General features: G+C 42.7%; 1 protein-coding gene across 1 annotated transcript; it reads right to left on the bottom strand.

The window, feature by feature from the left end:
• Nucleotides 1-23,162: 23,162 nt before the first annotated feature.
• Nucleotides 23,163-52,733, bottom strand: LOC141134718 (uncharacterized). The gene is made up of 12 exons (XM_073624156.1): nucleotides 52,472-52,733; nucleotides 48,609-51,233; nucleotides 47,170-47,274; nucleotides 45,813-45,934; nucleotides 41,309-41,367; nucleotides 37,706-37,896; nucleotides 32,871-32,933; nucleotides 32,618-32,783; nucleotides 29,929-30,093; nucleotides 27,798-27,898; nucleotides 26,956-27,032; nucleotides 23,163-23,968 (listed from the first exon to the last, which is right to left on the bottom strand). The coding sequence occupies exons 1-12, from the start codon at nucleotides 52,524-52,526 to the stop codon at nucleotides 23,933-23,935; spliced, it is 3,765 nt and encodes a 1,254-aa protein (XP_073480257.1). The 5' UTR covers nucleotides 52,527-52,733; the 3' UTR covers nucleotides 23,163-23,932.
• Between the last annotated feature and the right edge of the window lie 19,356 nt (nucleotides 52,734-72,089).

Below are 72,089 nucleotides of genomic sequence, written 5' to 3'. Positions count from 1 at the left end.
CTAAACGCATAACTGCAGCGTTTGCAGAGTCAGGCCTGATCCCTGCGATCGATAACAGTTTTTTTGGTAGTGTTTTGGTGAACTGGCAAGCACCAGCCCCAGGCAGCGTCAGGTTAGCGCCAGTACCGCTAACACCCACGCACGCACCGTACACCTACCTTAGTGGTATAGTATCTGAACTGATCAATATCTGATCCGATCAGATCTATACTGGCGTCCCCAGCAGTTTAGGGTTCCCAAAAACGCAGTGTTAGTGGGATCAGCCCAGATACCTGCTAGCACCTGCGTTTTGCCCCTCCGCCTGGCCCAGCCCAGCCCACCCAAGTGCAGTATCGATCGATCACTGACACTTACAAAACACTAAACGCATAACTGCAGCGTTCGCAGAGTCAGGCCTGATCCCTGCGATCGTTAACAGTTTTTTTGGTAGCGTTTTGGTGAACTGGCAAGCGCCAGCGGCCTAGTACACCCCGGTGGTAGTCAAACCAGCACTGCAGTAACACTTGGTGACGTGGCGAGTCCCATAAGTGCAGTTCAAGCTGGTGAGGTGGCAAGCACAAATAGTGTCCCGCTGCCACCAAAAAGACAAACACAGGCCCCTCGTGCCCATAATGCCCTTCCTGCTGCATTCGCCAATCCTAATTGGGAACCCACCACTTCTGCAGCGCCCGTACTTCCCCCATTCACATCCCCAACCAAATGCAGTCGGCTGCATGAGAGGCATTTTTATGTCCTCCCGAGTACCCCTACCCAACGAACCCCCCCAAAAAAGATGTCGTGTCTGCAGCAAGCGCGGATATAGGCGTGACACCCTCTATTATTGTCCCTCCTGTCAATCCTGGTCTTTGCATTGGTGAATGTTTTGAACGCTACCATTCACTAGTTGAGTATTAGCGTAGGGTACAGCATTGCACAGACTAGGCACACTTTCACAGGGTCTCCCAAGATGCCATCGCATTTTGAGAGACCCGAACCTGGAACCGGTTACAGTTATAAAAGTTACAGTTACAAAAAAAGTGTAAAAAAAAAAAAAACACAAACAAAAATATAAAATAAAAAATAATAGTTGTCGTTTTATTGTTCTCTCTCTCTCTATTCTCTCTCTCTATTGTTCTGCTCTTTTTTTACTGTATTCTATTCTGCAATGTTTTATTGTTATTATGTTTTATCATGTTTGCTTTTCAGGTATTCCATTTTTTTATACTTTACCGTTTACTGTGCTTTATTGTTAACCATTTTTTTGTCTTCAGGTACACCATTCACGACTTTGAGTGGTTATACCAGAATGATGCTTGCAGGTTTAGGTATCATCTTGGTATCATTCTTTTCAGCCAGCGGTCGGCTTTCATGTAAAAGCAATCCTAGTGGCTAATTAGCCTCCAGACTGCTTTTACAAGCAGTGGGAGAGAATGCCCCCCCCCCCACTGTCTTCCGTGTTTTTCTCTGGCTCTCCTGTCTCAACAGGGAACCTGAGAATGCAGCCGGTGATTCAGCCAGCTGACCATAGAGCTGATCAGAGACCAGAGTGGCTCCAAACATCTCTATGGCCTAAGAAACCGGAAGCTACGAGCATTTTATGACTTCGATTTCGCCGGATGTAAATAGCGCCATTGGGAAATTGGGGAAGCATTTTATCACACCGATCTTGGTGTGGTCAGATGCTTTGAGGGCAGAGGAGAAATCTAGGGTCTAATAGACCCCAATTTTTTCAAAAAAGAGTACCTGTCACTACCTATTGCTATCATAGGGGATATTTACATTCCCTGAGATAACAATAAAAATGATTAAAAAAAAAAAATGAAAGGAACAGTTTTAAAATAAGATAAAAAAGCAAAAAAATAATAAAGAAGAAAAAAAAAAAAAAAAAAAGCACCCCTGTCCACCCCTGCTCTCGCGCTAAGGCGAACGCAAGCGTCGGTCTGGCATCAAATGTAAACAGCAATTGCACCATGCATGTGAGATATCACCGCGATGGTCAGATCGAGGGCAGTAATTTTAGCAGTAGAGCTCCTCTGTAAATCTAAAGTGGTAACCTGTAAAGGCTTTTAAAGGCTTTTAAAAATGTATTTATTTTGTTGCCACTGCACGTTTGTGCGCAATTGTAAAGCATGTCATGTTTGGTATCCATGTACTCGGCCTAAGATCATCTTTTTTATTTCATCAAACATTTGGGTAATATAGTGTGTTTTAGTGCATTAAAATGTAAAAAAGTGTGTTTTTTCCCCAAAAAATGCGTTTGAAAAATCAAAAATACTGTGTGAAAAAAAAAACGAAACACCCACCATTTTAATCTGTAGGGCATTTGCTTTAAAAAAATATATAATGTTTGGGGGTTCAAAGTAATTTTCTTGCAAAAAAAAATGATTTTCTCATGTAATCAAAAAGTGTCAGAAAGGGCTTTGTCTTCAAGTGGTTAGAAGAGTGGGTTATGTGTGACATAAGCTTCTAAATGTTGTGCATAAAATGCCAGGACAGTTCAACCCCCCCCCAAATGACCCCATTTTGGAAAGTAGACACCCCAAGCTATTTGCTGAGAGGCATGTCGAGTCCATGGAATATTTTATATTGTGACACAAGTTGTAGGAAAGAGACAAATTTTTTTTTTTTTTTTGCACAAAGTTGTCACTAAATGATATATTGTTCAAACATGCCATGGGAATATGTGAAATTACACCCCAAAATACATTCTGTTGCTTCTCCTGAGTACGGGGATACCACATGTGTGAGACTTTTTGGGAGCCTAGCCGCGTATGGGACCCCGAAAACCAAGCACCGCCTTCAGGCTTTCTAAGGGCGTAAATTTTTGATTTCACTCTTCACTGCCTATCACAGTCTCGGAGGCCATGGAATGCCCAGGTGGCACAAAACCCCCCCAAATGACCCCATTTTGGAAAGTAGACACCCAAAGCTATTTGCTGAGCGGTATAGTGAGTATTTTGCAGACCTCACTTTTTGTCACAAAGTTTTGAAAATTAAAAAAAGAAAAAAAAATTTTTTTTTTTGTCTTTCTTCATTTTCAAAAACAAATGAGAGCTGCAAAACACTCACCATGCCTCTCAGCAAATAGCTTGGTGTGTCTACTTTCCAAAATGGGGTCATTTGGGGGGGGGTTTGTGCCACCTGGGCATTCCATGACCTCCGAAACTGTGATAGGCAGTGAAGAGTGAAATCAAAAATGTACACCCTTAGAAATCCTGAAGGCGGTGATTGGTTTTCGGGGCCCCGTACGCGGCTAGGCTCCTAAAAAGTCCCACACATGTGGTATCCCCGTACTCAAGAGAAGCAGCAGAATGTATTTTGGGGTGCAATTCCACATATGCCCATGACCTGTGTGAGCAATATATCATTTAGTGACAACTTTGTGCAAAAAAAATAAATAAATAAATAAATTGTCACTTTCCCGCAACTTGTGTCAAAATATAAAATATTCCATGGACTCAACATGCCTCTCAGCAAATAGCTTGGGGTGTCTACTTTCCAAAATGGGGTCATTTGGGGGGGGTTTGTGCCATCTGGGCATTTTATGGCCTTCAAAACTGTGATAGGTAGTGAGGAGTAAAATCAAAAATGTACGCCCTTAGAAATCCTGAAGGCAGTGATTGGTTTTTGGGGCCCCGTACGCGGCTAGGCTCCCAAAAAGTCCCACACATGTGGTATCCCCATACTCAGGAGAAGCAGCTAAATGTATTTTGGGGTGCAATTCCACATATGCCCATGGCCTGTGTGAGCAATATATCATTTAGTGACAACTTTTTGTAATTTTTTTTTTTTTGTCATTATTCAATCACTTGGGACAAAAAAAATGAATATTCAATGAGCTCAACATGCCTCTCAGCAATTTCCTTGGGGTGTCTACTTTCCAAAATGGGGTCATTTGTGGGGGTTTTGTACTGCCCTGCCATTTTAGCACCTCAAGAAACTACATAGGCAGTCATAAATTAAAGGCTGTGTAAATTCCAGAAAATGTACCCTAGTTTGTAGGCGCTATAACTTTTGCGCAAACCAATAAATATACACTTATTGACATTTTTTTTTACCAAAGACATGTGTCCAAATACATTTTGGCCTAAATGTATGACTAAAATTGAGTTTATTGGATTTTTTTAGAACAAAAAGTAGAAAATATCATTTTTTTTCAAAATTTTCGGTCTTTTTCGGTGTATAGCGCAAAAAATAAAAACGGCAGAGGTGATCAAATACCATCAAAAGAAAGCTCTATTTGTGGGAAGAAAAGGACGCAAATTTCATTTGGGTACAGCATTGCATGACCGCGCAATTAGCAGTTAAAGCGACGCAGTGCCAAATTGGAAAAAGTGTTCTGGTCAGGAAGGGGGTAAATCCTTCCGGGGCTGAAGTGGTTAATGTTTTTAAGGGGTAAGGGTTAAAGTTAAGGGTTAATTATTTATTTATTTTTACTTAGGATTAATTTATTGAATTTTTTTATTTTTTTATTTATGATTTTTATTTATTTGTGTATTTATTTTACATTATTTATCCATTTATTATTATTCGTATAATAATCAATAAAATTAAATTAAAAATAAATAAAATAATAATAAGCTATGCTCAGGTGTGAACGCAGCCTAAGGCCACATGCACACTCGACGATAAAATAACGTTATAAAAACGCCAGTAGCTTTGCAGTGAGTTTTTCAACTCCTTTTAACTTTTTTTCAAAATTTTTGCAACAGCGTTTTTAGCGTTTATTAGCGTTTATTAGCGTTACTGTTTTTTATGTATTTTTTTATTTGAAGAAAAAAAATGAAAATGATTTTTTTCAACGGATCAAAAACGTTAAAAAACGCTGGTGAGCGATGTTTTTGAGCGTTTTTCAGCGTTAGATAGTTTTTACAGCTGAAAAACGTCTCTCAGAACCCACTAGTTTTGGGTTTTTTTTTTACTGCTCAAAAACGCCCCTGCCCAAAACTGCTGACAACAGCCTATGTGTGCACACATAGGATAACATGATGGAGAGTTTAATGACTGTAGAAAAAACGTCTACAGCCAAAAACAGCTGCTGTTAAAACGTCAAAAAACGTCCAGTGTGCATGAGGTCTAAAGATCAAACACAGATGCCACCTTGTGGCCAAACTCGGCCCAAGACATTGTAACTGACTTCCAGTTGTACTTTCTCTCTTATTTTTCTTATTTCAAGGGCTTGTACACTTTGCAAAATGTGATGCACACCACCACACATGGTGACGCACTTTAGATGTGCATTTTAATGCAAAGTGAATTGCTCCTCAATGCTTATCTATTTTGCTCATCTGCATTATAAAGCATCGCAGATACATGCAGTATGCTCTCTGTTGCACTTAAAAAAATGGCGCAGAATCCATTTCTTTACCTATTTCTTTACCACGTGCCTCAACACAAGTATTTGACATGCTGATTTTAAATGAACTCTAAATATTACAGGTGCTCAAAAAAAAAATAATCCCAGATGCTCATATCCAGAAGGTGAACTCTTCTTATATGTTTTGCTCTGCTCTACTTTTGTGTAATTTTTATGTCTTGTATTGAACTGCATGAAGCTTTCCTTTTTCTGTAGTATGCCGACATCTAGTTGCTATTTTGGGCCACTACAACTTCTTTACCAATGTGATTTTGCTATCTTCCTCTGTCTTCTCCTCTGGTTTACTGCTGGACAGTGTAGTCCAGTGTTGCTGAACTCCAGTCCTCAAGGCGCCCCAACAGGTCATGTTTTCAGGACTTCCCTCAGATGAAACGGCTGTGGTAATTACTAAGGCGGTGAAACTGATCAAATCACCTGTGCAAAATAATGGAGAGCCTGAAAACGCGACCTGTTGGGGCGCCTTGAGGACTGGAGTTGAGAAACACTGGTGTAGTCCTAGCTAGACCCTCCTCACTTCTTCCATGTCCCCTCAGTCTTTGTTAGTTATTTACAGAGGCAGAGCTCAGGAAGTTCATTGACTTCTTACACACCAAGAGACTGGAAAAATATCCTCGGTACTACAATTAGTTGAATTAAAATTGTGTTGAATTCAACATCTGTGTCTTATTGTAGAGTAATGCCGCGTACACATGAGTGGAATGTCCGACAGAAAAAGTCTGACGGAGTTGTTTCATCGGATAATCCACTCGTGTGCAGGCCTCATCGGACCTTTTTTCCCGAAAATTCTGATGGACCTAGAAATAGAACATGTTCTAAATCTTTCCGCCGGAACCCATTCCTATCAGGAAAACTGCTCGTCTGTATCCGTCTGTATGCTGTTCCGACGGATCTAAAATGACGCATACTCTGAAGCAAGTAAGAGACGGAAGTTATTGGCTACTGGCTTTTGAACGTCCTTGTTCTAGTCCCGTCTTACGTGCTGTACGTCACCGCGTTCTGGACGGTCGGACTTTGGTCGGACTTTAGTTTGACCGTGTGCAGGGAAGAGCGCTTGAATGGAATTCCGTCGGAGTTCCGTCGGAGAAACCTTCGGAGTTTAGTCTGACGGCAAAACCGGTCTTGTGTACGCGGCATTAAGCTGCCTGTGGATGTCTCCTGTAGTATGTCTGCAGTCTCTGACCATCTCCTGTACTATGTCTGCAGTCCCTGACCATCTCTTATATCATGTCTGCAGTCTCTGACCATCTCTTGTATCATGTCTGCAGTCTCTGACCATCTCTTGTATCATAACTACAGTCTCTGACCATCTCTTGTATCATAACTACAGTCTCTAACCATCTCTTGTATCATGTCTGCAGTCTCTGACCATCTCTTGTATTATGTCTGCAGTCTCTGACCATCTCCTGTACTATGTCTGCAGTCTCTGACCATCTCTTGTATCATGTCTGCAGTCTCTGACTATCTCCTGTACTATGATTACAGTCTCTGACCTTCTCTTGTAGCATGTCTGCAGTCTCTGACCGTCTCCTCTACTATGTCTGGGGGCTCTTTCTAACAGACTCTCTAACAGAAGTCCTCTCTATGTGCATCAGAGAGACTCCCCTCCAGGTCTCATTAGTGTACGCTCTTCCTGTATTTTCTTTATTGTTAAAAGATCATGGGAGGATCCCAGGGTAACGAAGACTTCTTAAAGGAGCATCTCTGTGTTTGAGTCATTGCCATAGAAACATTTGTAAAAGGGGAGGAGTTGGTAAGATGATCACGCCCACATGGGGGTGCCAGAAATATTTCTGCACCCAGGCGTCTGTGACCCTAGGATCGGCACTGACTGCTCATCATGATGTCCAGTGTGTTTCAAACTGGTAGACTGAGGCCATCTAGTGGCTTACACCCAAGGGTCCTTAAAGTGGTGTTCCACCCAAAAAATAAAATACATGAATGTGCCTAAAAAAAAATTTGGAATTTTTTTTTTTTTTACTCACCTCTAAATGCCTGTTGCTAGGGGGTCCCTCGTAGTCTGCCTCTTTCAGTGCCTGGGCTGGTGACATCACATCCCCTCGGCACAGGAAGGGCTCAGCTCTGCCCCCTCCCTCTTGTCAATCATCTGGGACCCATTACAGGTCGCAGATGACTGAGCAGCCAATCACGGCGCGCGGCGCCGCTCGCGCATGCGCAGTGGGTGCCCGGCTGTGAAGCCACACCCCGGTGCCCACAGTTGCAATGCCGGCGCTGCCGAACGGAGGGGGAGACAAGCGGGGCTTCGATCCCCCGCATCCCTGGACCCTGGGACAGGTAAGTGTCCAATTAAAAGTCAGCAGCTGCAGTATTTGTAGCTGCTGAATTTTAATTTTTTTTTTTTTTAAATGGGAACCCCACTTTAAGGAACTCAGTCAGGCGATAGCCAGACCATTGTTCCTCATTTTTATGGACAGTTTACTGACTGTAACGGTACCAGCTGATTGGAGAAAAGCCAACATGGCACCAATATTTAAAAAAGGTCCGAGATATATTCCTGGGAACTACAGGCCAGTTAGCCTAACATCAATAGTCTACAAGCTCTTAGAGGGGATGATAAGGGACTACAAGCTGCCATTGTCTGATTAGCAATTTCTAATCTGTTTTTAACCCCTACCCTGCCCCACCCCTAAGTTCGCCCCTAAACACGCCCTCGTAAATGATGTCATGAAATTACACTGTTAAATGTTTTATGCAGAATTAAGTTCCAAAAATAAATATTAACAACAACTTTAACAATATTAACATAATGCATATCAGTGCCCATCAGTGCAGCCTATCAGTACCCACCAGTGCAGCGTATCAGTGCCCACCAGTGCAGCGTGCCATTGCCCATCAGTGCAGCATATCAGTGCCCATCAGTGCAGCGTATCATTGCCCATCAGTCCAGCATACCAATGCCCACCAGTGCAGCATATCATTGCCCATCTATGCAGCATATCATTGCCCATACCTGCAGCATATCATTGCCCATTAGTACAGGGTATCATTGCCCATCAGTGCAGCGTATCATTGCCCATACGTGCAGCGTATCATTGCCCATACGTGCAGTGTGTCATTGGCCATCAGTGCAGCGTATCATTGCCCATCAGTGCAGCGTATCATTGCCCCTCAGTGCAGTGTATCATTGCCCCTCAGTGCAGCGTATCATTGCCCATCAGTGCAGCATACCATTGCCCATCAGTGCAGCATACCAATCCCCTTCACTGCAGCATCATTGCCCATCAGTGCAGCATACCAATCCCCTTCAGTGCAGCGAGCATATCATTGGCCATCAGTTCAGCATATCAGTATCTATCAATGCAGTCCACCATTGCCCATATGTGCAGCCTCATCAGTGCCCAGCAATGCATCAGGGAGGAATCAGGAGAATCTGCTGGCCGGATGACACAGAGCGGGGATCTCCCGCTGAGACACGGCTTGTATATGAATAGCCGCCGCTGTCAAACAAAGTCCTGCCTCCTGGATCGGCTACTCTAATAGACAGCACACTGGTCCAATGCCGGTCCAGGAGGCAGGACTTTGTTTGACAGCGGCCGGCTATACATATACAAGCCGCGTCTCAGTGGGAGAGCCCGCTTTGTGTCATCCAGCTGCCTGAACCTTCTGACAGTTTCCTGGCTGATCGCTTCTGGCAGAAGCGGTCTAGCCTTTAGTACAGAGTGGCCCAGGGGGCAGGAAGCCCCCCCCCTCCAGGCCGTGCCGCTTCTGCCAGAAGCGATCAGCCAGGAAACTGTCAGCCCAGTCTGTCCCTGCTCCACACTCGCCCCCTGCTAATTTCCACTCATCAAATGCGAGCAGGCGAGTGGAAATTTTGAGGGCTGCTTGTGCGGACACCTTGCTCCAGGGGGGGCAATTGCCCCTGCCCCCCATGTGGGCGCCCATGCCTGTAGATGTGGTGTATCTGGATTTTGAAAAAGCATTTGATACAGTTCCCCATAAACGTTTACTGTACAAAGTAAGGTCTGTCAGCATGGACCATAGGGTGAGTACATGGATTGAAAACTGGCTACATGGGCGAGTTCAGAGGGTGGTGATAAATGGGGAGTACTCAGAATGGTCAGGTGTGGAAAGTGGGGTCCCCCAGGGTTCTGTGCTGGGACCAATCCTGTTTAATTTATTCATGAACAAACTAGAGGATGGGATAAACAGCGCAATCTCAGTATTTGCAGATGATAGAAAACTAAGCAGGGCAATAACTTCTACGCACAATGTGGAAACCTTGCAAGAAGACCTAAACAAAATAATGTGGTGGGCAACTATATGGTAAATGAGGTTTAATGTTGAAAAATATAAAGTAATGCATTTTGGTGCTAAAAATATGAATGCAAGTTACTCACTAGGGGGAGAACCTCTGGGGGAATCTAGGATGGAAAAGGACCTGGGGGTCTTATTAGATGACAGGCTCAGCAATAGCATGCAATGCCAAGCTGCTGCAAGCAAAGCAAACAGAATATTAGTAGGCATTAAAAAGGGGTTAAATCCAGAGATAAAAAGATAATTCTCCCACTCTAAAAGACTCTGGTCCGGCCGCACCTGGAGTATGCTGTCCAGTTTTGGGCACCAGTCCTCAGGAAGGATGTACTGGAACTGGAGAGAGTCCAGAGAAGGGCATTTAAGCAAATAGAGGACTTCAGCTATAGGGAAAGACTACAAACATTGACCTTATTCTCTCTGGAGAAAAGATGCTTGAGAGGAGATATGACATCAATGTACAAATATCGTACTGGTGACTCTAGCATAGGGGAAAAACTATTCAGTGAAAGACCCGCGGCCATTCACTAAAACTGGAAGAGAAGCGGTTTAACCTTAAACCGCGTAGAGGGTTCTTTACTGTCAGAGTGGTAAGGATGTGGAAATCTCTTCCACAAGCAGTGGTTTCAGCAGGGAGCGTCAATAGTTTAAAAAAAACTATTAGATGGGCACCTTAACCACTTCAGCCCCGGAAGGATTTACCCCCTTCCTGACCAGAGCACTTTTTACAATTTGGCACTGCGTCGCTTTAACTGCTAATTGCGCGGTCATGCAATGCTGTACCCAAACGAAATTTGCGTCCTTTTCTTCCCACAAATAGAGCTTTCTTTTGATGGTATTTGATCACCTCTGCCATTTTTATTTTTTGCGCTATACACGGAAAAAGACCGAAAATTTTGAAAAAAATGATATTTTCTACTTTTTATTCTAAAAAAAATCCAATAAACTCAATTTTAGTCTTACATTTAGGCCAAAATGTATTCGGCCACATGTCTTTGGTAAAAAAAATGTCAATAAGTGTATATTTATTGGTTTGCGCAAAAGGTATAGCGCCTACAAACTAGGGTACATTTTCTGGAATTTACACAGCCTTTAATTTATGACTGCCTATGTCATTTCTTGAGGTGCTAAAATGGCAGGGCAGTACAACCCCCCCCAAATGACCCCATTTTGGAAAGTAGACACCCCAAGGAAATTGCTGAGAGGCATGTTGAGCCCATTGAATATTCATTTTTTTTGTCCCAAGTGATTGAATAATGACAAAAAAAAAAAAAAATTACAAAAAGTTTCACTAAATGATATATTGCTCACACAGGCCATGGGCCTATGTGGAATTGCACCCCAAAATACATTCAGCTGCTTCTCCTGAGTATGGGGATACCACATGTGTGGGACTTTTTGGGAGCCTAGCCGCGTATGGGGCCCCGAAAACCAATCACTGCCTTCAGGATTTCTAAGGGCATAAATTTTTGATTTTACTCCTCACTACCTATCACAGTTTTGAAGGCCATAAAATGCCCAGATGGCATAAAACCCCCCCAAATGACCCTATTTTGGAAAGTAGGCACCCCAAGATATTTGCTTTGAGGCATGTTGAGTCCATGGAATATTTTATATTTTGACACAAGTTGCGGGAAAGTGACACATTTTTTTTTTTTTTTTTTGCACAAAGTTGTCACTAAATGATAGATTGCTCACACAGGCCATGGGCATATGTGGAATTGCACCCCAAAATACATTTAGCTACTTCTCCTGAGTATGGGGATACCACATGTGTGGGACTTTTTAGGAGCCTAGCCGCGTACGGGGCCCCGAAAACCAATCACCGCCTTCAGGATTTCTAAGGGTGTAAATTTTTGATTTCACTCTTCACTGCCTATCACAGTTTCGGAGGCCATGGAATGCCCAGGTGGCACAACCCCCCCCCAAATAACCCCATTTTGGAAAGTAGACACCCCAAGCTATTTGCTGAGAGGCATGGTGAGTATTTTGCAGCTCTCATTTGTTTTTGAAAATGAAGAAAGACAAGAAAACATTTTTTTTTTTCTTTTTTCAATTTTCAAAACTTTGTGACAAAAAGTGAGGTCTGCAAAATACTCACTATACCGCTCAGCAAATAGCTTGGGGTGTCTACTTTCCAAAATGGTGTCATTTGGTTTTTTTTTTTGCCACCTGGGCATTCCATGGCCTCCAAAACTGTGATAGGCAGTGAAGAGTGAAATCAAAAATTTACGCCCTTAGAAAGCCTGAAGGCGGTGCTTGGTTTTCGGGGTCCCGTATGCGGCTAGGCTCCCAAAAAGTCCCACACATGTGGTATCCCCGAACTCAGGAGAAGCAACAGAATGTATTTTGGGGTGTAATTTCACATATTCCCATGGCATGTTTGAGCAATATATCATTTAGTGACAACTTTGTGCAAAAAAAAAATTGTCTTTTTCCCGCAACTTGTGTCACAATATAAAATATTCCATGGACTCGACATGCCTCTCAGCAAATAGCTTGGGGTGTCTACTTTCCAAAATGGGGTCATTTGGGGGGTTTTGAACTGTCCTGGCATTTTATGCACAACATTTAGAAGCTTATGTCACACATCATCCACTCTTCTAACCACTTGAAGACAAAGCCCTTTCTGACACTTTTTGATTACATGAAAAAAATATTTTTTTTGCAAGAAAATTACTTTGAACCCCCACACTTTATATATTTTTTTAAAGCAAATGCCCTACAGATTAAAATGGTGGGTGTTTCATTTTTTTTTTCACACAGTATTTGCGCAGCGATTTTTCAAACGCATTTTTTGGGGAAAAAACACACTTTTTAAAATTTTAATGCACTAAAACACACTATATTGCCCAAATGTTTGATGAAATAAAAAAGACGATCTTAGGCCGAGTACATGGATACCAAACATGACATGCTTTAAAATTGCGCACAAACGTGCAGTGGCAACAAACTAAATACATTTTTAAAAGCCTTTAAAAGCCTTTACAGGTTACCACTTTAGATTTACAGAAGAGGTCTACTGCTAAAATTACTGCCCTCGATCTGACCTTCGCGGTGATAACTCACATGCACGGTGCAATTGCTGTTTACATTTGACGCCAGACCGACGCTTGCGTTCGCCTTAGCGCGAGAGCAGGGGGGACAGGGGTGCTTTTTTTTTTTTATTTATTTTTTTTTTTTTGCTTTTTTATCTTATTTTTAAACTGTTCCTTTCATTTTTTTTTTTTTAAATCATTTTTATTGTTATCTCAGGGGATGTAAATATCCCCTATGATAGCAATAGGTAGTGACAGGTACTCTTTTTTGAAAAAATTGGGGTCTATTAGACCCTAGATTTCTCCTCTGCCCTCAAGATCGGTGTGATAAAATGCTTTCCCAATTTCCCAATGGCGCTGTTTACATCCGGCGAAATCTAAGTCATAAAATGCTCGTAGCTTCCGGTTTCTTAGACCATAGAGATGTTTGGAGCCACTCTGGACTCTGATCAGCTCTATGGTTAGCTGGCTGAATCACCGGCTGCATTCTCAGGTTCCCTGTTGAGACAGGAGAGCCAGAGAAAAACAAGGAAGACGGTGGGGGGGCATTCCCTCCCACTGCTTGTAAAAGCAGTCTAGAGGCTAATTAGCCGCTAGGATTGCTTTTACATGAAAGCCGACCGCTGGCTAAAAAGAATGATACCAAGATGATACCTAAACCTGCAGGCATCATTCTGGTATAACCACTCAAAGTCGTGAATGTCGTACCTGAAGACAAAAAAATGGTTAACAATAAAGCACAGTAAACGGTAAAGTATAAAAAATTGCATACCTGAAAAGCAAACATGATAAAACATAATAACAATAAAACAGCAGAATAGAATACAGTAAAAAAGAGCAGAACAATAGAGAGAATAGAGAGAGAGAGAACAATAAAACGACAACTATTTTTTTTTTATTTTATATTTTTGTTTGTGTGTTTTGTTTTTTTTTACACTTTTTTTTGTAACTGTAACTTTTATAACTGTAACCGGTTCCAGGTTCGGGTCTCTCAAAATGCGATGGCATCTTGGGAGACCCTGTGAAAGTGTGCCTAGTCTGTGAAATGCTGTACCCTACGCTAATACTCAACTAGTGAATGGTAGCGTTCAAAACATTCACCAATGCAAAGACCAGGATTATCAGGACAGGAGGGACAATAATAGCGGGTGTCACGCCTATATCCGTGCTTGCTGCAGACACGACATCTTTTTTGGGGGGGTTCGTTGGGTAGGGGTACTCGGGAGGACATAAAGAAAATGCCTCTCATGCAGCCGACTGCATTTGGTTGGGGATGTGAATGGGGGAAGTACGGGTGCTGCAGAAGTGGTGGGTTCCCAATTAGGATTGGCGAATGCAGCAGGAAGGGCATTATGGGCACGACGGGCCTGTGTTTGTCTTTTTGGTGGCAGCGGGACACTACTTGTGCTTGCCACCTCACCAGCTTGAACTGCACTTATGGGACTCGCCACGTCACCAAGTGTTACTGCAGTGCTGGTTTGACTACGACCGGGGTGTACTAGGGCGCTGGTGCTTGCCAGTTCACCAAAACGCTACCAAAAAAACTGTTAGTGATCGCAGGGATCAGGCCTGACCCTGCGAACGCTGCAGTTATGCGTTTAGTGTTTTGTAAGTGACAGTGATCGATCGATACTGCACTTGGGTGGGCTGGGCCGGGCCAGGCGGAGGGGCAAAACGCAGGTGCTAGCAGGTATCTGGGCTGATCCCGCTAACACTGCGTTTTTGGGAACCCTAAACTGCTGGGGACGCCAGTATAGATCTGATCGAATCAGATATTGATGCGTTCAGATACTATACCACTAAGGGAGGCGTATGCTGCGTGCGTGGGTGTTAGCGGTACTGGTGCTAATCTGACGCTACCTGGGGCTGGTACTTGCCAGTTCACCAAAACGCTACCAAAAAAACTGTTAGCAATCGCAGGGATCAGGCCTGACTCTGCGAACACTGCAGTTATGCGTTTAGTGTTTTGTAAGTGACAGTGATCGATCAATACTGCACTTGGGTGGGCTGGGCTGGGCCGGGCGGAGGGGCAAAACGCAGGTGCTAGCAGGTATCTGGGCTGATCCCGCTAACACTGTGTTTTTGGGAACCCTAAACTGCTGGGGACGCTAGTATAGATCTGATCGGATCAGATATTGATGCGTTCAGATACTATACCACTAAGGGAGGTGTATGGTGCGTGCGTGGGTGTTATCGGTACTGGCGCTAATCTGACGCTGCCTGGGGCGACGCATATCACCGCCGGGCGATCAGGGGGCTAAACCTTTATTCGGTAATAAACGGCGGGTGCCCTGACACTATAAAAAATAAACGAACAAACCAGCGTCAACCGTAACGGTTATACGGTGATCAGTGGTGAAAGGGTTAACTAGGGGGCAATCAAGGGGTTAAAACATTTTTTAGATAGTATATGGGGGTCCCTGTCGCTATAAAACGCTGACGGCGAACCTAAATATTTACGTCCCTAACTAGTGTCACCAGTGACACTAATACAGCGATCAGAAAAATGATCGCTTAGTGACACTGGTGACAGGGGGTGATCAAGGGGTTAAAACTTTATTAGGGGGGTTAGGGGGGTACCCTAGACCTAAAGGGGGCTAACCCTAACTGACCTACCACTTCTAACTGTCACAAAAAAAAAAAAAAAAAAAAACACTGCTTGGTGTCAGTGTGACAGGGAGGGGGGAGGGGGGATTGGGGGGGGATCGGGGGGCGATCGGGGGTGTAAAGTATGCCTGGCATGTTCTACTGTGTGTGTAGTGTTGTGCACTCACTTGTCTTCTCTCCTTGGCGCCGGAACGGAAACTGCCGAGCCGAGGAGAGATGACATCACATCCTCTGCCTCTGTGTACTATACAGAGGCAGGGGATGTTTCTCATTGGCTGGGAGCGATCGCGAGGGGGGGGCCACGATCGGATGGCCTTTCCCCCTTCACGGAACGCTCCCAGACAAATGCCGACCGCCGCTGGCACCGGGGGAGTCCGATCGAACCCCCCGCCCGCGGGAAGGCAATCACGTACCAGGTACGTGATTTTGCCTGCCCGTGCCGCTCTGTTCACGTATATAGGCGTGAGGCGGTCAGCAAGTGGTTAATGACCACAACATACAGGGATATACAATGTACTATTGACATACACACATCATAGGTTGAACTGGATGGACTGGTGTCTTTTTTTAGCCCCACCAATTATGTAACTATATGTAACTATTTTCATCATATTAATCAAAAGAATGAGTTGTCCTTTAAATTATTTTGAAGGGTTTATCATTAAAATTGAGTGAACTTGTTTCTATTTGTCAGAACCGCTAGAGGTCAACAAGCAAGATGCCATAGAAGTCCTACTTTTTATGCCACAGGAACCTAAGGGTCAAAAAAAATACAGGTGCTGTGACACCATTGCTAAAAAAAATGAGGCATCCAAAGGATTTTTTTTTCTTTCACCAAGAGCTGACGAGTTTCACAACATCATTGTTGCTTAGTCACAGCTATGACTAAGCAACAGTGATGTTGTGAAACTCCTCAGGTGTTTGTCCAGCTTCTGTTGTCACATGAACGTTGACTATTCATTACAATAAAGGCTTTAATCAGAGTGCGGCTGTCCAGAATCCATTTCTTCAACATTGCTCGTGCTGAGCCTCCACTTGGCTTCCACTTTGAGGAGGGCGTTTTCTTCAGTACGCCACCTGGAGCTGTTCACTCTTTTGTTTTAGGCTGAGCCAGCTGCCAGTCCAGGCTTCTGGGTGGATCCTGTATGTTAAATCGGGATCTTTCAAAAAAACCTGGACAGGCTAAGTGATGTCAGCCGACAGAGGGCTTTAGCCTTGTTGTCGGCTGAAAAGGGGTCACAGGAATGCAGAACGAACTGCACTCCTGTGATTCATAGAAGTACAGCCAAAATAGCTTTGGCTGTACTTCTCTTTAATGAGACTTCAACTATTTTCCTGTAGCAGTATGACCACCTTGAATCTATATATTACATAGGATATTGGTAGCAGAAGCTAAAATTACATTCTGGACCTGTAGCACTTTCTGGTGTTAAAAACATGCATCAGGGCTTGGGCATTTAATTAAAGTAGTCCTGTATGCTGTGAATTTTATTTACTTGTCATTCACCCTTTAAATCTATGATACACCTTACTCAGATTGCCCACAGGAAAGATGTATGCAGCCCCACCACTGTACATATTAAAAGTCAACCAAACTCAAAACTTATATTACATTATGGTGTAGAAGGTTGAAACATCAGCATATATAAATCCTTACCAGATTTCCTATTTTTGCCCAAGAGAAATATAAGAAGCCTATAAATGGGTAATCCCATCTGTACTTACAAGTAGGAATATCAAGTTTTTGTGGCATTGGCCCTTAAAGTGATACCATACACACACTGTTTAATTATCCCTTCTCTTTTTGTATATGGATGATGGGACCTTTATTCATAATCAATATACCGATGTAACATGACCCAGCTCTCTCCCAGCCTGGGAAACATCGGCAGGAGGAGCTTCTTTTTTTTTTTCCAAAAGATTTTATTGACTGTAAGGAAACATTACAGAAATACAGATACATCAATGGTAGGTAAGTATAATACATTTACAGGGGTATATAACCAGGACATAAGGAATAAACCAACAGCAAACTATTAATCTAAACCAGGACTAAATTGACACTGATGATGACATAGTGTAAAAAAGTTGGGTGTAGAGAATATTAATCTGATATTTGTTGGGAGGGGAGGGATTATGTTTTACAGCCTAGGAGCTTATAGCGGAAGGAGTGTTGACAATGATGGTTTGACTTTCTGTGGTATCAAATTGTTGGTGGGTACGAATCAATTGTGATATAGGTTAAGTTAGGGAGTTAGGTTCTCTTGTGTATATGTTGGTTCATATGTACATGTGTGTGTCCAGCACACTCTATACATTTAGCCTGGTCTATGGGTTAATTGAGAGGGGGGGTGGGGGGTGGGAAGATGACATAAGGTACCAGGTGTTGAGAGGATATTGAGTTCATAATATTGTCAGAAGACACTGGGAGAATGTTTTGGTTTTAATTGGTAACTATTAGTTTTTATTTGTGTGTACGTAATTTTGTAGGGAGATCCAAGTGAGTTTCCTCCTGTGAGGGTTTGGCGTATCGTAAACGTCTCCAGTACAGTACTTTGGCCGGTTTGAGCGTGGCCAATTATTTTTGGTATAGATTTATGGTTTAGTGTTTCTCGTAATGAAAGGGTCATATGTTTAAGCATGCATCTTTTGCAGGTATTCTGTAGTTGTTTTAAAGTGGATCCAGCAGGCCCAGAGCGTGGTAAACTTATGTGGTAGGTTTCGGGATATTGCAATAAGTTCTTCCAATTCTGCGATTTTATTTATTCTTATAAACCAGTCTGATATAGAGGGAATTTTAGGAGTGCCCCATAGCGGTGGTATGCACATTTTTGCTGCGTTTACTAGCATCATAGCTAATGATCTAAAATATGATATAACATCTGGTTGATGAAGGTGCAGAAGGAATAGTGCAGGTGAGTAGTCTAGCTTATATGTAGTAATTTTTTCGATTAGTTTGTGGACTTGATTCCAGAAAACCTGGATTCTAGAGCAAGTCCACCAAATGTGTAGGAGGTCACCTACTTCATTCTGATTGGGATATATTAATCCTGTGTAAGATGGAAGGGGTACTATACCAGCGTGAGATTATTTTGTAATTTGCCTCTTGGGTAAGGAGGAGCTTCTAGTCCTCTGCTGTTGATCAAAAATGTAAAATAATGCATTTAGGTGGCAAAAATATGAATGCAATCTATACACTGGGGGGAGAACCTCTGGGGGAATCTAGGATGGAAAAGGACCTGGGGGTCCTAGTAGATGACATACAATGCCAAGCTGCTGCTAACAAAGCAAACAGAATATTGGCATGCATTAAAAAGGGGATCAACTCCAGAGATAAAATGATAATTCTCCCGCTCTACAAGGCTCTGGCCCGGCCGTACCTAGAGTATGCTGGAGGATATTAGTTATGAAGAAAGGTTGTGAGCACCGAACTTATTCTCTCTGGAGGGGTAAAAAAAAAAAAATATTAATAAAAATGCCATAAAACTATCCCCTATTTTGTAGACGCTATAACTTTTGCTCAAACCAATCAATAAGCGCTTATTGCGATTTTTTTTACAAAAAATATGTAGAATACGGATCGGCCTAAACTGAGGAAAAAAAAATTTTTTTATATATTTTTTGTGAATATTTATTATAGCAAAAAGTAAAAAATAATGCGTTTTTTTCAAAATTGTCGCCTTTTTTTGTTTATAGCGCAAAAAATAAAAACCGCAGAGGTGATCAAATACCACCAAAAGAAAGCTCTATTTGTGGGAAAAAAAGGACGTCAATTTTGTTTGGAAGCCACGTCGCACGACCGCGCAATTGTCAGTTAAAGCGAAGCAGTGCCGAATCGCAAAAAGTGCTCTGGTCTTTTGCCAGCCAAATGGTCCGGGGCTGAAGTGGTTAAGGTGAATATGAACAACAGGTACATTTTAAGGCAGACTTTCACAGCACCACATTGCTTTCTTTTGCTTCCACACGAAGCAAAAGAAAGCTCATACTACAGTATAAATTTGTTGTCAATTAGTTTAAAGGGGTTGTATTCTATGCATTAGGGTGAAAAAACATCCGACGATTAGCGACCCCCCAGCCTCCCGTTTACTTACCTGAGTCCTTGAAAGTCCCGCGTCATGAACACACTGGCTTCCTCACCTCAGCTTCTCGGCTTTTCTCGGCTCATTCATTGGATGATTGATAGCAGCGCAGCCATTGACTCCCGCTGCTGTTATTTAAATCAATGATGCAGCGCGCCAGGGGGCAGGGCCGACTGTATCACTGTATCACGGGAGTGCGCCCACAAGCTAACCCCCCTTGGGAGAGCGCTTCCCAGAACGGGGGTTAGTTGATGCGGGGAGTAGCCGAGACAGCCGCCGAGGGACCCCAGAAGACGAGGATTGTGGTCACTCTGTGCTGCACAGTGGAGGTAAGTATGACATGTTTGTTATTTTTTTTTTTTTAAAAAGGAACCTTTACAACCCCTTCAAATTACTTTTCAATTTATCATATCCTCACATGGCCCCCTTTGAAGTGAGTAATCTTAGAATTCCAATTTCTGTCCCGCTGTCACAGAGAGTCACATGATGGTTTCACTCAGAACATACAGATTTTTCATAATGTAGCATTATAATTAAAGATGAGCCGGACCCCCCCCCCCCCCCCGGTTCGGTTCGCACCTGAGCTTGCGAACAGGCAAAAAATTCAGACGAACACGCGAACGCCGTTAAAGTCTATGGGACGTCACCAAGTGGCCCCGCTCTCAGCTATATAACAGCTGTCACCGAGAAGAAGCATCACTCGGTGAGAGCCTCCCGTGGAGGCGGAGCTGTTGCGGCTTTTTTTTCGCTCGTTGAACGGCGTGAGATGTATCTACATCGCGGGACATTTTTCTTTTTTATCTTTTAATAAAGGACTTGTCCCAAAGTGTCTCCTCTCTTTTTACTATTTTGACACTTTTTTTTGTGAAATTGTAGGGGAACAATGTAATTCACATAGGGGGGAGGCCGGGATCTGGGGGTCCTCTTGTTAAAGGGGGTTTCCAGATTCCGCCCACAGACCCCCACAACCACCGGGCAAGGGTTGTGGGGATGAGGCCCTTGTCCCCATCAACATGGGGACAAGTTGCTTTGGGGGTGACTCCAAAGCATCCTCTCTATGTTGAGGGCCTGTGACCTGGTATGGTTCAGGAGGTGGGTGCTCTCTTGTCCACCCCCTCTTTTCCTGCGGCCTGCCAGGTTGGTCTGGTATTTTGGAGGGGCCCCTACACCATTTTTTTTAGAAATGTTGGTGCAGGGTTCACCTTAAAATCCATACCAGACCTGAAGGGTCTGGTATGAATTTTGGGGAGGACCCCCACGCAATTTTTGTTTTATTTTTTGGTTTGGGTTTCCCCTTAATATTCATACCAGACCCAAAGGACCTGGTAATGGACTGGGGGGGCAAACCCATGCCGTTTTTTCAATGAGTTTTATCTTTATTGCCGAGACCCTACAATTCATTACAGCCGTAATCAGTTTTAACCACTTCAATACCAGGCACTTAGACACCTTCCCGCCCAGGCCAATTTTCAGCTTTCAGCGCTGACGCAATTTGAATGACAATTGCACGGTCATGGTACACTGTACCCAAACACATTTTTATCATTTTGTTCCCACAAATAGAGCTTTATTTTGGTGGTATTTGATCACCTCTGCGGTTTTTATTTTTTGCACAACAAATACAAAAAAGACCGAAAATTTTGAAAAAAAACTTTTTCTTTGTTTCTGTTAAAAATTTTTTTGTAAATAAGTATGTTTTCTTCTTCAATGATGGGCACTGATATGGCTACACTGATGGGCACTGATACAGTGGCACTAATGGACACCGATGAGGTGGCACCAATGAGGTGGCATTGATGAGGTGGCACTGACGGGCACTGATGATGGGCACTGATAGGCGGCACTTATGGGCACTGATAGGTGGCACTGGTATGCGGCACTGATGGGCACTCATAGATGGCATCGATGGGCACTCATAGGCGGCACTGATGGGCACTCATAGGTGGCATTGATTGGTACTTATGGGTGGCACTGATGGATACTTATGGATGGCACTGATAGGTGGCATGGATGGGCACTGATGGGCACTAATAGGTGGGCACTGATGGGCACAGATGGGCACTGACAGGTGGCACCGATGGGCACTGACAGGTGGCACTGATGACACTGATTGGTGGCACTGATTACACTGATTGGTGGCATTTCTGGGCAGAACTAAAATATAATGGCGCCAATCAGTGCCCATTTGTGGGCACTGATTGGCACAGATTGGGCACATTGGGCACATGTGGATGGCCATGGGGTACATACCTGGCCATCCACATGTTGCCCCCTTCCCTGGTGGTCCTAGTGGCATCCCTGGTGGTCCAGTGTGGTCATCTGAGGGGGGCTGTGCTAATAAACAATCAGCGCAGACCCCCCCTGTCAGGAGAGCCGCCGAGAGCCGCCGATCGGTTCTCCTCTACTCGCGTCTGTCAGACGTGAGTGAGGAAAAGCTGATCAATGGCTCTTCCTATTGACATCGTGATCAGCCATGATTGGACACGGCTGATCACGTGGTAAAGAGCCTCCGCCGAAGGCTCTTTACCAAGATCGGTGGAGCGGTGTGTCGGGCTGACACACCGCCCCACCGATTGCCGCCATGCACGCCCCCGCGGGCGCGCGGTGGCATGTTATCCTGCTGGACGTCATATGATGCCCAGTCAGGATAACGGAGCCACCACCCGGCCGTCAATCTGCTATAGGCCGGGCGGGAAGTGGTTAAATGACTTTTTTTCCTTTAGAAATGTCACTTTGCTGTGGTACTGTTCTAAACACGGGAAAACTGCACCAATTTACAGGCATACTATAGACACCCCTCAGGCATGATTTTTAAAGGAATATTTCATTTTTATTGTTTCACTTTAAGCATTATTAAAATCACTGCTCCTGAAAAAACTGCACTTTTTAAAACTTTTTTTTGCATTGATACATGTCCCCTGGGGCAGGACCCGGGTCCCCAAATACTTATGGCAATAATTTGCATATAAGCCTTTAAAATGAGCACTTTTGGTTTTTCATGTTAATGTCCCATAGACTTTAATGGTGTTCCGCGGCTTTCGAATTTGCCATGAACACCGCATAATGTTCGCTGTTCAGTGAACTTACTTACTTACTTACTTACTTACTTACGTTCGACTCAAACATCAGGCTCATCCCTAATTATAATACACAGGTTACCATCCGATGGTACAACCTCTTTTAGATTTGCCAACAACTATGTCGTTAAAGGGTCCACCAGATTGGATGCACATGGATAGGGTAAATGAATTATGTCCTCTTATTAGATTTTTAGATTAGGTAGTTTTGGTAAACCAAAAGTTAATTGCACAAAGTTTATAACAAGTTTTTTTTTAATAGAAATCTGAAGGCTTTATACTCGTAGTTACATTTATGTCCACAAAGCAGGATGGGGGGGGGGATCCTGCTGTTTCCTACAATGGAACTTTAAATAATTGCTTCAATAGGTGATCTCCAAGGTTCCTAAAATCCTCTTTTATTGTATAGAGTTGCAATGGGATAATTACCAGTGCGTAGTGGGTCCAACAAGCTCCTTCTGTTTTACCAGTCAACTTTAATATCTGGCAATGCTTATGCAAAGCCAAATATTACTTTTTAACCAATAAGTATTAATGAAATGGTGGATGAAATGTGATTGATTACTATTTGTAACAGAACTTTCAATTCCCTTCAATTCAATAAAAAAAAAAATAAAAAAACTTTATGGAGCATTCGACTCAAATAAAAAAAAAAAACTGTTTCTGAAAACATTTATCTATCTCCTAATACATTGTATCTTTTTTTTTCTAAGTCAATGAAGAACATAAGACTGAATTATAAAAACGTAATGTTTTTATTGTCACTAACAGCCAACCAATAATCAAAATGAAACTGCTATTTTTATAGTTCAGCTTAACAAATATAAATATAAACAGTATTTTGATTAGAAAATTGCTCTTTTTTTCTGGTATTTAAAAAGAGAGCATTGTTCTGCTTGTTTTGGTCATTGCCCATAACGGAAAAAAGAATCTGATGTTACATTCCAAAAATCCAATAAAAAATATCTATATTAGATCTTAACAGCCTTTTTAAATTTTTTACACAAAAAGTTTATGCTTTGCGCAAAATGTACATTACAAAAAATGTACACAGAATATTCATTCCAGTTCACAGTCTCTTACAACCAAACACCACATGCACCTGTCTTTAATATAAAGAGTATAGAACTAAAACAATAATTTAGAAATATATACTGTATGATAAATACATGGGATAAAGTGACTGAAAAATGGGGAAGATAAGATGGTGTAAGATGAGGGTAATAGGGAAGAATCGAGAGTAGAGCATTTAGTCAGATTTGCATTTATTTACTGAAAATTGAGCTTTGGATGAAAAATTGTGTTCTTATCGGCTACTTCGTCATCATAGTCTTTACATGAACCCATTGAAGGTAAGTATTTAATCTGTCGATGAAGAAAGACCATTGGCAGGTTTCCTTGTTGAAGAACACTGTTGACGATCAGATTGTAGCTGAACAATCACACTTTTCTGTGTAAGGTTTCTGTGCTTGTGACCCCCGTCTGTGCACTGTCCATGAAGTCAGATCATGCATTGGAGATCTCTGGTCTCTGTATCTTGATCTAAAGAGGAGAGAAAAATGACTTAATTTTGGGTAGTAGCAATAAAGGGTACAAAATATAAACAACAAATATTCTGCGCATAAAAAATAAACAAAATAAAATAAAATTCAATCGAGGAATGCTAGCTGACACTTAAGGATAATTCAGAATGCCTCAATCAAACAGTAAGTAAAATATAGTGCAGTGCAATCAAATAAAATTGAACAGTCCATAAATTAATTTGCTTGATGGAAACCAATCTTGTAAGTGAGAGAAGCCTCCTAAAGTGCAATCTTGGACAAAGACAGCAAAGAGGTGATTTCAGCCCATCCCCCACAGATACACCAGCCTCTCACCTCATAAACTCAACCTGTAAAAGGTCACACAGCATTTGCCCTACACCTGGGGTACCAATCGTAAATGATCCAGCAGATGGTCACATAGCACATATGGACAAGAAAGAAGGGGACAATCTAGTGCTCTCCGTAAGGATAAGAATTTAAATAGTAGTAAAAAGAAGCAAAATGTACTCACAAACAAAGCACTCCGGCCGAGTGCTAGCAAACAAGCATGTATTCCATCTGGTTTCTAAACAGTCACGTCTGGTGTCACCCGTGGCCATCTTTCTGGTTAGAAACCATATGTAATACATGCTTGTTTGCTAGCACTCGGCCGGATCATTTACGGTCGGTACCCCAGGTGTGGGTCAAATGCTGTGTGACCTTTTACAGGTCGAGTCTATGAGGTGAGAGGCTAGTGTATCTGTGGTGGATGGGCTGAAATCACCTCTTTACTGTCTTTGTCCAAGATTGCACTTTAGGAGGCTCCTCTCACTTACAAGATTGGTTTCCATCAAGCAAGTGAATTTATGGACTGTTTAATTTTATTTGATTGCGCTGCACTATATTTTACTTACAGTAGCAATAAAGGCCCTTGGAACCACTAGTAAAAGGGAGCCTAGATTAATGGAAGCACAGCTAAGTGCTTAACATCAACACGGATAAGGTTAAAGAGGAGCCCCAGGCTTCCCCAAAAAATACTGTAGCTGCTGACTTTTAATATATGAACACTTAACTGTGCAGGGATCCAGCGATTTCCTCACCCAAGCCAATTCTTCAATCGGCAGGCTCCAGCATCTCTAGTAAAGGAAACAGGAAGTGAAGCCATGTGGCTTCACAGCCTGTTTCCTACTGCACATATGCGAGCCGCGCTGCACCTTGTGAATGGTCCCGTAGTCCTCTGGGACCTGTGATGTGTCCCAGAAAACTGCAGGGAAAGGAGTGGGGCCACGCCTTCGGCTTAGATCATTGCAGTGATCTGAACCAGAAGTGGGAGCAGGTACCTATCAAAACCAAGTTCCCGCTTCCTCCTCCCCCCAAAAAAGTGCCAAATGTGGCTATGGAGGGGAGGGTGAAAACAGAGCTTCCCCTCACTTTGAAGTAGCTCCTTTGTGATGGGCTACCATGGAATTAATTGAAGTGGTTGGGCCTGAACTCCAGTACAGGCTACAATGAGGTATGCATCACCAACATGAAAAACTTCAGCCATTCAGAAGAGTTGCAGAATTAAAAGTTAATGCAGAACCAAAATATTTATATTTTAACCCAAATACACTGAAGTTCTAAGCTACAAACGGTGGCTACAAACTTGCTAATCTGGGTTACCTCTTAAATTATAAATAATGTATATCTTAAGCTATCTTGTCGAGTCTGTTCATCAACATTGGTGGGAGGTGAGAAAGGGGTGCTATCATCTTGAGGAAGTGACGTAAACATTCCTCACAGGAATTTCCCTATAGGAATTACATTGTTTTGTTTTTTTGCCAAGAATGAACCATGTAAAAAGGCAATTCTATCCCACCCAATCTGGTCTCTGCTCTATTATTAGCCATCTGTTGTTCATTTTAATAAATTCAGCTGTCAACAAATGAGAAGGGAGAGTATGGGGCAGGACTTGAAAGAGCCACACTGTTTCATGCAGAGATGGTCTGTGTCCCTTCTGAAAATATCAAAGCATAGTGATACACTAGGAGTGAGGTGTGAGAAGCCTATAAACTCTGAGCTATACAGCCAGAAGAGCTGAAACCAAGAGGTTATAGATATCCCAATGTACTATACTGTGCCTGCATAGCACCTGAAAGACCGTTTGAAAAAGCCCCAAAACACACAATTTTGCAATTATGAATCCATGTACTATTTTTAACTTGGAATTTTAGAATTCTTGCATTGAAAACATTTAAATTTTGATCTCGGCCTTTAGAAGAGCAAAAGGATTCAGGAAAAACTTTACCTTTCTATGCCCAAACCATCTCTTCATTCCTTCTAACCCTCTCAGATGGGAGAAAAGAACTTCTTTTAATGTAGAATATTTAGGCAATGGACACAGTCACCCCATATCCTCAATTGCAAGAATAGGCCCCCATTATGGCTTTTTTTCACCATTCATTTTAATTTATATCAGCATTATAATCGAAATCGAATGGTGAAGAAAAGGTTTAGTGCAAGTTAAACAACTTTGGAAGTAAATACTAAATTTTTTTATACAGAAGTTAAAAAAGGGGACATCTGAGTAGGAATGAGGGGAAAGAGGGATTTGGTTCCAAATGAGGGATAGTCCCTTCATATGAGAGCTATGCCCTCTTGCTCTTACCATCAGATACATATGCTTCAACTTAGACCTCAGATTAGTGGATCCTCTACCAAATACAGGAGCTTATAACAGTCAGTGTTTCAGCTTTTCCATCAGCGGGCCTTGTGGTTCTGTGCATAAATAGCCATCTCGGCCAATAAATACAGGGTGTAGACTCTGCTAGATGATTGTTTTGGGTAGGGAGATGGGGTAGACAATTAGGATGGGTCCTTCAATTAAAAGGCCACCTCCTTACGACCATTAAAGAAGTTTTGTCTACACGTCAAGAGCAATAGCATCTCCAGCACATCACCAACTCATGTCTAAATGTCAGTCTAGAAAAACAAATGTCTCCAACTAGCTAGGAAACCTGTAATTACCTCAGCTTTTGTGTTTATGTTCTCCAGGACTGGTTTAAACTTCTCCCTTGAAGATGAGTAGCTGTTCTTGGATGAGTCTGTAAGTGGAAAAAGTTATGCAGAACAAATTATTTACTTATAAAAGATAACAGTGAAAGTCTAGGGAAACTTTTCTTCCTAAATAGAGTGGGCAGGGATGAAATCTTTTTTAGTGTAGTTTGAGTACCCATACGTTAGATGTTAGCTCACATTCTGTCCAAGATGACACCAGGAACTGAGAAATGATTTGAAATAAAAAGGGAGTCTGTCCTCCTCCTGCAGGGTGATACAGACAGAAGGGAGCTATGAGTCTGTCCTCCTCCTGCAGGGTGATACAGACAGAAGGGGGCTATGAGTCTGTCCTCCTCCTGCAGGGTGATACAGACAGAAGGGAGCTATGAGTCTGTCCTCCTCCTGCAGGGTGATACAGATAGAAGGGGGCTATGAGTCTGTCCTCCTCCTGCAGGGTGATATAGACAGAAGGGAGCTATGAGTCTGTCCTCCTCCTGCAGGGTGATACAGACAGAAGGGGGCTATGAGTCTGTCCTCCTCCTGCAGGGTGATACAGACAGAAGGGGCTATGAGTCTGTCCTCCTCCTGCAGGGTGATACAGACAGAAGGGAGCTATGAGTCTGTCCTCCTGCAGGGTGATACAGACAGAAGGGATCTATGAGTCTGTCCTCCTCCTGCAGGGTGATACAGACAGAAGGGATCTATGAGTCTGTCCTCCTCCTGCAGGGTGATACAGACAGAAGGAAGCTATGAGTCTGTCCTCCTCCTGCAGGGTGATATGGACAGAAGAGAATTAGTTTGCAACTACCTACCTCCATCTGTTTCAGACAGGTTGGTGATCCCGCGATCTACATGCCACTGGCTGTCATTTTCTTCACACCAGTTCTCTTCTTGATCGTTAGCAAAAGGATCTCTGATAACACAAAATATTTGAAAAGTTGTGGAGACTGTTTAACAGAAAACTGCATACAACACCTTAACTCTGGCCAAGTATCATGATGGTATAATAAAAATGCAAAAAATGTTTGTGTTTTTTAATTTTTGTAAAAGTATATACAGTATATATACAGTATATACATATATATTTGTAATTTCTCCACTTTGCAATGCTGCCATCACATACATCACTTTCCAGGATCCTACAGTTCCCTGAGGCACCGTTCACACCTGGGCACTTGCAAACACAAAACGCTCTGCCAAACTGAAAAATCGCTTGTTTTCACATCTATTTTTAATGGTACCTAAACGTAGGTGCGATTCTACCGCAAATGTCGCATGATAAATCACGCTGCAATCACAGCAAATCACATGTAGGAGCTGCTTTTGGGTGACAAGCTTTGCGCAATGCTGTTTGCAGAAGCCCACCCGCGTTTAGGTGCCATTGAAATTGAATAGCACCTGAACAAGCGTGGTGTGATTTGTCAGTTTTGTAGAGCGTTTTGGGGAGAGTGGGCGGAATTGGTGCGATTCTGCTCCTGATCGCAAACACCCAGGTGTGAACGGGACTTTAAGATATCACTGGTACCTCCTGCTGACCTCAACCGCACCACTGTCTCTTATGATGTGGAAGCTGCAAGGACCAGGAGATGGATACTTACAGAAGTGTTGGTTTTCTTGCAGACTTTAGCATAGGATTTCTCAGGATGGGTTTAGCATTTAGTGGTAATGGCGGGGGGAAGGTAAGTATTTATTGTCTTCTATTACACGAACACCTTCCTTTAGTTAGCTTTGTATAGTCACTCTTTAAATGGCAGCTAGAATTAATAAGGGGGTACTGAATTGACTGTTCTTCCTCAACAAAAGTTTTTGCTTCAGCAAAATTCTAGATATTCCAGTTATTTTTGCATAATTACATTTGTTCAACTGGGATCAATGTAACCATGCATGTCCCATACCTGTAGGGTTGCCACCTCATCCCTTTAAACCCGAACACATATGAATTACACAGGTTCTGAGGCTAATTTAATGCAGATAAGGCACCAACTGAGTTTAGATACCACCTTAATCGGCCACAGAACCTGTGTAAATAATATGTGTTCGGTTTTAAAGGGATGAGGTGGCAAACCTACATACCTGGCCAATCCATTGTGGAGCTGGAAATCACTGTTGTAGACAGCGCTACTTCAATGGTTGCCACTGGGTTTTGAGTCCCCGTGCCTAGTGACTGCTCTGCTGCTTAGAGGACAGGACGTTGCTCACTCAACACGGGTGCCATTCAGAAAAAAACTTTTCATTTTCTCAATGAATGTAAAGCATTTTTTGTTTGGACGAGGTGAGGAGACAGGGCAGTGATGCCACAATCTCCAACTCATCCAATCATTCATTGTAAAAAATGCAGTATTGCCCGTGCCGTTGAACAAGCAACCTCCTGTGTTCACTAAGCAGCATTGCAGCTGCTCGGGTTGGGACCCGGAAGCCACAATCACTGTAATAGTGGTGCAGTGCCTACTACTACAGTGATTTCCAGCTTCCATGGGGGATCGGCTAGACATAGTACATTAGTCCAAGCCGTAACTATGAAAGAATAGCCATACCTGTAATTCAGATTTAGGTAAAATGCATGCAAGGATATTTTTTTAGGTTTGTATAGTTATGTCCCTGTTGGGGACATTCATTCCTTTTTTTTTTGTCCTGGTGACCATTGACACTAAGGGTTCCTTGACATGGGAGGCCCAGGGGCAGTAAAAACAAGTAGCTGAGCCTTGAACAAAGACGGAAAGTGGTGGGAAATCAGAGCTAGAGATGAGGGAAAATCTTCTGAATGGAACAGATGTTCCTATGACACGTCTCTAAAATGGGCATTCCATTCACTTTAGACATACACAATTCCTGTTGTGTCTTCATGGGACACAGACCCACAAACACAAACCTTATCTACTATATCTAAAACAATTTTGCCTATTAAGATACAGCACAACAACAAAAACAAATCACAGTACTCACAGTAGTTTTTTGCCTTTACCACGTCTGAACAAGAAGTAAACCACAATGATTATGACAAGGAACAGAACAGCGATGGCAGCTCCGACTCCTCCATACAAACCAGCCTTCAGTATGGGCCCTTTACAGTCGGAGTATGTATAGAGGTAGATGTCTGTCTGAGGACAGCTGTGCAAAGACAAAATAGGCCAATGTGATTAAAACAGGAACAAGAATACTTGCAACCAGTGGTTGATACAAGGTCATCAAATGCCCATGGCGAAGATGCTAAGCTGTGCCCCCTGCCCCCCACCCATGATTTGGGCACCCCGCATCATCTTCTGCAGCGGAATCCATGATACTACCACTACAGTGCCACTTCTTCCTGTCTGACAGTTGTAAGGTGCACCTCCAATGTGCCAGTACCTGGTGAAAACTGCACCCCTGCATCCCCCTAGGAATGCCACTGGTGAAGACAATGAGCCTCACCACTTGATACATCACTGCTGCTCTGCACAGGCTCCTTTTCTCAGGTAGGGGAGCCCCCAGGCAGCAGAATGGGTCAGTAAAGGATGTAAAGGGTTGACTCTAAGCCAAGTTGAATGTAGTACTCTACGGGCTGCTGCATCACACCCTTCCCTCCAACACATTGAGACACTGAACCCCAGACAGCTGACATTTCACATGTGTTACAAACATAAACTGACTCTGTTGCTAAAATAAATGAGGGAGTGTCAATTTCCTGGTTCTCTGCCGGATGCATGCTTTACCTTTCAGTATTACAAAAAATCAGCAGGGTTGACAGCAGAAAAGGTAAACAATACTTTGCAGGGGGCCCTGTATATTTTAACAACAGAACCACTTCAGGCCAGGTTCACACATATGCAAATTGGATGCGGATTTTCCCCGCATCCAATTCACATGACATGCGAGTGTTACCCGCTCTCTATAGAGCCGGTTCACACATGTCTGAGGCGGGCGCGGTCCGGATTACAGAAGGGTCCTGTGCTTGTTTGGGTCTGGTTCAGGTGCAAATTCAGGCAAAAATTTGCACCTGAATCGCACCTGAACCTGTGAACAGACACGCTCCAGGCCCCAGGCACAAACCTGCAGCCGCTCATATGTGAACCCGGACTTAAGATATTGCTACTAGCAGGAAGGTGGGGGGTGCCACTCTGTTTAACCCAACAGCTGTCAACTAGACTTGCTTGGATCTCCACCTATTCAATATTAAACTATTATAAATATTAAGGCATTAAAACAAATTGCTTTTGTTTTGTCATTTAAAAAAAAAAAAACAGTTGCTGAAATAATAATTTATTGATCAGTACTGGAGCAGAACTTTAAACTGAAAACAAAAGTTTTTAGAAGCCAATTTATTCTCCCCATTACTGTTGGTCTGCTCATTGCAGTGACCACTTCTGGCGTCTATCACATCCTAAAGACCACCAGAGCCCAGAGGTGAAATTGAACAACTCCATTCCACAAGCATGGTGGTTGCGTGATAATCGACTCCCACATTAGCGCAAGTGTCATTCTGAACCCCCATACCAGAATTCCACTTTAAAGTGGTGAAGAGGCAAGTCGGTGATGTCACAATCTCCACCTTATCCAATCAATGAACACCTATCCTTCATTGAGAAAATGGAAAGTATTCTCTAAATGGAGCCCGTGCTAAGTGGGGGGTGTTCAGTAAGCAAAAGGGCAGGCACTCGGCAAGGGACCCAGAAGCTAGCAACAATCACTGTATTAGTAGTGCCAACTAGAGTGATTTCCAGCTTCCGACGATCTCACAGGTACGGCACATACATACTTACATTGGTCCAAGCTTGACCATACCTAAACTTCAACTTTAAGTTATGCTTACATCAAATTTTAAAGGTCCCAGTCACATCTGCTAGCTCTTAGGCCACAGGAGCAACACCTCAGAAGATACCAGATATAATTTCCTTTATGCCAAGGTAGAGCTGTTACAGTAGGCATGTCTAACTGCACAAAGAGTTTTTTATTGCACATGGAGGGTTGAGAGTCTAAAATTAGAAATTTGACCACATCTCATAGATGCAAAAAGAAAAGCGCTGAACAAATATTGAAGTCTGGATATTCTTTGGCCACAGTATCCATTAAAAATCCAATGTGTTTCAGGGTTTTTACTGGGTTTATGAACATTTTAGGAAAGGTAGATGCAAACATAAGATGGTAAAGACTTTCAATACACAATTGGCTGGTGAAATCAGCAAAGGGACCAGTTTCTGTGCACTACCGCAAACTAAATGTCCAGAGTACTTACCTTTTCTTGTCTGGATCTGCCTTTGCCTAATATTAATAAGCCCTGAGGGAGGGTCCCATAGAAATGCCAAAAAGAGTTGGCTTTTAATGAAGACTCTAAACAAATTATTTCTAGACTTGAGTACTTGTCAGATGCTCAACATTTTTCAACATATTTCTGTTGCACTGATTCAAGAGCCTAACATGGTGATTGTTCACCCAAGAACTGCCTCTTGAAAGTTCCTGCACCACAATCCACCCTCCAAGGGTGAATGAAATCATAGTATGGAATTCACAGCTATACAACTTGTTCTCCAGATGGCATTATGACCATGGCTGTGCCAATCCTACTTCTTTGGACAATTTATGCTACCCCCCCCCCCCAAAAAAAATAAAAATAAAAAAAAGGAGCACAACCTTGAAGTGCTTTCAAGTAAATACTTACAAGCACGCACGACCAGTTTGCATCTGGATTTGACAAGTGCCTGTATTACAGCTTATGTATTTCTTAGATAAAGGATCACAGTCAGATACGCAGGTCAGTCCATTAGTGGAGAAGTACGGACTATAAAATTCTTTGGTGCCAGGGGGAAGTGTTTCCGTGCAGAGCTCTGTGAAGACAAGGTATACTCAGGCTACTACTGATGTAGGAAACATATACAGTGGCAAACTTGAATCGACCTGATAGAATATCTTACCATTGGCAGTTGGAGGGTTCACTCTTGTGATTTTCAAACCTTCTTTAGAGATACAGAATCCAGCTATAAGGTAAAAAAAGGAAAGATAGTAAATAAAAGCACAGCTGCAACAATCCTCTTGTGGTTATTGAACATGTTATAAGGCAGCATTTTGCTTATGTGGTTTCCATTTTGAAATCACAAGACCAGTCCATCTGTATGGAAGAGCACTGCAGCCAGATATAGGAAAGAAAAGTCTTATGCCGCGTACACACGGTCGGACTTTTCATCTACAAAAGTCCAACGGACGCCGACGGACTAAAGCTGGCTGGTAATCCGATCGTGTGTGGGCTTCTCCGGACTTTCAGCAGACTTTTTCAGCCTCAAATCCGACGGACTTTAGATTTGAAACATGCTTCAAATCTTTACGTCGTAACTACGACGGACCCCGAAATCCGCTCGTCTGTGTGCTAGTCCGACGGACAAAAACCCATGCTAGGGCAGCTATTGGCTACTGGCTATGAACTTCCTTATTTTAGTCCGGTGTACGTCATCACGTACGAATCCGTCGGACTTTTGTGTGGTCGTGTGTAGGCAAGTCCGTTCGTTAGAAAGTCTGCTGCAAGTCCGCCGAAAGTCCGCCGGAAGTCTGTCGGACAGGCTGTCGGACTTTTGTAGACGAAAAGTCCGACCGTGTGTACGCGGCATTATAATTTTTAGATGATGTCTTAAAGTCCTCTGAGAAAGGAAACATCAGAATTTTGATGAGATAATATGTCAAAATTATGGATAATGCCCCAGAACACTGTAAGAAAAAAAAATCTAAAAGCCCTCTAAGATAATACGTTTGAATCGTAAAATGATAATATCTCAGGATTTTGGGATGATCAACATTCTGACATCTTATTTCAGAGTACCTCCAGATAGTAGCTCAGAATTCTGACATACTCTACTACTCTACTAGGAATTTAGACATTTTACATATTTTGGTTCTAGTGCCCTTCCACACATTATTTATGACATAAAGATATTCTGTAACAATAAAAGCAAGGAAACCAATTCTGTTTTAAAGGTGTAGGCTCCAGGACCATCATAATTTGACACCCCTGTCTAATTTTGAAGAAGAATTTCAGCTATGGCATTTTTTTTTACCTAGTTACAGTAGTCCACCTTGGACCAGGGTAACTAAGCATTTGCCATACCTGTGCAATCCCTATGAAAGCTGGAAATCGCTGAAGTAGGCACTGTTACTACTGTGATTTCCACTTTCTTTTGGATCCCATGCCGAGTGGCAGCCTTGCTGCATTCTGAACACAGGAGATCAGCCGCTCAGCCAGAGCGACATTCAGAGAATGCTTTGCATTTTTTCAGTGAATGCAAGGAATTCTCTGATTGGACAAGGTAGAGAGCCTGACATCATCACCTGCTTCTCCACCCCATCCAATCAAAGGTTGTAAAGCATTCTCTTAAAAAGTACCCGTGCTAAGTGACCAACCTCCTGTGTTCAGAATACAGCAGGGCTCTGGAGTAGCGGTGTGTACTTCAGTGATTTCCAGCTTCTAGAAGGATCCCACAGGTATGGTATGTAAATAGTTACATTGGCCCAAGCCATCCTCTAGCACAGGGATATGCAATTAGCGGACCTCCAGCTGTTGCAAAACTACAAGTCCCATCATGCCTCTGCCTCTGGGTGTCATGCTTGTGGCTGTCAGTCTTGCTATGCCTCATGGGACTTGTAGTTCTGCAACAGCTGGAGGTCCACTAACTGCATATCCCTGCTCTAGCAGAAAGTCAGATCACAGCAGCAATAAAAAAAGAATTTGAAGATTTGGAGGAGGCTGAGAACAATAGAAGATCCTTATTTGAATTAAGAATACATGTTTAGGGTTAGGGTTAACGCTAGGTTTAAACCAGAGTTTAGTGTCATTTTAAAGTGTAACTAAAGAAAAAACTTTTCTTCATTCTTGTATAGTGTGGAGAGGAATTAGAACCCATGTCCGATTTTTATTTATATCTGTGCCTCTGTTGGGGAGATTCATCCTCTCTCCTGTTTACCATTATCAGTGTGAGTGAAAGTAAAGAAAATCCCAAATATTGTGTTGTCACCAGAACAGGAATAGAAGAGAAATCTTCCAAAGAGGTCACTAGTTCTGGTGACAAGGGATCCCCTCACTTTGGAGGTATTTCCCCTCACTTCCTTCTTTGGATATGTGTTGTCAGGTGTAGTGCCCTTTTAGAGATACCACTACCCTAGTGATGTTAGTGGGTGGGACTTGTGCCCTTTATTAATTGCTGTGGGTGGACCTGGGGCTGAAGGGACCATGGTAACAGGTCACCCCTTGACAACACAAGGTAGATCTGTACCAGAATGAAAGAGTACGAAGAGACGGGACTGGGCCAACTGCCAAGGAAGATGGCTACAAAACTGCTGTGCTCTGCACACTTGAGGCTCACATACCATGCACCAGTATCTCACACTATAGAAATTGTATGCAATTGAGGCAAGTTTACTATGTCGTGTAACGATATGCACTTACTGTCTCAACCATGAAATGTATCCTAAAACCCACCTCTGTGTTATACAACCACCTCCTCTTGGCCTCCCTCCTTGACCTTTCTGTCCTCAGGCAGCGGTGGCTGTGCGATATCCCGTACTTGTACAGTGAAGACTGGAAAGATGTTTAGGGTCACCCTTTTCAACACCTGGTCTCCTTACGGGACAGCCTTATCCAATTTAAAATTGTCCACACAGCTTATTTCACCCCAGGCTGTACAAATTGGATCATTCGGTCTCTCAGAAAGGTTGGAGGTGTGATCACTATCCTGGGGATTTTTCCCATATTTTTTGGGAGTGTCCTGCTGTTACAGCTACTGGGGGAAGGTGGTTTCCATTATCAATACATTTGCACGTACTTCTTTGTGCCATCTATGCAAATTTGTTTGTTGGGCCTAGTGGAGGACTTTTTATCCACTGTAGCAAAAAGAATGTTCCTGTTCTATGCCAGGAAAGCTATTGCTATGTCCTGGAAGAAAGCTTCAGCCCCCCCCCTTTCTCTTTCCTTCTCTAAACATTTGGTAAATGTTAACCTACTGTTGTACAAAGACATGCACACTCATAGAGGGCGTCCAAGAAAATACGATAAAGTTTGGTCAAAATGGTTAAAGGACCCTTCTACGTCTTCCATGTTTGGTGCTGTTGCATGAGGTTTAATGATGCCCCCGTTTCCCTGTTCCTCTTGGTATTAAGACAAGCTGATTTTGCCTGTTGGGTTACTCTCATCTGTATTGAGCAAGGTCAGGTTATCTAGCTATTATTCCTTGGTCTTTTAGCATGAGCCATATACGAAAAGAAGTTCCGATGAGCTTGTTCTTTTTGTTTGCACTGCACCCTGGGTTAAACGTTGCCCCTGCATGGGCTGGTATATTTGTTGTTTTATGTTATGTCTGTGTTTTGTACTTTTGTAACCCACAAATAAAAAAAAGTATCCTAAATATAAAAAGCTTTACGGAGTATTTTGAAATGAACAAACCCTCTGACCCCTTCACACTGTGCAACTCTCATAAAGCATATGTGGTTGTCTTATTAAAATGAGTGCTGTAGCCTGAAAGCAGAAGACACAGCAGATAGATACAGTTCTCGCCTCTTTAGAGAAGCTACAGCTCTCTAATAAACAAATACCTTCAAAGACCAGCTCACAATTGACACAGGCCAGACACAATGTCCGCACTTTACTATTATCCTAAGGGACAGGACTGACAGAAAATGTGAGATGAGGGTCCATGTAGAGCAGTGGTTCTCAACTCCTGTCCTCAGGACCCACTAACAGGCCAGGTTTGCAAGATAACTGAAATACATCACAGGTGATATCATTTGCTGCTCAGTGATTGCAGTATTCTAGTCTGCATCTCCCTAAGGTATTACTTAAAATCTAGCCTGTTAGTGGGTCCCGAGGACAGGAGTTGAGAACCACTGATGTAGAGAGAATCACAAGGGAGAAGGAGCAGAAATCAGCTACCCCTGAACTACAGTATATGCTGCAGGTCTGTAGCTTGGAGTCAGAAATTCGGCCTGGCCTAGAGAGACACCTTGTGTGAGAACCCACTGCTGAGGGACTCATGAGAGTTACTAGGGAAGATGGCTGGACTCTATAGTTCGTATAGCACTGAAGTTCTCCACAATGAGGCTAATGTGAAGGAGGATGATGTACAGGTTTTGTGCCAAGAATGCTTTAAAGTAAAGCGTTGAATAGCACTTTGTGTGTAGAAATTCTTTGTAAAAGGAAACAGGCCTTTGGCCAAGAGTATGTGAGTGCTATAGTAAGGGCAAGGAGTATCAGTGACACAATATGGCAGAGTCTTGCCAAAAGAGAGGTATGTGGATATCCTATCTGGAGAAGAAGTGGATTGGACCTGGGCCAGCTTGGAACTGCTGTCCAATCCAGGTCCCTTACATATGGAACAGGAGTGAAGTGAAATCCCCCCAATGGAACACAGGTGGCAAAAAAAACCTGACAGCTTTGTCATTAGTTCTACTTAAAGTTAGTGAAAGATATTTTGTGAATTTCCCATTTGGAGTTTTTGAAGTTCATGCTTTTTTCAGAGTATGCAACAGTTTTAGCATAGAGTGGAGGGCTGGAAGACACATAAAGTAAAAAAATCCCAGCATTTCTCTGGGCCTGCACATCACAAATAAATATTCCAAAATCAAATGCTCATAAAAACTTTTGTCTTGAATTACAACAGTAACCTGGGCAATGATGGACTGTTGTGGAATTAAAAGGCTTCCATGTACAAGAGTCATTGTCTGAAAAGATTGACTTATTTCACTCACAGATAGAAATACTTACAATACTTACCTTCATTTGTGCAATTTTGTAGCATCACTAATTGATCTGTTAGTGTCTTCAATGCTTCATCATATTTTGTGGTCACGGTCAAGTTTTCCTGTAATGGTATCTCCATAGTGACGTTATGTTCCACAAACATATCGACACTCCTAGCAGATACATCAGCACTTCTTCTTTTCCTAGCTGAGCCACTTCCAGGCCTAACAGAGAAACACATAGAGCAATTGATAAAATCTGTATTTATATTATTCTGAATGCAGTAGGGGGTGTGTTCATAGATGGCAAATAGGCTGATCACTTTGCAAGGGAATTTGCCCCAGAGCTTGGTGAATGAGGCAGAGCTCTATTGACTGTCATCATCCAATCACGTGCTGTTTTTTATTTATTTTCCCTGTACATAACTGGGTATTGTTTGCAAAGTATAACCTTGCCACAATCACTAAGCCCTAGTGCAACTTCCCTTACACAGAGAATGGCCTATTTGCCTTTTATAAATCAGCACCAATAGGAGACTGTTAAGGGTATATCAGCAGGTGGGGAGCCCAGAATTGGCCTTTAATGTTTCATGATTTGCTTAAACACAGAACAGGTCTTTTTGTTTTTTTTTACTCCCAGCTCCAAACATTTTAATTCTATGGATTGCCAATAAAGAATATATATGCTAACCTATAGATAGTAAATAGCCTGCTTGCACATTGCTCATGGTAACTGCTGCTGTTTTTGTATTTACTTGAAATTTTCTTGTAGCTCCTGCTAACCTGTTGGCTACAAGGTGACCCTCCACCATGAGGGGTAAAAAGATACAGTAAGTATAGGAAAGCTTTAAAAGTTCCCACACCATGTGACTAAGCTCTGTGCCTAAATGGCCAGCTAGCCATGTGTTCCAACATTGGGGCTCTTACACCCCAGGGATGGGAAGGTTTGCCTAATCATGTTGTCTCTGTGATTGGCTGTTAAAGTGGTCACATGATTGGGAGCCGTTCCTGCCAGCTCCCAGTCATCAGTAAGGAACAAGAACTGTCATTGACGTCTTAGTCTTTGTGCTGGGAGCGCGCAGTGAACGCACTCTTAGCACAGAAACTTCTGCTGCCAATAGACAAATATGTGCAACATGTATGCATTAAAACCCACCCTTTTTGCATCCACATGTCAGGAGTCTGTGATAATGAGCTCTTGTAGTTTACCAACTCGAGATTCCCCAGTTAGCGGCATCTAAGCCCCAGCATACTTCTTCACCATGGCTCCCCGATGGTGGGGATAGACTTGCAGCAAGCTGGAACCAGGTTACGGCTCACAGATGCACCCATCTGAGAATGCAGAGACCACTTAATGTATGTAGAGTACAACAGCAGGAGACTGAAGAGAAAACCAGGAATCAAGCTGAGGTCAACACAGAGAATAGCAGGCAACACCCATAGAGCATATGAAAGGAATCAGAAGAACACTGCAGCAGGGAGGTAAGAATACACAGGCAGTAAAACTGCAGGCTAAATCGTGACACCACACATATGGGTTGCATTGGTGGCAACAGGCAATCAGCCATTTCTCAACTTTTTTAACATCAAATAACCTTTGAAATAACTTTCTAGTCTAAAGGAACCCCTGTTAATTACTACTATACAGTATCTAAAGTTCATTGTACATTAGCCTAATGGTTAGTGGGAAGAATGTGCCTTACATCTGTGGTCAGTGGGAAGACTCCCCCCTAAAAGATAGCTAAAAACTAATTCCCTGGCAGCCACTGTCCAATGAATCCATCAGCTATAAGCCATTCCTCTAAAAAGATTTTGCCATGCTCTTCAAATTTTGAGAATACCGGATTGGTTTATACAGTATCATTCTCTATATGGCTGTTTACCGCCTGGCTGACCGATGTCCCATCTAGTTGGGTTCCCTTTCAATTTTTGTGAATTACCAATTTCTCTTTCCAGTTAGAACGTCTCTTTTTCTGCGGCTTGCCCAATTGCTAGTTTGGGCTGGGATGCTATATACGTCCTTGCTTCTTTCTCACTAGTATTTTGCCCTATCTGTTGCTGACACTTCCGGGTCTTGGTGATGTTTTTAGATCACTTCCGGTTAATCGCCATATTTAGGGCATCACTTCCGGTAGACGCAGTTGCCGTAATGACGTCACTTCTGGTGCGACCTAGGTCGCGCTATTAGGCGGTCATATAGCATCCTCACCCTCTGATTTTGGCTCCAAAGTGGCCATCGGATCTGAGGGTGGAGGGGGTATATAAACAGCACTTATTTTGGTTGTTATTAGTGGTCCAGCATGGGAAGGAGAGAGATGTGTTGGTGAAAACTTAACTGAAGGTAATTTTACCACTGCTGGTCTGGATTTCAGTGGTGCTTGTTTGTTACCTTGGCATCTAATTCTGTCCATCATCTTACTCTATTAGTTTTCGGACCACTTACCGGTGGCTGTACTTTGGATACACCCCCCTCTATGACTTCACCAAATGATCCGTCTGTTGATATCCCCATGATTATGGAGCATCAATTTATATGTAAATGGTTGTGAACATACAGGTAACTATTTTGACCATGGGTGACCTGATTGTTGTGCTGTCCTCAATCGATGAATGCTATTTCCAATTTGTTTAAACTGTATCTATTAATGTATTGTAATTGTTATCATTGTTGATTGTTCTGCTTTTCAAAAAAACTCTTTGTTCCTAGTGCTTATTGTGCCTTATATCAATCATATCTCCTGAAGAAGCCAATATCAAGGCGAAACATGTAGAGATGAAATCAGTCAGCACTTGTATTAGTACTGTATCAACATTTACTCTTTGTATGTCTTGTTTTTACTTTTTGAATACATTTTTACTTTTATAAAATAATTCTGTTCTAATTTGGCACCTTAAAAATCCCATTTGCCCTTACTTATTTTTAAGTAGAAAAAGAGACCTTCTAACCGGGAAGAAAAATTTGTAATTCACAAAAATAGAAAGGGCCTAAAAAAAGGGAACCCAACTAGATGGGACATCGGTCAGCCAGGCGGTAAAGGAGCCAAACAGTGAAACCAAAAGGTTACACCAAGAATGACACCCTGGGCGTCCCTATGGCCACCGGATTCAAAAAATTCCCCATGATAATGGATAAGGAATTGTCTACCTAATGCAGGAAAAAAAACATAATTTTTTAGTCATCATCCATAGAATCTTAGAAACACCAGTAAATTGACCAGAAATGACCTAAAAATGCTATGCAAATCCACAATTGACGCTACAACAATCCACAAAGGCAATACTGGTCTTAGTGTTTAGTTATCTGAGAGGCAGAAATTGCTCAAGGAACCCTTAGCATCCTCTGGATCATTGCTCATTGCATTGCTGATCCTATCAGAAGAAAACAAAAAAACAACAACGTGGAATAGAGAAGATAAAGTGAAAGTGGAGGGCTGAAAACCAAAGAAGTAACCTGGATTTAGTGATAGCAGATGGAAAAAAAGGAGGCGAGCCTGTCCTTGTCTTGTGCCTATAAAATTCTGATCAGGGTGGAACCAACAGTTTATTTATGTTCAAAACTACCCTTGTACCATTTATAGGAAAATAATACTATGTCGGTTTCTATGAGCATCTAAAGATGATTTGTGGTAACCCTCACCTTATCTGTATAATCTGTACTCCGGTATACACGTCAATTTTCTCATAATGGATGTCCATCTATAAAGGGAAACAGAGAGAAATGGTAAAACCTTTATATGTATACAACATTTAATGCATATGATTCTGAGCAGTAACCAATTGAATTCCAGCCATCGGTAGCAATGCAAATGAAAGCTGTTTTCTGATTCACAACATTTGTCTCTTTGCATGAATTAAATATGGAGTATAGGGCTTAAAGGGGAAGTAAACCCTTGTGCTTTTTCACCTTAATGCGTCCTATGCATTAAGGTGAAAAAACACCTGACAGTCAACAGCCCCCCAGTTTTACTTACTTGAGCCCCTTCATCTCCTCGGCGGGGACGCGCTGTCCCTCTCTCCACGGGGTCCCGGCTCTTGATTGGATAGATTGATAGCAGCGCAGCCATTGGCTCCCGCTGCTGTCAATCAAATCCAATGACGCGGGTGCAAATGCTGGACTCGGGAGCACGCCCGCAAGGTAACCCCCTCTAGACAGCGCTTCTCCAAGGGGTTACGTGATACAGGGAGGAGCCACGAGAGCCGCCGGGGGGACCCCAGAAGAGGATGTTCGGGGCCACTCTGTGCAAAATGAGCTGCACAGTGGAGGTAAGTATGACATGTTTGTTATTTAAAAAAAAAATAAAACAGGAGGAGGAGGAGGAGGAGAATTTAGTAACCAACCTATGACCAATGAGAACATTCAGTGACCAATGAGAATCATTCAGATATTAGCCATCTAGTGGTGAATATCCAAATGACCGAAATAACCAATACAACCATGCCTCTAATCCTCTATATCAGGGATATACAATTAGTGGACCGCCAGCTGTTGCAGAACTACAAGTCCCATGAGGCATAGCAAGACTCTGACAACCACAAGCATGACACCCAGAGGCAGAGGCATGATGGGTAGTTTTGCAACAGCTGGAGGTCCACTAATTGCATATCCCTGCTTTATATGAAGGAAACAATTAGGACAGCACCATCTAGTGGTGAAAACCATATGGCCAAAATTGCCAATACAACCATGCCTATACTAACAGATCAAAACAAGTTTTTCAAAATAATTAATATAATACACGAAAACAGTTTATATAATAACAATAAAACTTCTGAAAGTTCATTAAACTAAAAAATAGGTAGAAACCCTGAGGAACCAGGGCTCTAATCTAAAAAAATAAATCTCACTAAAAACAGACATATTATCGCAATCAATAATCAGTTAAAAAATTAAGCAACATTTAATGACCGATGGCATTGTTAAGCAACATGCTTAACCAATAGGAACCATTTAGTTATTTAGGGGTTAGAATTTGTGTTAAGGGCTATTGGATAAGCCCATCCACTTATTATAAAAGGAGGGCATATGGCTTCCATAGTGTTTGTTTTGAAAACTGATAAAGGATAGGGAAAACCTACAAACTGCATAGAGAGAGATTAGGGTCAGTGTCAGGAGCATGGTGCCAGCTATCAGGCTAAGACACTGTATGGCTGATGCATGTGTGTGTATGCATAGGCATGCACATTCTTATGAGCATAGGACACATACAGTATCTCACAAAAGTGAGTACACCCCTTACATTTTTATAAATATTTTATTCTATCTTTTCATGTGACAACACTGAAGAGAGGACACTTTGCTACAATGTAAAGTAGTAAGTGTACAGCTTGTATAAAAGTGTAAATTTGTTTCAAAATAACTCAACACACAGCCATAAATGTCTAAACTGCTGGCAACAAAAGTGAGTACACCCGTAAGTGAAAATGTCCAAATTGGGCCCAATTAGCCATTTTCCCTCCCCGGTGTCATGTGACTCATTAGTGTTACAAGGTCTCAGGTGTGAATTTGGAGCTGGTGTGTTAAATTTGGTGTTATCAACTCTCGCTCTCTCATACTGGTTACTGGAAGTTCAACATGGCACCTCATGGTAAAGAACTCTCCGAGGATCTAAAAAAAAAGAATTATTGTTGTACATAAAGATGGTCTAGACTATAAGAAGATTGCCAAGACCCTGAAACTGAGCTGCAGCACTGTGGCCAAGACCATACAGCGGTTAAACAGGACAGGTTCCACTCAGAACAGGCCTCGCCATGGTCAACCAAAGAAGCTGAGTGCATGTGCTCAGCGTTATATCCAGAGGTTGTCTTTGGGAAATAGACATATGAGTGCTGCCAGCACTGCTGCAGAGGTTGAAGGGGTGGGGGGTCAGCCTGTCAGTGCTCAGACCATACGCCGCACACTGCATCAAATTGGACTGCATGGCTGTTGTCCCAGAAGGAAGCCTCTTCTAAAGATGATGCACATGAAAGCCCAGAGTTTGCTGAAGACATGCAGACTAAGGACATGAATTACTGGAACCATGTCCTGTGGTCTGATGAGACCAAGATAAATCTATTTGGTTCAGATGGTGTCAAGCGTGCTTGGCGGCAACCAGGTGAGGATTACAAAGACGAGTGTGTCTTGCCTACAGTCAACCATGGTGGTAGGAGTGGAATGGTCTGGGGCTGCATGAGTGCTGCCAGCACTGGGGAGCTACAGTTCATTGAGGGAACCATGAATGCCAACATGTACTGTGACATACTAAAGCAGAGCATGATCCCCTCCCTTTGGAGACTGGGCCGCAGGGCAGTATTCCAGCATGATAATGACCCTAAACACACCTCCAAGACGACCACTTCATTGCTAAAGAAGCTGAGGGTAAAGGTGATGGACTGGCCAAGCATGTCTCCAGACCTAAACCCTATTGAGCATTTGTGGGGCATCCTCAAATGGAAGGTGGAGGAGCCCAGGGGCTCTAACATCCACCAGCTCTGTGATGTCATCATGGAGGAGTAGAAGAGGACTCCAGTGGCAACCTGTAAATCTCTGGTGAACTCCATTCCCAAGAGGGTTAAGGCAGTGCTGGAAAATAATGGTGGCCACACAAAATATTGACACTTTGGGCCCAATTTGGAGCTTTTCACTTAGGGGTGTACTCACAATTGTTGCCAGCGGTTTAGACATTAATGGCTGTGTTGAATTATTTTGAGGGGACAGCAAATTTACACTGTTATGCAAGCTGTACACTCACTACTTTACATTGTAGCAAAGTGTCATTTCTTCAGTGTTGTCACATGAAAAGATATAATAAAATATTTTCAAAAATGTGAGGGGTGTACATACTTTTGAGATATACTGTACCAACATTTGCCCACACATATGAGCATTCATGCACGCAGGTACGCACACATGTGCATGCACATCCACTGACAACAACCGGCCAATTTAAACCTGAACTCTGCATTAGCTCTTTGCTGTATGGCAGTGGCTGTCAACTCATGAGCTAAAGGGGGCCTTAAATGTGGCCCCTGACATCACCAAAGAGCTGCACGTAGTATTCAATATTTATAATGCTGTTTGGGAGGACTGGCAGAAACTGCAGGCCTAGGAAGCACCTTCTGATAATGTGAACACTGTGATTGGCTGTCACGGTGGTCATATGATGGGGAGCCAGTCCTGCTGGCTTCTGATTATAAATAGATACCGGGAATTGTCTATAACCGTGCTAACAGTCACTGCTCTGTGAGTGTACTTACAGCAGAGGAACCTTGGCCACCCATGGTCACATGTGGGAAAAATCCAGCAGCAAATAGTATTTAGTGACTAACAGCATTATTCCCTTACGTTTTCAATAAGAAACCCTGAATTGGAAGTAAACACCCTGCAACCAATAGTAACATTCAGAACCACTTATAAAAATGAAAAAGGTTGTAAGGGATGTTTTGATCCTTATCAAGATCAAAATCAGTGTGCTCACTCCCCTACATTGGGGGGGGGGCAATCTTCTAAATATGAACATGCATCAGTAATATATATGGGAAAGACCATAAAAAAAGGATAATTACTATTGGGGAATTAAGGAGCTTCCACTACTCAATATCTCAAATATTTAATTTTATTATCAAAAATTTTAACAAAAAAGGTAAAACACAATTCTATAAATATAAACTTTCACCTTCCACCTAAAAGCAATAATAATGACAACATTGGCATCTAAACTTCTGGATGTCTCCTTTCACTCCACACCACTCATGCAGGAATAGTTCAGAAGCAAGCTAGATTACCTCAAATACCAAAAGGTGGCCTCACAAAATGATGTAACAAGATAATAAGACCAATAAGTACCTCCAAAATATATGTAGGTATCTATAATTATAATGCGTAAAAAGAGGAGATTTAAGCAAGCAGAGAACATTTAGAACCAATGGGAAAAATCCAGTGATGGTAGTAACATATAGAAAACGGTGGAAATATTCCGCAAACCAATTGCAACATTCAATGAACAATAAGACCATACAGAGACCAACTAATTGTATTGTTCTGACTGTTCTACACAGCTGAAGAGGGACATGTACCATAATTACACTATAATATATATAATTGCTCTTTGAGTTGCCTTTTACAAATAAATCTAATGAGGTATTAAACATAAATGAAATATCACCTCTTTTTTAAATTCATCCTCAAACTTTTTATATTCAGTAGATGAGGGATCCTGGTACTCAGTCAGATAATATCGGTTAGTGATTTGAATTTCCACCGTTACTGTTGCTGTAACTTTTGTGCCTATAGAAAAGATAAACACTTGGTTTACAATATACATACATGTCCAAATATACCCATAGACATATAGGTATATTTAAAAGTGTATATCCAGAAATTCAAAGGAAGCGAAAAATACTCCACCGCTCAGGTAGGTCCAGGCTGACAAACCGATGTAAAAGTTCAGATCCTCCGTGTGGAAAGAGCCCCAGGTGCTGGCTAATGCTGAGACAAGTAGAAATGGACAAGGTAATCTGGATGGTCGCACACCGGACAGATAACAAGCGCCTTTAATAATAAATCTGGATCATGGAATACACAAGACTCTATGACAGGAACGTACAGGAATCAGCTGACGCGTTTCACACTTACGACAAGTGCTTACTCATGAGTAAGCACTTGTCGTAAGTGTGAAATGCATCAGCTGATTCCTGAACGTTCCTGTCATAGCGTCTTGTGTATTCCATGATCCAGATTTATTAATAAAGGCGCTTGTTATCTGTCCGGTGTGCGACCATCCAGATTACCTCGTCCACTTCTACCTATATTTAAAAGTGCTCTCTGTGTATAATTTGTAATTAAAAATGTAGACTTCGGGAGCCATATTTGATTATTACATATGCAGACACTGATTTTAGCTTAGTAGAGCTAAAAAAATGCTTACGCTATGGAATAGCAACTATATAAACTATGCAGGTCACATAAAAATGTTCTACCAGGTTAGGGTTGCAAAAATTGCGCAACACAGAAAGTCACTAAAATTGCAATGTTGTTTCACTTAAAGTAAACATGAATGAATAAGGAGTGAGAGGAGGAACTAATTTTACAAAAAATGTTGGCAAAATTGAAATCTAATTCAGCCGTATTTTCAGGCAAAATATCCAGGAAAAAAAAAAATATAAATTGTTCCCCCCTTGCTTAACCAAGTGATTTGTGGTTTTACTAATTTATTATTGTGTATTTTTTTGCAGTTTGTTTTTTGTTTTTTTTTAACAGAAAAAGAAACTACTTCTTCTACTTCTGTAGAAAAAAAACATCAAATGATAACAAAACAATCAATGCACATATAATACAAGAGAAAAGAAAGGCAATAATCAGAGAGTGTATTTTATGTGTATTTTTTTCTGTATTTTATTTAGTTCCACAGAAATAGGAACTACAAAAATGAAAATTTTAAAGAGATATTCAAATTATAATAATTAAAACAATATATAATATAATGTGTGATTGTTGTTTACATGCCAATAGGAAGGACTTACCAACAATAACTCTGTCACCCAAGACAGTCTCACAAAATGATCCAAAGTAATCTCCTGGACAAATACATTTAATTCCATCATAGTAACCTCCATTTTGACAATAGGCTAGAGGGGGAAAAAATGTAAAAAAAATAATGAAATGGGCATGATTCAGTAAGGTATAATTCAGATGTGAAATGCATGAATATTTTACTGCTGAGGTTACAAAATATTAAAGCACTAATTCATACTGGGTTCACACATATGCAATGTCAGACATCGCTTGTGATTCGCACCGTATTGCTGTGCAGATCACATGCGATGTCTGTGCAATACGAGTTCATCCATACAGTTGAATGGCTGAACTCACATTGGATTTGCACAAAAATAGTGCAGGAACCTTTTTTTCCCCCTGCACTGGAATCGGATCGCAACACCCATGCGATCCGATTCCTGTCCGAATTCACAGTTGGCACTGCGATCTACGAACTGATCTGGGGTAGTCATTAACTTTGTATTGACACCTGCAGTGGTTCGCAGAGGACAGTGTGAGATGCGATGTGGGACCCGCCACTGGAATTTCATTGGTTCCCGCAGCGCATATGTGTGAATCGGGGCTCAGTGTTAATATTATGTCTCAATTGTTTTTGCAGTCTGGGTCTCTTTTGGGGACATTCTCCTTGTTTCCTGCCTTGGTGATTATCTGTCAGTGACAGTAATTATTTTTTTTATTTTAAAGTTTTGACTAAAATTAGGTGTTTTATTTCTAGCATATGATTCAATTGTGCATCTTTTCTCATAGATATGGGTAGATAAGCCCAAAATGGCACCTGTGTTGAGCAATTGACCTCCTATATTCAGTAAGCAGAGGTGCAGTCACTTGACAGGGGACCATGAAGCATGTGGATATCACTGAAGTAGCAGTGTCTACTTCGGTGGTTTCCAGTCTCCAAGGGCATCAGCCAGGTTTGGAATATACATAGTTACATTAGTCCAAGCTAGATCATTGTAAGCATTTATAAAATAACCATGCCTGGAATTATTCTTTAAGGAGCTCAATTATGCCACAGTAAAGGAAAAAACAAAAACAAATTGTATGCCTGGGTGTAGTAGTATTCATACAGAAGAAGAAAGTAACCATTCTTCCAGAAGTATATTCTTTCTGTATCTGTACAGGACTCATCATTTGAAAAATTAGAAATCAAACCATACAATACTGCCATAGGGATTTTCACAAATATTTAGCTGCTGCAGAGGCAGCATGAAAATATACTTAGGAGCCTTCATTAGTGTGGCATTTAATTTCAACCTATCCTGGTCACCCTATACTGATCATCTATACTATAATAGAAATCTATTAATCCAACTACATGATGAGGAAAGCACCTTCTTTACTCTCTTTTTGTTTCTTGATGCACAACAATTTGGTAATATAACAAGACAAATTATAAATTGCTTACGTGTTGTTGGGCCAACAGGTCTTGTTGTGGTTGTTGGAGATTCAGTTGTCGGAGATGTTATTATTGGAGATATTGTTTTGGAAGATGTTGTGGTATCACTGACAGTGGTTACTACAATACTAGTGAGTGGAATCGAACTGGTAGGATTAATGGCTGATGATCTAGGAGTAGTGGCCACAAACCCTGGGGTTAAGGTCCTACTTGTTAGATGGGTGACCTCTTCAGTTGTGATTATGGCTGGATCTGTTTGTTGTGTTCCACTTTCCAAAGTAGGGTATGTTGCTGGTGAACTTTTTTCAAAATCTTTTGTGGTGCTAACATCAGGTTCTCCAGATCCAATTGTTGTGAATGGTTTTGTTATAGTGACCTTCTGGGTGGTACCAGTCTCTGGTTCTACAGACACTTTAGCTGTTGAAACCATTGGAGTAAATATACCGCTAGAAATTGTTGAAAATGTAGTATACGTGTCTATAACTTCCTTAGGGGGTGTGTATGCTACAGTTGTGATTTCAGGTGTTCTATCAACTACTCCAGAACTTTCTGGTGTTATGGGTATTCTTGTAGTAAGGGTTTGAGTTGTATCAGTGTTGACAGATCCTTCAGGCTTTGAGTTAGTTTCAGGTCTTGTCATGTTATCTTCAGAAGTTGTCAGTTTATTCCCAGATGTTGTCAATCTATCAGATGATGACTCTCCAGTCAGGAGATTTGGTGTTGTATAAGCTCTTGACGTTTCTGCTGTTGTGTATTTGTCAGTAACTTTTTCTGATGTTTGAATCTCTCCAGATTCTTTAGAAGTGGTGATTGCAGCTGTAAATGATGCTGCAGTGGCTGAGGATGCAACTTTATGTGGTGTTGTCTCTTGTCCTTCGGACCCTTCTTGCGTTGTAAACTTTTCAGTAGTTGTTTGTGAGGTTTTCTCAATGTCTCCAGATCCTACTCGTGTTGTGAAAACCTGAGTACCCAATGGGGATGTTGTTTCACTGGAGCCTGCTGGTGTTGTGAAAACTTCAGTTACTGATGCTGGTGTTGTTTTGATTTCACCAGAACCTTCTGGTGTTGTAAATATTGGCGTCACTGTTTTTGGAGTAGTCTCAATGCCTCCAGAACCTTCTCCAGAGCATTCTCCAGAGCATTCTGATGTTGGGGAAACTTCTCGTGAGGTGAATATTCCTGTTGCAGTTTGAGATGTTGTCTCAATTTCACCCGAATTTCCAGGTGTTGTGATTATTTCTGTCACGGTCTGTGGTGTAGTCTCAATGTCTGACCCTTCTGGTGTTATGAATCCGTCAGTAACAGTTTGTGGTATTGTTTCTACTTCTCCAGATTCTTCTGGTGTTGTGACTATATCTGTTACTGTTTGTGATGTAGTTGCAATGTCTCCAGAGCCTTCTCCAGGGCCTTCTCCAGAGCCTTCTGGTGTGTATATTTCTGTAACAGTTTGTAAAGTTGTGTCTACATTTCCAGAGCTCTCTGGGGTACTGAATACTTCAGTTATTGGTTGGGATGTTGTTTCTACAGCTCCAGAACCTTCTGGTGTTGTAAATATTTCTGTCACTGTTTGCGTGGTTGTCTCAATGTCTCCAGAGCCTTCTCCAGATCCTTCTGGTGTAGTGAATATTTCTGTCACTGTTTGCGCAGTCGTCTCGATGTCTCCAGAGCCTTCTTCAGATCCTTCTGGTGTAGTGAATATTTCTGTCACTGTTTGCGCAGTCGTCTCGATGTCTCCAGAGCCTTCTTCAGATCCTTCTGGTGTAGTGAATATTTCTGTCACTGTTTGCGCAGTCGTCTCGATGTCTCCAGAGCCTTCTTCAGATCCTTCTGGTGTAGTGAATATTTCTGTCACTGTTTGTGCAGTCGTCTCGGTGTCTCCAGAGCCTTCTTCAGATCCTTCTGGTGTAGTGAATATTTCTGTCACTGTTTGCGCAGTCGTCTCGATGTCTCCAGAGCCTTCTTCAGATCCTTCTGGTGTAGTGAATATTTCTGTCACTGTTTGCGCAGTCGTCTCAATGTCTCCAGAGCCTTCTTCAGATCCTTCTGGTGTAGTGAATATTTCTGTCACTGTTTGCGCGGTCATCTCAATGTCTCCAGAGCCTTCTCCAGATCCTTCTGGTGTAGTGAATATTTCTGTCACTGTTTGCGTGGTTGTCTCAATGTCTCCAGATCCTTCTGGTGTAGTGAATATTTCTGTCACTGTTTGTGTGGTTGTCTCAATGTCTCCAGAGCCTTCTCCAGATCCTTCTGTTGTGCTGAATATGGCAGTAGGTGTTTGTGTTGTTGATTCTGTGTCTCCAGACCCTTCAGGAAATCCTGAACCAGATCCTGACATATGTTCATCAGAATGTGAAGACCAGTGGGCAGGTGGTTTTCCCTTATGTTTGGCTTTAATTAATTGCTTATTTAAGTGAGAATGTAAGATAGAATACTTTTTTCTTCTCGCCAAAAGGTTTTCTGTGTTTCTTGATTGCTCCTGTTTGTTTGTTAAAGAAAAACTTTTGTCTTTTTTTGTTTTTTCCTGTTCTTGTTGGTTCAACACATGTTTTGTTTCTTTCTCATTTTCTATAACTTTAGTTAGATCTCCGGGCTCTAATCTTTGCTTTGCTTGAACATTCCACTTCCATTCTGCAACTGAGGAAGGAATATAGAGACACATTATCATTTAGATACATTTAAAATGAGAAAACAACGAATAAGACTGCAAATATTCTAGCCTTGATACTGTAGACAAAACTAAACCGTTGCATGGGCAGCTTCAGTTTTTTCACACAAGGAGAAAAAATTTCCCCCTAACTTCAAAATGACACTCAAATACAAGAAGAATACACCCTAAACTATTCTTTTAATTATGGGAGAAATCTAAAAAGAAGGCATATTAGTAGTAAATGTAAACATTACATTATATTAAAGTCCTTAAAGTAATTTAATTTAGGTATTTCAATAAATAAATCAAATTATTCCCCCAACAAGTAAAATGGAATTTAGAAACCTCTTTGTGGAATAGGATTATAAATGCAATTGTATTTGTTGGAGGAAAAATTTGATTTATTTATTGGTTTGTCCCCAGCACATGCTACAGCCAAACAGAGGGATAATAGTTAACTCCATTATAAAACTTTCTTGGGAAAAAATAATCCTCCACCTTTTTGTTGCTTAAGAAGCACAGAAGCTGACAATCTGTTTGCAAGCTTATTACACTAAAGCTTTTATTTTTGAGAAGACTATTTTTTCAACAATAGATCTTTATTAAATTATAATGGTATGCATGTTGTACAAATAACAAGGGACACATAGCAACATAATAACAATAGACCAGCCTTTCAGTATATAAAAAGCGGACCATAAGTGATCAACATAAACTTTGTCCTGAATATCGGCATTGTAATAAATTTATAGGGCACATCAAACAGTAGAGGAAGATAAGAGAGAAGACTATTTTGACAAAATGAATGCCCCTTATATTGGTGGCCACTGGCCAGTGGGAAGAATGCCCCCCTTACAGTGGCGTTCAGAATGCCACCCTTTTAGAAAGCTGTTATGCAGATGGCTCTGTCAAGTGCTGTTGGCCTTGTAACTATACAAGCTCCATTCACTGGGAGGTCAATCAGCCACAATTTAAGGAACCCTTAGCAACCTCTGGAGGAACCCCAGGGTTTGATGGAACCCTCGTTGCGAATGACTAGTTTAAGCCCTTACTCTGAACTTAATTGTCAGTTATATACTGATTTAAAAAAAAAAGAGAGAGCAAGATAATTGTAGATATTACAATAAAAACTATAAGTAAGTTAAAAAAAAAATAATCGTTTTTTTATTGAAAAGAATAACTATATCTAAATAATACAGGACAAAAAATGTAAAGATTTACCTACCAGCTACTAGTAGTGTTACCCCAAGGATTATTGGTACTAGTGTTTTGACTTCCATTGTAAGTGCTTGCTGCTCTTCAGTTAGTAGATCCCTTCAGCTCCAGTCTAACATCAGCAACTGTCCAGCCCAAAGTGAGAGTTAAGATAGTGACCCCTGATTTATATCCAAGTGATCTTTGCCTCAAGCTTGACACATTTCATAAGGTAATGCATATATATAGAGCTAGAAAAAGAGGCGGTGTGTAGATGCTCAAATCTATGTATCGTAATAAGAAAATGTCATGGCCATGGGCGGGTTGACTCGACTCAGAAACTTCCATTAGAAGCTAATACATGTCATCACAGCTTGTGTTAATCATTAACAGGAGGATATATCCACTTTGCCTCTCCTCATTTAACCATGAAAACATTCAGAATTTTGGTTGACTCTCCTTCTGTGCTCTGAATTTTCATTAACTTATTTTTTGCCCTATAAAAATCTTCTATTTTGTTTTTTTTTAATCTAATTTTGTATCTCAATTTTGCTTATTTCCCCCAGTCTCTTTCAGCCACGCATTTGCAGCAGCATCAGCTTCATGTAATTTTTCTGGGCTGGCTTCCTGATCACGGACCATGTCTGTGAAATATGTATTGTAGTTTTCACTAGAGAAGCATGTGACAAAGTGACAACGCAGGGGCACAATAAAGGTACAGCTGTCATTCTATAACAGTAAATGCCTGAACAAAGACCTGCAGTGCAGGATCATCAGGGATCTCCACTAAGATTTAAAAAAAAAATAGCATTTTTAAATTTAACATTAATAGGAATTACCTTTCCGCTTTAATCTGAAGCCGCTGTATTTTTTTAAAACTCTCAAAAAATCATATGGCAGCCTAGAGGCATTCTGTAAAACCCTGGTTTACGAAATGCCTCCAGAAATGTAATTTCCTGTATAATAGGATCATCACTGATTTTCTTAGATGACTGCAAGTCAAATTTTAGACATCCTCTGCAATAGGAATTTCATTTTTGGTGGGATACTCGCTAAAAGGTTAAAGTCTCGTTTTGTGTTCTCTAAAAATAACAACCATGTTATACTTGCCTCCTCTGTGCAGTTGGTTTTGCACGGAGCAGCCCAGATCCTCATCTTCCCAGGTCCCACTTTGGCTCTCCTGGTCCCTCCCTCCTGTCGAATGCCCCCACAGCAAGCAGCTTGCTATGGGGGCACCCGAGCCAAGTCACAGCTCCCTGTGTCCATTCAGACACGGAGCCCTGGTTCGGCCCCGGGACTGAGGGGGCTGCTACACAAAGGTTTTTTTATCTTAATGCATAGAATGCATTAAGATAAAAAAAAAAACTTCTGACTTTACAACCACTTTAAATGCTTGCTGACCAGCCACCGCAGTTATACTGTGGCAGAATGGCTCGGCTGCGCAAATCGCCGTACCGGCACAGCGGTCCCTTTAAAGACTATAGCAGGCACGTGGCCAGTGCCGATGCACGTGGCCGGCGGCCGCAATGTCCGCCGGCCACCTGAGATCGCTTCACAGAGAGCCAGAACGGGGCAGATCCCCGTTCTGACAAAGAAGTAGAGAGAGTTTGTCTGTTCTTAGTGATCAGGAACAGCGATCTCTCCCCTCCTCCTGTCAGTACACTCCCCCCCACAGTTAGAAACACCTCCCTAGGGAACACACCCCTTGGTCGCCCCCTAGTGTTAATACCCTTCCCTGCCAGTGTCATTTATACAGTGATTATCGGCTATTTTTAGCTCTGATCACTACAAATGTCACTGGTCCCAAAAAAGTGTCAAAAGTGTCCGATCTGTCCACCTCAATGTCGCAGTCCCGCTAAAAATTGCTGATCACGGCCACTACTAGTAAAAAAAAAATAATAATAAAAATGCCATAAATCTATCCCCTATTTTGTAGAAGCTATGACTTTTGCGCAAACTAATCAATATACACTTATTGCGATTTTTTGTTCCCAAAATATGTAGAAGAATACATATTGACCTAAACTGATGAATACATTTTTTTTTTTTTTTTTGGATATTTATTATAGCAAAAAGTAAAAAATATAGTTTTTTTAAAAAGAATTGTCAGTCTTTTTTTGTTTATAGCACAAAAAATAAAAACCGCAGAGGTGATCAAATACCACAAAGAAAGCTCTATTTGTGGGAAAAAAAGGACATCAATTTTGTTTGGATACAGCATTGCATGACCGCGCAATTGTCAGTTAAAGCGACACAGTACTGTATCGCAAAAAATGGCCCGGTCATTAAGGGGGTAAAACCTTTTAGAGCTGAAGTAGTTAAATAATTCCAAAGGGATGCAAATACTGCAACTTTCTTATCAGAACACTAAGGCCCCAATCATACTCGTACGATTAGGAATTCTGAACAGAATTAGGGCAATTCTGCCTACGATTCCAAAATGCAGCAAAATGTGTTTTGGTGCCATTCATTCTAAATGGCACCCCAAATGTAGTGTGATTTTGCCATGATTGTCATGTGACAAAACATGAGAGAATCACAGAAAAATGTGAGTGTAAAATTATTCCTGGCTCAGAGCCCAAATTTGCCAAACAATCATAGGGCAGCCTATTCAAGTGACACACAGAATCGTGCACACAAAATCGCAAGCATACAGTATATGAACGGGGCCTGAGAGTGCACCAGGTGGTTCTAATGAACCAGACACTCCCATTCAGAAAAGGACATAGTGGAACAGACAACTTTTTCTTCTGAAGAGAAAAAGGTAGGAATCTGCTACAGTTTTTGAAAACCCTTGCGATCACCCTGAGAGAAGCCCTTATCCTTCTCTTCTCGGGTCCCTCACTTGAGCTCTGGGCCCCCCCCGCTGAGTGCCCCCATAACAAGCCGCACTCCAGCATGCTTGCTTCTGAGCCCCACTCTGTTTGTCCATAAGATACTCAAAACAGGGCTCAGACCCTCCCCTGATTCCTCCTCATTGGCTGTGATTGTCAGCCAATAAGGAGAGAGAGAGCTGGGAGAGCAGCGGTTCTCGTGCACATTGTTGGCTTGAGATCGGGTTTAAGTAAGTATTGAGGGGGGGGAGCTGCATTTCAAAAGTTTTTTACCTTCATGCATATCATCCATGGGGGTAAAACACCTTCTGCCTTTAGAACCCATTTAAATACTTCAATACTGGGGCAATTCTGAAACTTCACTCATACATACAAATATCTGTATGTCTTTTGCTAGAAAGTTACTTATGCCTCATTTCCACTGAGCGGATGGGTTCGGGTCGGTACAGTTTGGAAGACCTAGAATGGTCCGGCCTATTCAGGTGAGCGTTTCCACTGCAAGTGGAACCGACAGGGGCCATACGTGGGTTTAGAAAAAATGCCTAGCATGGCGTCACACGTCCGCCAATCAGTGGAATGTATCGTAGCTCTGCCCTAACCGAACCGTTCCATTTTCTTTTTTTTTTTTTTTTTTTTTCAAAATTTAAAGCTTTATTAAAGAGCAGTGCAGTACAAAGATGAACATAAGTTACAAAGGGATATTGGAAGAATCCCCCATTAGTAAGGGATAGTAGTTATGCATGGATATCGCAAGCAAACAAAGGTTCAAAACCGTAAACTGTAGCCTTTGATACGTTAGGTAAAACTGATGTTGATGTTCCCCGTGTTGGCGGAGAATCCCAGCCCCCCTGACGGAACTCACTGTGCTAGGACTCCGCCCTCCACAGGGAGAGCATTGAGGTTGATCCAGAAAACCTACCGTACCCACCCCCGGGGACCTACCATCGCCCGAGAGGTGGAAACACGAGACCCTTAATAAGGCCATAATTCCCTTCCTTCAGAAACCCCCCAAAAAGCCGAAATCCGTTCTGAGTTAAGAGCTAAAACTTGTTGAAGATTATCCGAAGGTGGCAATAGAGGTTATACTATTATGTAAACGGATAGTAAAACATAACTTTTACACTGCTAGCTTGAAATCAATTCGTTGTACATACCAAAAAGATATGGAGAGACAGAAGAGAGGAAGAGAAGGCGAAGAGAGGAAGAAGAGAAAGAACAAGATAAGAGAATTCACTGTCCTGGGGAAGACGTTTGTAACCAGTCCAAGGACCCCCTTTATTTTTTTTTTTTTTTTTTTTTTTAATATGAATAAAATATTCAACTAGGCTGAGATAATGGAATTCCTGTGATAAGGGAAATGCCTAGGTGCCTAGCCCAGGGCTCCCATGTCGCCTCAAATGACCTAGAGGTGTCCGTCATAGAGATGACTATTTTTTCAAGTGACATGATCCAAGATATCTTTCTTTTGGCAGCCTGGAAAGACACTGTGGGTTGCTTCCAGGCTTTGGCTAACGTAGTCTTAGCTCCTAGTAGCATAAAGGAAATTAATTTTTGAGAGTGTTTTGTTGTTTTAGGGGATGAGGCATTGAGTAAGGCCACTTGGGCTGATTTAGTGATGGGGAGTTCCGTTACTTTACGGATTAATGTGAATATTTTGTTCCAGAAACCTCTTATTTTCGGACACTCCCACCAGATATGGATCATAGAGCCCTGGGCTTGACACCCTCTAAAGCATAATGGGGAGGTAGAGGAAAACATAGTTGCAAGTCTGGAGGGAACTAAGTACCATCGCATAAGCACTTTTATATTAGTTTCTATCAATGCTATATTTAGAATACCTTTAAAGGCTGTGGATCCTCTCTGATGCCATTCCTCCAGGCTCCAGGTCTCCCGCAGATCCTTTTCCCATGAGTCCATGTAAGAGAATTTTGTGGTGGGTTCCACAAGGGACGCATAAAGGAGAGATATACCCCCCCTTGTGTCAAGTGCTTGACCGCACCAACGTTCATAAGGAGTAAATTCCAGAGGGAGATCTTGTCCCTTCATTAGGGAGGCAAGAAAATGGGATATCTGAGCGAATCTAAATCTCTCTGACCCAGGGAGTTTGAGTTTAGTTAGGCAATGCTTTAGCGTCAATGGGCCAGATGGGGAGAGAAAGTGACCTATGCGGTACATCCCCTTGTCTAACCACCATTTGAATGACTTAATGTCCAGACCCAGAGCAAAGCGAGGATTATGGAAGATGTGCTCCAGAGGGCGTAATGGTGAAGTTAAAGCTGGGGAGCATTTCATCGAGTCCCATAATTTAAAGGATTGAGACAGTGTTGGAGCTAAAATGGTAGGCCTTAATTTCATAGGGCACCAGAGCAGGTAGTCTAGAGTATATGTCGGAGCAGCTTGTCTCTCTATTTCTATCCAATCGGGTTTCTCAACTTTGAAATATACCAAAGATAGTTGGGCCAGCCTTGCCGCTTGAAAGTATCTGAACAGATCTGGAAGACCCAGACCCCCTTTGGTTTTGGGGCTAAGAAGCACATTCCGGGCTATTCTATATCCTTTTTTACCCCAAACGAATTTTATTATCTTCCCTTGTAGTGGTTTAAGATGATGTTTTCTAATATCTATTGGGAGAGACCTAAACAAGTATAGAAGCTTGGGCAAAAGAGTCATTTTGATAGAATTGATTCTGCCCAGCCAGGATATATTAAAGTTGGACCATGTTTGGATGTCAGATTCTAATGTGCGGAACATGGGAGGGAAATTAGCCTGGAAGAGTTGCTCAAACTTAGGGGTTAGATTAATTCCTAGATATCGGATTGAGGATTCGCTCCATTTAAATTTGAAAGCAGACTTGAGCCTATTCACATCTGCGTCTGAGAGCGAAATATTTAATGCCTGTGACTTATCCATATTGACCTTTAAGCCCGACAAGGATCCAAATGCCCTCAAGAGGTTGCAAATATTGGGAAGAGAGATAGTAGGGGAAGTGACAAATAAAAGGATGTCGTCCGCAAAAAGGGCGCATTTGTGGGATTGCGCTCCACATTTAACCCCTTTGATGTTTTGGTCAGTCCTGATCGCAATTGCCAGGATCTCTATGGCTAAGGCAAAAATCACTGGGGAGAGGGGACACCCCTGTCTGGTTCCCCTGGTTATTTGAATGGGATCTGAGTAGAAGCCGTGCATTTTTACCTTGGCGCTCGGAGTGGAATACAGTGCTTTCAGGGTATTTATAAAATTATTCCCAAATCCCCATCTCCCCAGGACTGCAAAAAGGAAGGACCAAGATAAGGAATCGAAAGCTTTTTGGAGGTCCAAAGACAGTAATAAGGCTTCCTGCTTTGGGCCTCCAACCCATCCCGTCTGTAGAAGAGATACTATATCGACCGCCCTTCTGACCTGGTCCGGGCCTTGTCTTCCCGGCATGAAGCCTACTTGATCTTTATGAATATATTGATTGATGAAGGAGTTGATTCTATTAGCAAGGATTTTAGTGAGTATTTTCAGGTCGTTGTTAATCAACGAGATCGGTCTGTAATTTTCGACTAGAGATGGATCCTTGTCAGGCTTGGGTATGACCGAAATGAAAGCTAAATTTAAATGTGACTCAAGGGGAGACCCTTCTCTTTTGGAATTGAAGAATTTTGTGATGTAGGGTGCCAAAGTTTTCTTGAATGTTTTATAGTATTGATTAGAAAAACCATCGGGGCCAGGAGCTGAGTTCCCTTTTAAGTTTTTAATGACGTCTAATGTTTCTTCCGTGGTGAAGGGGGCTTCCATGATATCCTTATGCTCTTTACTTAGGGTTGGAATGTTAATGTTATCTAGGAAAGCTTTTAAGGAGGAGTCAGACATTGTGTCATTTTGCTGATACAATTTAGAGTAGAAAGAGTGGAAGGCTTGCAGGATTTTAGGGGGGTTAAGGGTAGAGGTGCCATCCTGAAGTCTAATATTGGGGATGGAGAAGTTAGTGATTTTGGGAGATAGCTTTCTTGCTAGAAGGGTACTCATCTTGTCTCGCTGAAAATAGAATTTTGCATTATTCCATTTCAGGTGTGTCTCTGCCCTCACTGTGTGGGCCAGATTTAATGCTGTTCTGGCTGCATCTAGTTGGGCTATGGTGACCGAGGTAAGGTCCCGTTTATGTTGCTTGCATAGAGCCTTGAATTCCCTCTCTAGTTTCTCTATCTCCGCTTTTTGCTCTTTCTTTTTCCTGGAAGATATTTGAATGAGTTTCCCCCTTATGGTCGCTTTATGAGCGGCCCATAGAGTCTCGGCTGAAATTTCCTCCACATTGTTCCGCAGAAAATAATCTTTTAAGTCCTTCTCAAGTTCTATGACTGAGATATGGTCATTAAGAATGTTATCGTTGATTCTCCAATGGGTATTGGGTGGTTTGTGAGAGCCGCCCCTTAGTGTTACGATCACCATAGCGTGGTCCGATAGGGCAGAATCCTTTATATAGGCCTTAATTACATAGGGTATATGTACTACTGACATTAGTATGTGGTCGATCCTGGAGTATGTTTTGTGAGGGTTTGAAAAGTGTGTATAATCCCGCTTAGTGGGGTTGAGTTCTCTCCAAATATCGGATAGGCCTTGTTGATATATTATTTTTGCAATCTTGGAGCTTGTTTTTGTGGGGCGAATTGATTGAGCTTTTAAAGGTTTGGATTTGTCTAGGCCTGGGTCAAAGGCCACGTTGGAGTCACCTCCGAAAATTACCGTTCCTTCCAATAATGGAGTTAGAGTTTGTAGCATTGCTTGGAAGAATTTTGTTTGGCCCTTATTGGGGGAGTAATACGAGATGAAGGAATAGAGGCTTTCATCTATTTTACCCTTGACCAGCAGGAATCTGCCTTCAGGGTCTCTGTGCACTAAATCGGGCTTGAATTTGCACTGTTTTGCGAATATAACCGCAACACCTCTGGTCTTATCCTCTGCATTCGCTAGAAAGAATGTGGGATATTGAGCATGTAGAAATGTTGGGTTATAATTGGGTGGGAAATGTGTTTCCTGGATCATGACTACCGCCAATTTTTGTGTGTGATAAGATTGGAATAATTTACGCCTTTTGACCGCTGAATTTAGTCCCTGGGCATTATGGGAGGCTAGTTTAAAGGAAGGGTGAACCAAATTGCCACTAGACATGTCGTCTAATTGGGGGAGTTGTGTGTAGTGCGGTATCTCTTACCTCCTCTGGGCGCGGTGGAGCATAGTTATTCAGATCGCGAGGTAGGACCTGGAGCCTGGAGGATAGTGGGCTGTTCAAGCATCCTGTGGACTGGCACAAGCAAAAGAAAGGGTTAGAAAATAGGACAGAAGAGGAAAAGAAAGAGAAAGAGAGTAAATGCAAGTGTTTTCGAGAGATTAGTCCCAAAAGGAACCGGTGGCATCGAGGGGGAGCAAAGATCCCCTCCATGCCACCCATCCATAAACAATAATAGCCCTCCGAAGAGGTCATCAGTCCATCTCCCGACCATGGAGGTTCTATTGTCGAAAGATGGATGGAGGCGCATGACTGCTACCCCAGTCAGAGCCAACCCAATTGGTAATCCTAAAAAATGAAATTAACAAAATCTAGTAAGGACAACCATGGCAACAGAAAAGCATTTAAGTTCAATTGTAACAAAGCCAGCCGGCTTAATAAAAAATAAGACAAAAATAAAGTCCTGCTGAAGGCCAAAAAGGCTTGGGGGGATATGTTAAGGGTAGGGGGGATGGGAGGGTGGAGAAAAAGGGAGGGGAGGGGGATGAGGGGCAGGGATGAGTTCAATAGGGGGGGTAGTTGTGGGGGCTGAAAAATACCCCAGTAGGAGCTGTCCATTCCTAATAGGCTCGTGAGTCGTCGTGTCCGTTCCCTGGACCACCAGAAAAGGCGGATCCGCAGGTGGGAAGTCCCGATAACTTGTTCTTCAGTGTACGTTGCAATGTTGATTGTGGTAAATCTAGGCGTCCTCTGTGGGAAGGGGTGGAATCCAATTGTTAGCGAGTCGCTAGAGAAGGAACAGATGTCCCCTTGGTAGTGGTCGTAAGACACTGTGATTCTTATTCTAGGTGTGGAGTGACCTAATCGGTCAGCTGTGTCGAGACCTGTGAAAATCCATCTGGACGTGGGAGTTCAGTGTCCCTGATGAGTTCAGAGATCGTGCATCCTGATCCTAAGTAGTTCAAGATGGACTTTTAGGGTGGATGATGGCTTGGAAAGTTTCCTGAGTAATGTGTCCGGGTACTGTCCGGGCGCAACCAGATCATTCAGGATGGCATCGGTTCTCTTGTTCGTCTACTCTTTGTGGTTTTCCATAAAGGGGAAACTGGGCTGGTTGGTGTCTGTCTCTTATAAGATCCGGGTTGCATGTTTGATGTGTCCATCTCCAATTCTTGGGAAATAAGCTTCAGAGACAGGAGAATCCGCTCTCCTTCAGGTAGAGTGGTGAATGAGTGTGTCTTGCCTTTGTAGTTGAATTTTAAAGCAAAGGGGAAAGCCCACCAGTATTTTATTTCTTTTTGTGTCAGGACTAGAAGTAGAGGTTTAAGGGCTCGACGTTTTTGGATCGTCGTGGGCGATATGTCGGCAAATATTTGAATTTCGTGTCCTTGGAATGATATGTGTGGTTGCTGGCGGGAGAGCTTCATGATGCTCTCTTTCACTCCGTAGTGATGCGGCTTCACCACGATGTCCCTGGGGGACCCATCTTTTCTGGGGGGACCCAGAGATCTGTGGGCTCTGTCTAATTCCAGGTAGTGTTTAGATATATCAGGGATAAGGGATTTAATTAATTCTTGTACTGCTGCGGGTATATCCGTGCACGATTCTGGGATGCCTCTGACCCTGAAGTTCTCCCTTCTCGATCTGTTTTCCAAATCGTCGATCCTACTTAAGGCTACATCCAACTGCTCCTGCACGATCTGTAAGTGATCAGAATTTTGATTGGTTCTGGAGACTGTATAGTCCAGTTTTTGTTCGATCGCTTCAATTCTGATTCCCAGATTCTGGAAGTCTGATCGGATGTCATTTGTTATTTTTTGAGCTGTATTAGCTAAGCCCCTTTCCAGTAAGTCAGATAGTTTGAGGAAAAGGTCTCCCGCATTCTGGGGCATATCTGTGCCTGTGCTTCCCATGCATTCAATATTATGCTGAGAAAGAGGAGAGTGTCCCATAGGAGATAACAAGGGGGCTGCCAGGGGGCTCTCATTTAGGAAAGCCGAGTTGTGGCCTGAGGGGGATGAGGTGGGATGAGCATAGGAGCTTGCAGTGGAAGGGTAGGAGAGAGTAGCAGGAGCGATCACTTGCCTGGGTTCTTGTATCCCCCCTGATGCTGCCTGTGTCTGAGGCGCTGCTTGTGTCTGAGGCGCGGCCGCCATCTTGGATTCGGCCTGATGTTTCTCAGCCTCAAAACGGGGTCCCAGGTCCTTCTTGACCGCTGTGGATGGCATGGGTGGGGAACCGCTGTGTTCCCCTTGCCGAAATTGCTGTGTGCGGGCTGGCTGCGGTTTCCAAAACGGCGCTAGGGCGGCTGGCTGGCTGGGGTAGTGGGAAGCTCCCGGCTTACGCGGCCATCTTGGAGTCCCTCGCGCATGCGCCTCCCCGAACCGTTCCATTTTCTATGGCCCCACATCTGAAGCAGGACCCAGAATGGTGCGGTACGGTTCGGTTGTATGGGCCGCTTTCATAATAGAAACACTCAAAATAGCGTACCGTACCAAACCAAACCGAACTGATCCGCTCAGTGAAAACGAGACATATGAACCCCAAACATTATATACTCTTTCAAGCAGAGGCCCTAGAGAATAAAATGGTGGATGTTGCAATTTTTTTATGTCATATGGTATTTGCGCAGTGGTTTTTCAAACGCAAACTTTTTAGAAAGATTACACTAATGCCCCGTACACACGATCGGACATTCCAAAAACAAGATCCATGGATTTTTTTCAAACGGATGTTGGCTCAAACTTATCTTGCATACACACGGTCACACAAATCTTGTCGGAAACTTCCGAACGTCAAGAATGCGGTGACGTACAACACGTACGACGAGTCGAGAAAAATTAAGTTTAATAGCCAGTGCGGCTCTTCTGCTTGAGTCCGAGCATGTGTGGAACTTTGTGCGTCCGAATTGTGTACACACGATCGGAATTTACGACGGATTTTGTTGTCGGAAAATTTGAGAGCCAGATTTTAAATTTTATGTGACGGAAATTCCGATGGAAAATGTCCGATGGAGCCTACACAAGGTCGGAATTTCCGACAACACGCTCCCATTGAACATTTTCCGTCAGAAAATCCGACCCTGTGTACGGGGCATTAATTTTAGTGAAAACAAACAAAATATAATGCCCAATAATTTTTGGTAACATATAAAAGAATATGTTACGCCGAGTAAATAGATACCTAACATGTCACGCTTTAAAATTGTGTATGCTCCAGTGATGGCGCCAAACGACAGCACCTAAAAATCTCCATACAGGTTACCAGTTTAGCATTACACAGGAGGTATGGTGCTGGAATTATTGCTCTTGCTCTGATGTTCGCAACAATACCTCACATGTGTGGTGGGATCACTGTTTACATATGTGTGTAGGACTTGTAGGTATATGTTTACATTAGCGTGTTAGCGTGTTTTTTTAAATTTTTTTATATAAAACATTTTTTGCACAACCCTTCTATTTTTTTTTTTTTGTATCACCTATATTGCTATCACAAGGGATGAACAATATCCCTTGTAATTGTATGGGCCATGACAGGTCCTCTTTATGGAGAGACCTGGGGTCTATTAGACCCCATATCTCTTCTCTGGCCTCCAAAGCATCTGTTTAAACCAAGATCACAGAGAGGGAGGAACAATGTCAGTTCATCTCTCTCTGTTCAGTCCACAGGATGCTGCTGGTTGGAGCAGTCCCGGGCTCCCAGATTGGATGGTAGATCCAGGGAAATGCTGCAGCGAGAGGGGGGCACCACCTTCCGCCACCTGTAGAAGTGATCGAGTGGCACTAAAACCACTTGAATAACTTCTACATGAATGAGCATTGGCGGCAGAAATTTTTGATACTGAGATGATGTCTGTAGCTGCAGGCATCATCTTGGTATAATAACTTCAATCCAAGGTCATATGACATCCACCCCAGGGGGGAAGTAGCTAAAGAAACCTGAAGAATGAAGAAGACAAAACAACTTCTGAAATGACATTTACATGTTAAAACTTTAATAGATTAACTTAAATGATATTACGGTTGTAGCGCTATCCCCCCCCCCCCCCCCCGCCCCCGCAGGAGCAGCTGGTGAATATGGTTATCTCCCACCCTGCACAGACAAGAAGCAGTCCTTCCAGCTTTGTTTTTTATTTTTTTTATTTGGGGGAATTGAACTTGGATGGGGTAGGGTTATTATGGGATGCCCACTTGATCAGTAGACACTCTTCAGGGACAGTACTATATACATCCCATATATACACACTTCTCCTCTTCTACCTCCAGCACCGACTTGCTTGTAGAACTACAACTCCCAGGACCAGCTAGCACTGATGTGATGATCTGACACTGACTCAGTCAGATCCTTGTAATGCCTTTGCAGGCAGGGACCGGGGGCCCCTTTTTGTGTAGCAAAAACAGAGGTATGTGGTGCTAGCTGCCCTCTCCTGTGGCTACTGCTCCCAGTATCACCTCTTCAGGCACTGCCAGCTCACCTGGTTGCAGCTGCCCATTTCACTAGCCCTCCTGGCTACTTCTCCACAGTCTTCCCAGACTGACTCTGCATCCATCCCAGACTGCTTGCACCCAGTCCCTTCAGGCATGCCTCTCAGTCCCCTGACTGCCACATTCACCAGCCCATGTGGCTGTCTTCCTCTCTGGAGATTTGCCCAGCAGTGTTCTCCCGCTGTCCTCTCCTTGCTACTGTGCCTCCTGGTCATGAGAAGGGTCCATTCCCCACCCAAGCCCAGGCCTGAGTTCACCCCCCCCCCCGACTGGGGAGCTACTCTCAAAGGCCCCTGACAGCCTAACACTCCATCTCCATCTTTCACCCAAACTCCACACTGCCCCTGCTGGGCTGACCCTATATTTGAGGGGGCCTGCCCCCTTGCCAACCCTTCTGTCGGGGATTTGTCAGGGCCCTCAGAATACTCCAGATAGCTCCTCCTAGACTCCTCCTAACTGCTTTTGGAACCTTCTCCAAGTTTCCAGCAAGCAGGGAGGAGTTACTAGCGAAGCTGCTGCTGAGTCATCCAGCCTACCTGAGTCACTCACCTGACCCAGAAAAAAACACACAGCCTTGTCTGCCAGCCAAGCCTGAAAATGTATCTCCACTAACACAAACATCCTACTTTAGCATTCTAGCAATGCTAGGGGGTGCTACACAGTTATCTTAGGGAAAAAAATCAATGCTGGTGAAAAGACCATATTTTGGCAATTTGGATTTCAACAGCAAATTCAGCTCAGATTATCCCAAAATTAAATACAGTGGGGCAAAAAAGTATTTAGTCAGCCACCAATTGTGCAAGTTCTCCCACTTAAAAAGATGAGAGAGGCCTGTAATTGTCATCATAGGTATACCTCAACTATGAGAGACAAAATGTGGAAACAAATCCAGACAATCACATTGTATGATTTTTGAAAGAATTTATTTGCAAATTATGGTGGAAAATAAGTACCGTATTTATCGGCGTATAACACGCACTTTTTTCCCCTTAAAATCAGGGGAAAATCGCGGGTGCGTGTTATACGCCGATCCCCTGCGATCCTGACCTGTCAGAATTAAAAAATCGCTGACCGCGATTTGAAAATGGCGCCGCCGGCGCCGAAATACACAGTGCCGGTCCTCGGCTCTTCTCGGCGGCTTTCGGTTTCACTCGAGCGCCTCCCGAACCTAGCCGAGTATACTCGGCTAGTTTCGGATAGCTCCGCTCACCGTCCGAGTGGAACCGAAAGTAAACGAGAGCCGCCGAGAAGAGCCGAGGACCGGCTCTGTGTATTTCGGCGCCGGCGGCGCCATTTTCAAATCGCGGTCGGCGATTTTGAAGCTCACAGGCTTCAGCAAGGCTGGACTGGGGCAAGGCTGGACTGGACACTGGGGAAGGCTGCACTGACATGGCTGCACTGACATGGCTGCACTGACATGGCTGCACTAGCAAGGCTGCACTGACATGGCTGCACTGACATGGCTGCACTAGCAAGGCTGCACTGACATGGCTGCACTAGCAAGGCTGCACTGACATGGCTGCACTGACATGGCTGCACTAGTAAGGCTGCACTGACATGGCTGCACTGGCAAGGCTGCACTGGCAAGGCTGCACTGGCAAGGCTGCACTGACATGGCTGCACTGGCAAGGCTGCACTGACAAGGCTGCACTGACAAGGCTGCACTGGGCAAGGCTGGACTGGGGCAAGGCTGCACTGAGAAGGCTGCAATGATGGGCATTTAAATGTAAGTTTTTTTCCCTTCAACTTCCCTCCTAAAAGTTTTTTTTCCTTAAAATTCCCTCCTAAATTGAGGTGCGTGTTATACGCCGGTGCGTGTTATATGCCGATAAATACGGTATTTGGTCAATATCAAAAGTTCATCTCAATACTTTGTTATATATCCTTTGTTGGCAATGACAGAGGTCAAACATTTTCTGTAAGTCTTCACAAGGTTGTCACACACTGTTGCTGGTATGTTGGCCCATTCCTCCATGCAGATCTCCTCTAGAGCAGTGATGTTTTGGGGCTGTTGCTGGGCAACATGGACTTTCAACTCCCTCCAAAGGTTTTCTATGGGGTTGAGATCTGGAGACTGGCTAGGCCACTCCAGGACCTTGAAATGCTTCTTACGAAGCCACTCCTGGGCAGTGTGTTTGGGATCATTGTCATGCTGAAAGGCCCAGCCACATTTCATCTTCAATGCCCTTGCTGATGGGAGGAGGTTTGCACTCAAAATCTCATCATACATGGCCCCATTCTTTCATGTACACAGATCAGTCGTCCTGTTCCCTTTGCAGAGAAACAGCCCCAAAGCATGATGTTGCCACCCCCATGCTTCACAGTAGGTATGGTGTTCTTTGGTTGCAACTCAGCATTCTCTCTCCTCCAAACAAGACGAGTTGTGTTTCTACCAAACAGTTCTACTTTGGTTTCATCTGACCATATGACATTCTCCCAATCCTCTTCTGGATCATCCAAATGCTCTCTAGCAAACCTCAGATGGGCCCGGACATGTACTGGCTTAAGCAGGGAGACACATCTGGACCTGCAGGATCTGACTCCCTGGCGGCGTAGTGTGTTATCGATGGTAGCCTTTGTTACGCTGGTCCCAGCTCTCTGCAGGTCATTCTCTAGGTCCCCCCGTGTGGTTCTGGGATTTTTGCTCACCGTTCTTGTGATCATTTTGACCCCACGGGGTGAGATCTTGCGTGGAGCCCCAGATCGAGGGAGATTATCAGTGGTCTTGTATGTCTTCCATTTTCTAATTATTGCTCCCACAGTTGATTTCGTCACACCAAGCTGCTTGCCTATTGCAGATTCAGTCTTCCCAGCCTGGTGCAGGTCTACAGTTTTGTTTCTGGTTTCTGGTTGTTTGAGGTTGTGGGCAGGTGTCTTTTATACTGATAACAAGTTCAAACAGGTGCCATTAATACAGGTAATGAGTGGAGGACAGAGGGGCCTTTTAAAGAAGAAGATACAGGTGTGTGAGAGCCAGAAATCTTGCTTGTTTGTAGGTGACCAAATACTTATTTTCCACCATAATTTGCAAATAAATTCTTTCAAAATCAGACAATGTGATTGTCTGGATTTGTTTCCACATTTTGTCTCTCATAGTTAAGGTATACCTATGATGACAATTACAGGCCTCTCTCATCTTTTTAAGTTGGGAGAACTTGCACAATTGGTGGCTGACTAAATACTTTTTTGCTCCACTGTATATACATAGTTACATGGAGATGGAGATGGAGTTACACAGTTAGTCAGGTTGAAAAAAGACACAAGTCCATGCAGTTCAACCAAAAAAAAATTACAATCCCATATACACAATCCTATACCCACAGTTGATCCAGAGGAAGGCGAAAAAACCCAGCAAAGCATGATCCAATTTGCTATAGCAGGGGACAAATTCCTTCCTGATCTCCCGAGAGGCAATCTGATTTCCCTTAATCAACCTTACCTATATATTGTAAATATACAATATATTTTTTGGACAAATTAGTGACTGGATGAAGGTCAAATCACAAATTTCAGCACGTAGTTCAGTGTAGTGTTGTTCAGCTACTAACGTTGAAGAATAAAATTACATTGGTAATAGTTTACATGAAATCAAGATAAGATGCCTATTCCAGGTCTTTAAGTGCCTTTTATTATTTATTTGCGTGTCAAAAGAACATCAGTTGGTTTACTGATTTCCAGTTTTATGAGAGTTTTTGCAGACTTCAGCCCTTTATAAAAGTTTATACTAGACGATAAGGCTAATGCCCCGTACACACGATCGGATTTTCTGACGGGAAATGTTGGATGTGAGCTTGTTGGCGGTAAGTCCGACCGTGTGTAGGCTCCATCGAACATTTGTTGTCGGACTTTCCACCAACAAATGTTGGCTAGCATGTTTTCAAATTTTCCGCCAACAAATGTTTGTTGTCGGGACTTTCCGATCGTGTGTACGAGGTTTAATACTAACTATTCTTAAAATGTGAGAAAGTGGTCTTGTTTTTTTACCAGGAATATAGAACTTGCAAACGTCTGTAACACAACAAAAATTGGTAGTGTGTCTCAAATCTCTGAGGTTCGCAGCAAAAACAAAAACTATCAAAAAAAATCATTTTACCTACACATACACTATATGAGTCATATAATAACTAACAAAAAATGGGCAAAAATCCCCTTCCTCACTTCATTCAACAGCCACGTTTTGGCTGGATTTAAAGTATGCCCAAACATTATGTCAAGAATAAATTGGATGAAGTGTGCTCAAATTAATGGGACGAAAAAAGGCTCTTTACTGATTAACTGTACTCTGAAAAAAATTATAAAAAATAAAATAATGTTTTCTGTCAGGGAAGGGATGTCCATAGTGCAGATAGAGTTTCTTCGCAGACCGGCAACTGGCTGGGCAGATGTGCATAGTCGTGGGCACAGGTACAAGCAAGCGCATGCACACTCACGCATCAATGCAAGCACCTCTCACTAATGTTGGCGTCAAGTGGGCTATTTAAACAGGCTTCAGTGTGGGCTCATTGCTGTTTGGTCTGCAGCTTCTGTGTGTTGTTCCTGATTCCTGTGTTGACCTCTCTAATCCTTTGTTACCTGCCCTGACCTCGGCTTGTCTGTGGATTCTGCTTCTGCCTCCTGTTTCTGCTTGATCGACCTCCCATTGCTAACTTGGCTTGTGACCCGACCATCCTGCTGTCTGCTCTCTATGCCTGATCTGCCCGACCGTTACCGACTCGGCTTGGCTGACCCTGCATCTTGCTCATCCAGCCTGCTACAGCTCTCAGTCCAGCAAGCTCTCATCTGGTTCCTGCTTCCAGCTGCCTACCACAGTCTGCGGTCAACCAAGTGCCATGCCAGCTCATCTTTCACCAGCCTGCTCTACTGCCACAGCCACCTGCTGACTGCTGCCACGCAGACTATTGGATTGATTACAGGCATACCTCACCGTTGGGTTGCCACCTTTTCTTCAAGCCAAACCCGTGCACTTTAGCAGCCTGGGACACCTTTGCATGCCCCAAGGAGAGTAGTAATGTGGTGCGCATAGCGTCCCACGGTGAACAGTATTTGGGGACAATTTGCTATTGTGGACATCATCACCCTGCATCCCAGTGATGCCAAACCTGCCCCCAGCTAGCAGCCCACAGCTCGCAGACTGCAACAGATTTGTGTGTAGCTATCTTGGTTACTTGAGGAGCCACGGCCTGGTCTGAATAATGTGTCCGGTTTTCAGAAACCCGAACTGTCCGGGTGAATCCTGGACAGGTGGCAACCCTACCTCATTGTGCTCCTGTGGCCGCTGTCTCACTACCCAGTGGCCCTCGAGCTGGAGCTGTACGAGAGGCCTTCCTCTGCACATCGGGCTCACTGACCAGGTAACTGAGATCTGCATTCCCTCATAAATCATAAAACTTTAGAATCCATATCATACCTGAAGTATAGTTCTACTGGAACAAAGGCTGTACTTGATAACAAGTATAATAAAACTGATAAAGGTACATTTTAAATGTCAACCCAACCACAAGCCAATAATCATTTGTGTCTTGGAACAATGAAATGAGTTTATTGATATAAAACCAAAGCATTGACCAGAAACACGCAGAGGTCAGGTCAGGCAGCAGACAGATGGGGAATGCAAAGACAGACTAGCAAGGGTCAGGACTGAAATTCAAATTAGCACCAGTTTATTTAGACCTATCACAAGACCATGCATTTATTTGTAATATGAGAAGAAAAAACAATGCAGCGCTATACATAAAAATCAACACAAATGTGACTATCAGCTGTGCAGCATGATAGTATATAACTAAATAAAAAAAATGCAGGAAGCCAAATACAATATTGTATTATTATAGTGAGTCCATGATCATATCAACGACCAATAACGTGAACATTATGGTCATGTAAATGTTCAACAAAGGTGAGCAGTATAAATGTAAGATGAGTGAGAGGCATCTCAAGGGTGCTACGTGGTTTCACAGAGGTGGTGTTCCAATACTCAGTATCCACAGCAAAGAATGAATGGAGCAAATACGCTTACCGGAACAGGTGGACATGTTTGCCGTACGGCTAGGTGTCATACAGGCTTAAGGATCGATCGATCCAAATAGATGTTTGTTGTAGAGGCGTATACGGCAGGTTCCACTGGTTCCTTTGTAGCAATGGTAAACAACCTAAAGACATCAGATGTTCCAAGTCTGGTTCTATGCACTTCTCCGACAGGTTTATATAGGAGGAATGCACCTTTCACAAAGCCATCATGGGGACATGGAAAAGGAAAAAAAGGCTCCACATAGTGCTTAAATCCAAAGAAGCAGGTTTATTTTAAACCAAATGGGGTAAAAATCCAGATAACAGCAGCCAGGATAAAAGTGATCACAATAAAAAGTAGCGTGGTACCAGAAACAAAAAAATCAATCGCAACCCGATTGATGCCATTACAGCCCTTGGTTGGAATCTGTCCCTCGGATCCAACTGCTACGGATTCGCAGAAATTGTTCCACTTCTGGGGACTTTATAAAACAAGCTCATTTTCTGAAAGAGCGTTTTGTTGCAAAAGGGTACCAGCCTTCGCTTTTAGATCAGGAGATCTGTAGAATCTCTTGTATTGATCGAGACACCCTCATCACTGAACGTCCCAAACCCACCCCTGATGATAAATTCAAATGGTCAATGTTCACTCAGTTCTCCATTCAACGTAGGCAAATTAAACACATTTTGAACCAACATTGGAGAGTTCTGAAAAGTGACCCGGTTCTATGTCCAGCGCTCCCTAATCATGCAGGGATTACCTTTAGAGGAGCCCCTTCTCTTCGAGATCACATCTCACATAATGTCATAGAAGCACCCAATAGAACATCCCTTTTTCCAGAAACCAAGGGATACTACCCCTGCAGACGTTGTAATGTTTGTATGCATAACGCATGTGGACGTAGGAAGTCTGAGGCATTTCAGTCTTCAGCTATTTCTATTACATACCACATGAAACAATTCACCACGTGTGCTACACGCTTTATAGTGTACCTCATCACTTGCCCATGCAATAGACAATACGTGGGCCGCACGATAAGGGCATTTAGCACCCGGGTGAACGAGCATATTACTGCTATTAAACTAGGCCGTACCAACCATAGTGTGCCTCTGCAT

Source organism: Aquarana catesbeiana, linkage group LG03 (assembly GCF_042186555.1).
Source record: "Aquarana catesbeiana isolate 2022-GZ linkage group LG03, ASM4218655v1, whole genome shotgun sequence".
In the NCBI taxonomy this organism is placed as follows: domain Eukaryota; kingdom Metazoa; phylum Chordata; class Amphibia; order Anura; family Ranidae; genus Aquarana; species Aquarana catesbeiana.
The sequence above is the reverse complement of the archived record's forward strand: the minus strand, read 5'-3'. Positions and strand labels throughout refer to the sequence as shown.

Coding starts and splice junctions, on each gene's coding strand:
- LOC141134718 (XM_073624156.1), bottom strand. CDS start 52,526: ATGGAAGTCAAAACACTAGTACCAATAATCCTTGGGGTAACACTACTA. Junction 41,368..45,812: donor AGGATGAATTTAAAAAAGAG/GTGATATTTCAT, acceptor TTCCCTTTATAG/ATGGACATCCATTATGAGAA. Junction 30,094..32,617: donor CAAACTGGTCGTGCGTGCTT/GTAAGTATTTAC, acceptor GTCTTTGCACAG/CTGTCCTCAGACAGACATCT.